General features: G+C 44.7%; 3 protein-coding genes across 3 annotated transcripts; 2 read left to right on the top strand and 1 right to left on the bottom strand.

Moving 5' to 3' along the window:
• Positions 1-4,798: 4,798 nt before the first annotated feature.
• On the top strand, positions 4,799-28,663 carry LOC119169978 (WW domain-binding protein 4). Its single transcript, XM_037420983.2, has 8 exons — positions 4,799-4,923; positions 6,677-6,749; positions 7,479-7,541; positions 7,619-7,690; positions 7,754-7,958; positions 21,782-21,864; positions 24,183-24,268; positions 28,377-28,663. Coding segments are annotated over exons 1-8 (807 nt in total). The 5' UTR covers positions 4,799-4,921; the 3' UTR covers positions 28,600-28,663.
• Positions 28,664-35,054: 6,391 nt separating this feature from the next.
• Positions 35,055-47,432, bottom strand: Sumo (Small ubiquitin like modifier). Its single transcript, XM_037420985.2, has 3 exons — positions 47,278-47,432; positions 46,830-46,955; positions 35,055-35,617 (listed from the first exon to the last, which is right to left on the bottom strand). The coding sequence occupies exons 1-3, from the start codon at positions 47,293-47,295 to the stop codon at positions 35,462-35,464; spliced, it is 300 nt and encodes a 99-aa protein (XP_037276882.1). The 5' UTR covers positions 47,296-47,432; the 3' UTR covers positions 35,055-35,461.
• Positions 47,433-47,555: 123 nt separating this feature from the next.
• LOC119169980 (splicing factor YJU2) lies at positions 47,556-60,912 on the top strand. The gene is made up of 7 exons (XM_037420984.2): positions 47,556-47,828; positions 47,928-48,028; positions 48,096-48,240; positions 48,944-49,078; positions 50,186-50,367; positions 53,969-54,098; positions 56,154-60,912. Exons 1-7 carry the CDS (start codon positions 47,805-47,807, stop codon positions 56,400-56,402), a joined length of 966 nt encoding a protein of 321 aa, XP_037276881.1. The 5' UTR covers positions 47,556-47,804; the 3' UTR covers positions 56,403-60,912.
• Positions 60,913-62,829: the final 1,917 nt, after the last annotated feature.

The raw sequence follows: 62,829 nt of genomic DNA, 5'->3' as shown, positions 1-62,829 counted from the left end.
ATTATGAGAGACGCCGTAGTGGAGGGCTCCGGAAATTTTGACCACCTGGGTTTCTTTAACGTGCACCCAAATCTGAGCACACGGGCCTACAACATTTCCGCCTCCATCGGAAATGCAGCCGCCGCAGCCGGGATTCAATCCCACGATTTGCGGGTCAGCAGCAGAGTACCTTAGCCACTAGACCACCGCGGCGGGGCTACATTTACTGTAGTCACGATGCGTGTTAAGTAATAAATGACAAGCACCAGGAACCTTCATTGGCACTATGACTACTAGTAGAAATAAAACTCTAAAAGAAAGAAGCAGGGCAGGAAAAGAAATAAAGAAGCGCTCACTCACGACAGAGTTTACTACATGTGTGAAAAAATATATATATACGAAAATGGAGGTACATTGCACATGTCGTGAAAAGGTACAAAAGCTGACACAACCAAGGAGCGTGTTCATAGTCGATTAAAAAAAAAAAGTTGAACTCCTTCTCTTGTAACAATGTGTAAATTGTTGACATACATAAAGTTCTGCGTTTATGATGGGATAGCTCCCCGAGATTTCTTGCTTTCTCATGTGGTCTGATGAGGATGATACAAAATTAATCCTTTCAAAAAATTAGGTTACATTTGAATGACTGAATGTGGGGCGAGGTAAAACGGTTCTATCAATGACTTTATATGCTCTCTGAAGTGCGTGTTAAAAGGACAATAAAGTCAAATGACAATTTATGTGACAGTGAAATCTCAAAATGTATGAGGACGTTTAAAACGACAATATTATCAACATCAGTGCCCTACTTAGCGAGAAATTAAGGTAAATGCACAAGAATACTTGCGCAGCAGTAGGACAGTCTCAAAATAATCCCAGTGGTGTCAGACAAACCCCCTACAATCTATCACCAGTAATAAATCTTGCTGCACTAAACAAAGAACCTTCCGTGCATCAAGAGACGTAATAAAATGCTGCTTGTTCATTTCTGTTTGATTCGTGGAAAAAAGAACCACTGGATGTTACCACAGAACACCTGACGTTACTATGTGGAATGGCACAAGTGGTTCAAAAAATATTTTTCGTGTAATTAAACTGGCCAGGTCATGCCGTCTAGCGGGGCCCAGTTGAACCAAGTACGCCTGCACTTTTGAAGAACTTGGCTAAAAATTGTTCAATGGCCATTGTTGCTGCTATGGCTGCCGCTACTTTCTCTTTGCTGCTACTATAGTGTCGGTGGCCGCACATTAAAGCCGGGCAACGATGTGCACGGCAACAGTGACATCAGACTTTTCATTGAGGTGGGTAAATTGAAGTGTGCTAACCCAGTGCGGACCACTACAATGCAATTTTATTTTAATATAAGCCCTTCTTTGGCACAAAAGTAACACTACGAGGTTTCTGGATTGCTACTTCAACAATCAACGTCGACCTAATAGCTGCCTTTAGTGTCTTTTTAATACATCGACTAGTGTGCCTTGCCTACGAACACGTCAACACATGAAAGAGGAATGCGGTTAACAACTCTTACTCAATTTAGAAAACAATTGGAAGCATCTGGCCCCATTTTTCTGTACCCACTGCAGACCTGTGCGATCTTTCGTCCTCTATGGAACAAATGCAACTAGGTAAGCTTATTCACTGCGAAAAACACAACCCTCACCATCATATTCATGTTACAGGCTGTGCAGCTTATTAAGAATAAATGGAATAACTGCAATAAGTTCTAGTTTTTTTTCAATATTCACCCTTGAAAAACTTCCGTCACTATTTTCCTTTGCAATGCGAATGAAAACTTAGTAAACCAATGCAATGGTATGCAGGATACCTTGCCTCCTTGAAGTGATCAATTTTACTTCTCGGCTTATGTGCGCAAGTTTTTATCAAGAAGCCACACATTTAAGAGTAACGTCACGAGCAGGACCTGGATTTAGGCTTGTTGGTACAATGTTAGCTGGGAAACACGGTGCAAAACAGACGAGCACAAAGAAACACAGTATACATACGATACATCACATTTCCTTGCTTAACAATATTCCATTGCACCGTCGAGAAATTAAATACCTATATTAATGAGCACTACCAGCAAACATGCCCTGCTGTGAAACTTAAGAAGCATGTATGAAAAAACTGCCATTTACCATAGCAAGGCACTGGAAAAATGAATTCTAGTCCCATCTCTTCTTCTTTTAACATGTTTGAAATGTGTTCACTTCTTAAACAGTGTGTGACTTGTCAATTTAAATCAAATAATAATTCGTATACATATACCAGAATACTGCAACACTTCTCTGCAGTTTGGTGTTAACAGCTTGACAACTAGCTGCGATGCCATAGCAGCTTGTGAACAAGTAATCCTTAAATAAAAATGGATTCAATGTTCCACTCCACATAGCTCACAATAGTATGTTTTGACTTCATGTATCAGTACACGATAACTTACACTGGCTGACTACATTTTTTCTTTCACATTTCATGCATAAAGATAAATGCCGCTGCAATATTTACACGTGTGGTAGTTAGGATTTAATAATAGTTATTAAGCAGTGAACTGTACTTTTTATTTTGTACTTTCACGGATCTACGAGCGATGGAACAGCCAGCTCGTTCAGTGTATGCATTTTTCCCATAGTTCTCTGTGTGCCCACAGGGCATTCTGAGAATAGCATGAAAATGGTCTACTGATTCGTCAGCCCCAATGTTGAAGCCCTATCCTTGCGACATGTACTACAAAACTCAATGGCATTCGTACTTTATTCACAAGAGAAGTGAAAACAAAGCATCAGTTATATTAACATAAAATGTCTCGTGTGTATGAGTGGCAAATTTGTGTGCTTGCATAGAAATTCAAAATACAGGGGGGAACCTACGAGTGGACACACAATGTGCAATATAGGTATAAATAGGAATGAGGACCTTAGACAGACTGGTCCACGTTTCTATAGGTGGACCTATCTTCGTCACAGGCATCGTGTTATCCTTGAGAAAATAGACAACTACCCGTTTGTAGCACCAAGCCACAAAAATCTTTTTGAGAAATCTGTACAGATTTTCTTGTGGCTTTGTGCCACAAATAGGTGGCTGTCTGTTAGGGACAAAGCTTCTAAAGCCGAGGGTCTATTCCTCCTAGCTCATCGCGGTTCGTGACCGCCTGGTTTTATGACCCACTCAGCACTGCAGGTGCAGACAGATAGACGGACGAATGGAAGCAAGAACGGATGGACAGACAGATGCACGGACAGATGGAAGCATGGACGGACGGACGCTTTGCCCCACTAGTTATCGTTCACTCCATGGATATGCTGTGATTTTCTTTTCCTCTTAACACTTCCACCACCTTGCGGGTCTCCACAGAACTCATTTGCATTACTTGTTATCCTTGGGTGTTATGTCTGAGAGAGTTAGTCAGTGACATGGAATGACATGATGTCACTGCTGGTGCTTGTCATTTTATGCCTTGGAGGATTTCGTTAAAAGAACAAGGGTTTTTAGAATATTTTTATAAGAATGTTAGGGTGACTAGAATTTATGAAGCATCAAGGTAGAAAACAAACAGGAAAATGAATGAGACAAAGGAAATTAAAGTATTCTATAAAAAAGAGGGAATATCACAACTAATTGGGAGGCAGCATTTAATGTTATTCATCTCTTGTACAGGTAAATGCTAGGCTATCTCAAGACAGTTTTTGTAGCGATGCGTAACCTCTACGATACCTCTCTGCCAAAGGAGTGAACGGTATAGTCTGCATAATGCATTTATTCGTATACACACTTTGTGCCTTGCTGGCACTTCCCAGTTTTTCAGCTGCTAAGGCAGCAGTGCACAATATGCATGCATGGATACAGTTGTCATGTGTTCTTCTCATGGCATCAGATATGCCTAGGATATCAATGCCTTTCACAGTAATGCCTAAAAACAGTGCTCAAATCACACCAATGTTTTCTGACAGTTTATTTCGTTGGCTTTGTTTTTTGCATCTTCAGTTGCTAAGCTATAGGTTTTGGCGCATACCTGAGTATATGTCATATTTGACATTAGGTGCACCAGAAAAAGGTTTGTGCTTTGCTGGCACCCAAGTGGTTGACACATATACTTCTCCCGTATTGATTGATTTGTGGGGTTTAACATCCAACACCACCATATGATTATGAGCGACGCCGTGGTGGAGGGCTCCGGAAATTTCGACCATCTGGGGTTCTTTAACGTGCACCCAAATCTGAGTACACGGGCCTACAACATTTCCACCTCCATCGGAAATGCAGCCGCCACAGCCGGGATTTGATCCCGCGACCTGCGGGTCAGCAGCCGAGTATCTTAACCACTAGACCACCGTGGCGGGGCTACTTCTCCCGTATGTCCCTATATTTGTGGTCATGTTTGCGGTTTTATAGGGGCAAAATATATAGAGGAAGTAACTCCTCTGATAAACACAACGTTTGCATTCCGATTAAATAATCGTTTTCAAGTTAATTGAAGGTAGGGACCATGCGGTTGCATGTTACTACTGGTCTGGTACATGTTATAAGATTTTGTACCTCTTTCATTATGTGTGCAGGACTTCAATCTATCTCAAGAACGTGGTCTTTTTTCCACTCTCTTCGATCTTTAATTGCCCTCCCCCCTCCTTCTCCTCTCACGACGTACGCTTGCGGGAATACAGGCATCTTTCTCTGCCTCAAACACTCACTCAACCACTCAACCTCTCTCAATCTAAGCGGCTACTTTGTCGAGAACGAAACTACTTTTAGCACGAAGCCACCGCATCACCTTTCCTTCCTCCGTGCACCGTATGGTCATGGTGACTATTATGGTGGCCAACCATGCTATGGCGGCTCAACGCAAGCCAAGTTGATCCGAAGCTTTAGCGTTGTCTGAATCCACAGCGATTCACTCGCAGGCGTTTTGAGTGTCGTTTCTCCTATCCAAACATTTCGATCCGCAATGTAAGTTTCTGATTTATCGTCAATGCTACGCTTTTACGAGGCGACGCTGCTTTCCGTCTAGTTGGTACAGCCACTGTGATTGCTACCTCTGGCATTCTGGTCGTAGCAGCGCTCTGGTTTGACACCGACGAAGTTGTTACGTGTAGCGGCAGTGTACTCTCGAAACGTTTGCAAAATGAATTCATTCTATAAAGCACACATTGTAAACGTTTACTGTAGTTGACCTTGCGTTAACTGGTTGATTGACAGTCTATTGCTAATCACCCGAAATGTAAATGCCTTGTAAATAGATGTTGCATACATATAAAAGTGATGCGCTGGGCCACCCGCCTCAGTGGTCTTGCTGTTACGGTGCTCAAATGCTGACTTGAAGGTCGTGGGATCGAATCCCGGCCGCTATTTCGAAGGAGGTGAAATGCTGGAGGCCCGTGTACCTAGATTCAGGGGCACGTTAAAGAACGCCAGATGATCGTAATTTCCGGAGCCCTCCGCTACGACGTTCATCATAATTATACCTTGGTTTCGGGAGGTTAAACCCGAACAGTTGACAAATTAATTGGAATATTTTCTGTCTCGAGAAGCAGAGAAGTGTATAGTGCGAAAACGTTCGTCTGCTTCGTGTGTTATTGAACGAACTCGTTTAGTAAGCAGTTGTAGTATCGGATAGACAAACAGCCCAGATTGTTAGTTGCAGCATGCGGATTTTGAACTGTTCCTATAAAAATGAAATGTGATGTCAGACTTCGTGTGACGTATGACCACGTTAAGTATGCAAAATGGCTCGCGCTTACTTCGTGTGAGATGGAAAAAAAAAAGGAGAAAGAAGAAATGTGGACAACACTAGGATCTTTAGCGTCCACTTCGTTTCTTCTTAACTTTCTCAGAAATACAAGGGGCACCAACTGTTCCAGAAATAAACTATGCATAGTTCGCTTGCCTTTGCTCTTGTCCAAAGTACTTCGTTCAATACAAGTCGTTTCCAGAGTCCGCAGACATTAATCCACAAAACCTGTGAAGCCCTAAGTTCACCTGATGTCTGAATAGATGGTACGTGCTTTATATCTGTAGAAGGAGGGAGAAACAGACGGAAGGACAAAGAGGAATGTCTTCTAATTGTTAAAGAACTGCACTTTTCAGTAATTGCAAACACAGGTGTTTTACCATATGTTAAAAGCATCAAGGTGAAAAGTGTAATAGCCATGTCAGTTAATTGTTGAAATGGTGGATGAGCCTTTGGCGGCTTGTTAATTCGTGATAAAAAATGAAGTGCTAAAATTATGAAAGAAGTGAGTGATAGTGTGATAACATGAGAACCGAAGTGATCACTTAGTTTACCTCAGATAATCTAGCAAGCTACCGCAAGTACATTTCTAGCTGCTACTTTTGGTTGTTTGCTTGCTGAGCTTCTTGGTGGTCTATTTATTTGTTGACGAAAACACGTTTTATGCTTTGTCTACAATGTTTTATTATTCGATTCCGCTAGCTTAATTGACATCTTGTATATTATCATTGCTCTTAGTTACGTGCAAGTACTGTCCATATGGGTCTTGCTAACGAAACGAATTGAAATCGGAGTCTAGGGAAGTTGAAATATCAGTTATCTGAGACATCATCATTGCATCAGCTTTCACTCTCCCCAGTAATCACTAACAGTTGAAGCCTAGTGTGTATGGAAAATTGGTGTGCAGCATACAATTTCATGCCATATGATTGTGTGGTAAAGAAATTACTGACTTGTTCGTCATCATTTCAGGGCTGACTACTGGAAATCGCAACCTAAAAAGTTTTGCGAGGTCTGCAAGTGTTGGTTTGCAGACAATAAGGCGGTAAGTATTGCAACAGGCAGATTAGCCCATGACTTTCAGTGTTATTGTATTGTTATGGAAATATTTATTAAGTTAGCACCAGTCAGGTTAATACTGCACACAGCACACAGGAATCCAGGTCAGCAGGGCGGCCCAGACTCGGCCCCAGAACAAGTGTCGTCGTATTCATCGAGTATATGTCATTTCGGTGCCCGTGCCAAAAAGACCTCTCCATACCTGTGACAATATTTACAGTTTTTTTCTTGAGCGACGAATCTGGGGGTTCTTTAACGACAATAATTTTAGCCTTCAGTAGGTATTGGTCTTTATAGGTGGTGTCTCATCAGGATTTTCTCAGCAATTTTTTTTATCATGATTTCAGAAATAAGTTCTAACAGATTCTTTTGTTTATATGTAGTGAAATTGCTCTTTCATGTTGCTCCTTTGGCACCCTTCATTTCTTGAGACATGGCAGATATTTTGAAAGGTGTTCAATACACAGATTCCACTCGACATCAGCAAATCACTCATCACAAAGGCTAGATGTTTTCAAGTGTTTGTAGCGCTGCTGTGATAACACAAGATCTTTGTTCCATGTTAATTAGCCTGTGAACTATATTTCTTTTTTTACACTTTCTTCTTATTGATCTTTAGGGAATTCACAAAACACTAAATACTTGAGAAAGCATTTTAGTGTTGTTCTGCTGTATCCTTACAAGAACAGTGTAAACTTCTCTGTTTTTTTTTCAGAGCATAGATTTTCATGAAAGGGGCAAAAATCATCAAGCCAATGTGCAAAAGCGTATCACGGAGGTAAGAAGCAGGAATTCGTAGGCCACTAGCATTTTGAACGGTCCATCTAATTCCATAACATTTTGGGGTGCTTGCAGATCATGAAGAAAGGAAAGAAGATGCAGAAAGCTCAGCAGAGCTATGAAAACATCATGGATGGAATCAACCAGGTATGGAATCAATGACCCGTTCCGCACCCTCAGGTTGGTAACCCCAATAATTGCGTGTTGCAGGCTGCATTGCAGGCATTTGAAAAAGATGTCAAGACCGGGGGCTCGAAAATTGAAGCGTATCGGTACGCTGCTGAGGAAGCCAAGCTCAAAGAAAAAGCAGCGGAGAAAGAGGCAGCGAATTTGTCTACGCCAGCACCAGTGGTGTTGTGGTTTGAAGGTGTCACTGAGGGAGGGGACACGTACTATTGGAATATGGAGACTGGAGGTTTGTGCATCTTCTATTTTTCTCTTTGAAAGATGGGCAGAACATAGATGCTCTAAAGTAGGGGTCTCAAATATGCAACTCGTGGACCTTTTGCTATCAGCCTGACCTGTTCACAACTGTCCTCATTCCATATTTTTGATAAGTATGTTCATGAGCTACAGAAAGGTGACTGATCTCAGGCAATTTTTTTTTCATAAGGCACTCTATCCAGTAATGTTTTAGAACATAACCATGGATCAAAAACTATATTTCAGAATCGGCATCTTGATTAACAAATTTCAGTCTTTCAATATGATCAGTAATAATATGTTTCTCAATAAGACCTTTTTTTGTATTGCAACTTCAGCTGACATTTTGTTCAAACTCTTTCATGCTAAAACCTGCTTTACGAGTGTGGCCCATCAAGAGAATGATATTTTCTGACTGTGGCCCATCAGCTGAGGTGAGTTTGAAACACCGGGTATAAAGTCATAAAGAGACACTGGGGACCCGTGAACACTGATTTTTTCAGATGAATTGAATGTATCCACAATACTCAAAGTAGCACAAACTAGAAGACAAGAAGTAGACACTTGCAACTCGCATTGAATATGAATTGAATGTGAACTGGTGGAAGTGCTGGGTAGTCTCAATGGATGCTGCAGACCCCCCCCCCCAGGGAGCCGTAGTACGAGTCCAGTGCCAGTTAATACTCCCGTGTATCGGACCAGCCGCCAAATCAGGGGATCGCCTTCGGAAGTCGACGATACTGCTCTCACCACGTCGACAAACATGACCAGCGCTTCGGCGGAAACCTCGCCAACCGGCACGGGAAGCACGACATCGAACCGCTATACGTTGGAAAGCCCAGCGGCACTGGCGACGTTCCATGGTGCAGAGCGCAAGGACGTTGAGGACTGGTTGGCGGACTTTGAGCGCATAGCCACCTTGAATCAGTGGGATGATGCGGCGAAACTGGGTCGTGTCTATTTCTATCTCGAAGACGGGGCACGTATGTGGTATCAAAATTGAGAAGAGGAGCTGACGACGTCGCCCGAATTCACTCGTAGACTTCTACAGACCTATGCCAGCGCTGATCACCAAGAAAGAGCTGAACGAGCTATTCTGGCCAGTGTCCAGTCGCCAAACGAAATTGTGGTCACATACGTCGAAAACATGACGCGCCTCTTCCGACGGGCCGATTAGAGAATGACGGAGGACAAAAAGTTGCGTCACTTGATGCGCGGTGTCAAGGACCAGCTTTTTGCCGGCCCCGTGCGAAGCCCTCCGAATACGGTGGCGGAGTTCTTGTCTGAAGCCGTGACAGTGGAAAAAATGCTTCAGCAGCGATCCAACCAATACGACAGGCAAGTCAGTGGCATGTCTACTGCCGACATTTTCACCGCCGCTGGAACCAGCGATGACTCTCTACGTGAACTCATCCGTAATATAGTATGTGAAGAGTTGCAAAAGGCTGGTGTAACACCTCGTCCTACAGTTAGCTCTGTTGCAACTTTGATCAAGGATGAGCTGCACCAGGCTCTCCGGGACACTTTGTCTCTTGATACAGCTGCGCCAGCTACTACTGAATACTGCCGTGGGACAACCTATGCGGAAGCCTTGAAATGCCCTGCTGCGTCGCTGCCATTGTTCGTTCATCCTGTCCCTGCTGTTTCACTCGAGTCAGCACAGCACATATCGTACTACGAAGGCACATACACACCACCACCCTTGCCCTTTGTCCGTGGTGCTTCTGTCGCCCATCGTTTGGTGCAACCGGTCCAGTACATCGACAATCGGCACATGTCTCCTCGGAAGTCTGATGTTTGGCACACACATGATCCCCGGCCTCTATGCTTTCACTGCGGAGAAGCTGATCACTTGTACCGCCAGTGCCCATATCGCCGTCTTGGGCTTCAAGGCTTCTCTGCGTACTCGCCGCCACCCCGTTACGGCCAGAGACCACGCGACATCGAAAATTGCCTCTCCCAGCAGCATGCATCACCGTCTGCCGGGCGCCAGTCGTGCTCGCATCACCGAGGCGATTTTCATCAACGCCCCAGCGGTATTAGGGTGGCTATAATGGGGAGGTGTGAAAAGCGGCCGCCGAAACCGGTCCCCAAAGCATGCCGATGCCGCTTGGGGCGTTGCACGCACCGACGCGGGTAACCTTGCGGAGGAGATAAACGAGACAGCATGCGCCGCTCTCCACATGCTGTGTGGTGGTGACCCGTTTTCGGTAAAATCGTTTTGATCGAGCAAGTGTAGGGCAGTACATTGTATCTAAGGCCTTTAAAGTATTATCTCTGAAAACCACTCTTGAAAAGGAACCACTCTTACGAGCAAGACTTGTCGCCAACTTTCGTGGACTTAAAGGCTAACTCCGGTGATTTTTCGACCATGTCAAGGTAATGGTGTTTCTATGTTCCTGAGATACTCTTGTCACGACACCAATATCTCAAATGCTCAGAAAATTCGCAAATGATTTTAATAAGAAAAAAGGTGCTAAACTGAAACCTGAACGGGTGCCCTTACTGCGTATGACGTACTGTTTGTTAAGAACTGGAGGCCGTATACTGGTCCTGCCGGCACGTAATATGAAAACTGTGAAATCCAGACGAGTGAAGCACCAGCCAAACACCTCTCGGGGAGGAAGAAAGCTTTCCTCTGCAATACCCGTGCCGAACACCTCCGCCGTCTCCTTGTGGCCACCACAATAAACGCTGTAGTGGCCGGAATAGCGTTGGCATCAGCTGCATCACTTCCGTTGACATGCCAAACATGACGTCACCCAGACAGTGTTTCCAATAATTCTGGCAAGCGATGTGAGCTTTGCGAGGAAATCTTTGAAATCGTTTGCAAACAATCAGCGCATCTCTCAAGCCTCTAAATTGGTATAAATGATGGAAATGTGGAAAGGAACATACCCAGTGAATTTCATTAAGATCCATTGACCTCGAAAAATCGCCGAAGTTGGCCTGTAATGATATTGCGTTTATTCGCGGCGGAGCTGCAGGTGCGCCCAGAGATGTTAATCACTGTAAGGCTTCATATTAATTTGAACATACTAAATTTATTCAACCACGAGTGGAAACTTTGGTATCAGAGCCCCGTTTCGCTGTTCCGAACGCATAATCTTGCGCAAGCCGCAACTTGAATACTCTCTTAGCGTTGATTATCAGCCACTGAATGTAACAGTTTTAGTGGCGTACAGTTACTCATTCTCAGATTTCGGTGCACGTTAAAGAACCCCAGATGATCTGAATTTGCGGAGTCCTCCACTACGGCGTCTCTCATAATCATGGTCGTTTTGGGACGTTAAACCCCACATATCAATCAATCATTCACAGTTACGCAGTTACACACAAATAGCGCAATAAACATGTTTTCAGCAGCAGACATGCGAACAGTTTTTACAAAAAACACTTTATTTTCATGCATGTCAGGTGTTCATGCACTACAACGCTCATAGCTTTACTATTTACTCTTTTTTATTATTATTGTTGGTTTACGCCTTTTAAAAAGAAGTTGGATCGAGTGAGTCAATAAAATTGCACCAAGGGAATTCGACCGATCTGCAAAGCTCCACTGAGATACCACTTCTGCCTGGACTAGGAGATTTCTTGGCACATTTAGTTTAGAAACAAGTGGTGTTGTATACATAAAAAAAAAAAGTAACCAGACAGGTTACTCGCTAAGTTAACAATAAATATTCGCGTTACCATCCTATGTTGCTTACCAGAAAGGCAACGGATTACCATTACCGAAATAAAAACAGCGTACGTCTTCTTCGAATATACTCCAAGATTGATATGTGGGGTTTAACGTCCCAAAACCACCATATGATTATGAGAGACGCCGTAGTGGAGGGCTCCGGAAATTTCGACCACCTGGGGTTCTTCATCGATTATACTCCAAGATCAGAAGTTTGAATCAATGTGTCCGGGCTGTGGGAGCCAGAATATCATTTTAATAAACCTTGTATTTATATCTGACATGTCATAAAGCATTCGCTAAACATGGTTCTAGTACCGTAATGAATCTTGCTAAGATAAATGTAAACCCAAGTGTTTGTCTCACTAGGCACGAATAATTAAACTTGGATTTTACCTATTCCTAGAAGCGTTTAGGATGAACATTGTCCTACAGGCTACCTTATCTATTGACCACCTTAAACCACGAAGATTCTGACACTTCATCTTTTTTTCTGCCATTGAGAACTCCTTATTAATCTATTTAAATGTTGCAAGAAACGTCACTACAACTGGCTGTCTTGCGCATTCTTTCTGCAATTCTTATTACTGTATTGAATCTTTTACTGTGATGTTTATGTGTACCAGTGTATACTTTTGATCCTGATGATTTATGACACTTCATTATAATACTATATGTAATTAATTCCTTATGATTAATACACAACTAAAGCAGTGTAGATATATGTAATTTTAAATAATCAAAATCGTCACATTAGATGCTTCGCCCAGCTCATTCACTTTCCCGAATAGCACGTCTCCCGGAATTTTGGCCGCTCTACTTATTGATTTTTGCTTTTCATGTTCATGCCCTCATGATACATAAGTATTCACTTGCTATCTATTTGTGGAGCTTTGTTTCATACCTTTTGTATTCATACTTGGTGTCATTTGATACTTGTGAAGTTTATTTTTTATTCTACATGTATGAATGTCTATCATGTATTGTTCCTTTGCCAACTTGTGACTGGGTTGGTACTTTGTCAACCTCTCGAGCTTTTAGTCCCATGCTCCTCAACCTATCAAAAGAAAAGAATCGAAGTCTCTGACCAAAACAACTATAGCTAGTTTAGGTGAAATAAACTAGGAAATTTTGCACAAGATGCCGGCTGTATATCACAGTGGCCTAATGTGCACCGGATAGTTGCATGTGATGGCTTATAACGTCGTGGCATGTGTTAAATCCATCTCTCATGGTCACAGAAAGCCTAAATAATATTTCACCGTCAACCTCCGAAAAAATATGATCACTAACCTAAAAAAAAATTACAGTAATTCTGGCAGTTGGCATCTGCTAGCGGACCATAATCGCAGGTATTTGCAGTGCAAAATATTTGCTGTGTAAATAATTTTTGCACCTTTAACCTACACAGGGCCCGCTAGAATTGTAACTGTTTATGGAAACTTGAGCCTTGCTTTTCTAGATACTGCAAACTTAATGCTCCGTGACCTGTATTATCAGCAGAAGCAAATTTTATTTTGGAAACGGGCTGATGAATAGCGCTACAGTGTTGCAGGAACGACTTGCTGACAACTACAACTCGGGCAATTGAAGCATCAGATCTATTTATACATGTATAACAAGTGCGTCAAATACTAATTACTGAAGTAACATGCTATACCAGTAACGGTGTTACTTATAACACGTAACCACCAACACTGGAAATAAGGCGGGTGTTCTTGCTTTCATCACGATTATTACAAAGTACCAGATTTCTCACAGCGTAGCTTGCCACATAATATACAGGGCGACCATCCGCCGCTCAGCGGAGTACGATTCATGGGCGACAGACACTGCTAGTGCATCAGATGGAAGCCTTTCGTAGTCTTTCTCAATTTATTCTATCGCATGCAGCATTTTTTTTTTCTACAGACAGAGCAGCTCCTCCACTAAGTGATCCACGTTGCCACCCTTGGACTCTTCAAGAGGCTGACCTGAAGCATTAAGTTTTGCGGACAAGCATAATGCAGCGAGGCTGGATCTAATTTTTTTTTTTTTGTCGTCGACACCTTCAGGCATTTCAGAGTAACCCAGCACAATCACTGATTCACGAAGTACTTGTAAAGCAGCTACCCCCTGTGAAAAAAAAAAAAAAAAAGCAGCGCACCCGAGGAAAACTCTGCGAAGTGCGCCGCTCACTACCCACGCCGCTGCCATCAGCGCCCCTAGCGGCATCTGCGCGCCGAAGGGCCTTCTCCGGCAAGCAAAAAGCGTTGCGCTCATCACACCTCCCCATTCTAGCCACCCTAGTGGTATTCTACCGCACGATCTCCCAGCGCCTGCCGGGAAAACTAGCCAAAGCGACCTCTGGGGGCAGGGTTGCTGAACGTCGAAGCGCTGAAGACCTCCTATTGACGCAGAACCGTACAATAACTGGTCCAACATCACCTGCTGCTGCAAAGGATAGCCGGCTTTCACTCGACATAGCAGTGACAATTGATGTTTGTGCAGTTAATGCATCAGTGGACACCGGCGCAGACTATTCCATACTTGGCGGGAAACTGACAATGCAGCTGAAGAAGCTAATCACGGCGTGGCATAACTTACAGATTCAGACAGCTGGTGGCCATGTCGTTACTCCACTGGGCGCCTGCACAACTAGAGTACAGATTCAAGGGTATACATTCATAGCAAGCTGCCTTGTTCTACGTGAATGCTCCCGTGACGTCATTCTGGGAGTTGACTTTCTACAGTAAAATAGAGCTATCATTGATCTGCTAGAGCGCTGCATCATGTTCTGAGCCCAGCGAGCAATCAACGTGCAGGATGACGGAAGGCGTGTAGACGTACTCCGTATTTCTGAACAGATCGTGATGCTTCCTTCACGAGCAAGTGTTCTAGTCGACGTAACATGCTGTGGTTTGTGCTATGGCGATGTGGTGGCCCACACAAATTTAGAACACCTCCTGTAGCAAGGCATCTGTGTAGCTAAAGTGTAATACACGTTCGTGATGGCTGATCTGAATTGCTCGTTACCAACTTTAGCAACGAGCATCGACACCTTTTTCGTGGCACTTCGATAGCGTTTGCCCACGAAGTAGCAAACGTCACCTACTGTTTCACGTCGAACTAGTGGATACCGCAGACACGTCAATGAGTAATATTGACATCAATCCTGATCTGTCCACCGTTAACCAGACTGCGCTGCGAGCGCTCTTGTTCGAGTTCAGGTCTTGCTTCGCAAGTGGCTCAAAGATCCGCCAGACGTCCATCGCTCAACACAGGATCATCACGTACGAGGATGCACTCCCAATACCCAGCAGATCCACCAGTTTGTCACGATGAATCAAAAGTACTGGGGGTTTATTAAACCACTGAGTAGCTAGCTCTAGGACGATGCGTCAGTCGTGGCTGGCTCTCGAGCAGAGAAGAAGCACGTGATCTTCTTTTTTCCTCCAGATCGAGAGCCGCTCTTGCAGTCGACCCACTACGTGTGGGTGGCAGTATAGTGCCAGAAACAAGTCGAATAAACTGTCAAATACTCTTAGAGTTGTAATGAAGAAGTAGTGGGCCATGCATAGCTCGGAAAACACATTGTCCGTGCTAAGCACGAGACGCTCGCCCCGGACATTGTCGCTGCTTTCGCTGGCTAGGCCTACGCTCCTACCTCATCTGAAATAACAGTTCTGATTGTCTCAATTCTTTATTATATTTGGTGGAGTTTGCTGGGTCTCCTCGCAATCCTGGAGTTATAAAGCCGGACTCGACCTGCCGCTATGACCACTGCATCTGCCAGAAGTCCTCCGCCTATGGCTCCCCAGGCCATCGTGTGCTCCGGCGCGGTCCGTCAGCGGGACCCCCCCATATTCAGCAGCACTGACGACCACGACGTCGACGACTGGCTGGCTACTTACGAACTCGTGAGTGTCTTAAACAAATGGGACGAAGCCACGAGACTGGCCACGGTCGGCATTTACCTCAGTGGCATTGCCCACTTGTGGCTGCGGAACCACCAAGCCGACGTTCCAACCTGGACAGCATTCAAGACAAAGTTCAGGGAAGTATTCGGTCGTCCTGCTGTCCGCAAACTTCGTGCGGAGCAGCGCCTTCAGTCAAGATCTCAACTGCCTGGTGAGAATTTCACCAGTTACATAGAAGACATCATTGACTTGTGCAAACGCGTCGATGCGAACATGACAGAGGTGGACCGCATCAAGCATATTTTTGAGGGTATTGACGAGGACGCATTCCAGATGCTCATTTCAAAAAGCCCGGCTACTGTTGCTCAAGTTACAGAGCTCTGCCAAAGCTGTGATGAGCTCCGCTGGCAACATCTCGTCACCCGCTGTGCTGTCCCACATCAGGAATTGATGTCCGGCTTAACTCCCTCGCAAGATCCCGTCCTCTCGCAGATCAAAGATTTTGTGCGCGAAGAAGTTGCCCACCAACTTTTACTTATCTCCGGCTTTTCGGAGCGCAGTGCGCCGCTTAGCCCTACACTACGGACTATTATACAAGACCAAGTGTCTGAGGTCCTTCCTCCGCAGCTGGTGCCACCAGTTAATGCACCATTGACGTATGCCAAAGCAGCAGCACGACCACGACCACAAACGTTCCGAGCGCCGCCTCCACTGCCTGCTCCTGTTTATGCCGCCCAGCCGCCACGACCTCCAGTCCACCGAGTCCCTAATCCATGGCGCACTGCCGACAACCGACCAATCTGCTTTTCGTGTGGTCTACCCGGACACGTCGCAGGTCTGTGCCGCCGCCGCCCACTCCATTCACGTGAAAACCCACGTTCGTATGAGTACGACCACACGTTTCCCTACATTCCAGACCCCGAATTGCACCCTCCTCGACCAAGCCACCGACCTTCTTCTGATCGCCGATCTCCTTCTCCACGTCGTCGCTCGCCCTCCCCGATGCGCCGGCATCCCCCTACAATCGACGTGGAAAACTAAATGACGCAGTTCCCGAGGCAAGAACTGCGTCCTCGTCGCAAAGCACAAGCCCTCTTCGTTCGCCGCCGAATGTAATTAATGCCGTTCTTGAAGGTGTACCTGTACTTGCCCTTATTGATACTGGTGCGGCCATTTCTGTAATTGCCGAAAAAGTTTGCCGTTCAATTCGTAAAGTTACAACTCCTTACTTGGGTTCGTGTTCGTACACGAACACGAACCCAAGCAAGTTACAGTTCGCAGTACTCCCGCACTGTTCTCACGACCTCATTTTAGGCTGGGATTTTCTCTCCGATCCCCAAGCCGTCATTGATTGCGCTCGTGCTGAAGTCATTTTTTGGTCCCTTGGTGATGCCCTACCTGCGGACGATCACCCTTCCTACGCGAAGTTGGTCATTAGAGACGACACCGAGATCCCTCCGCGCGCTACTGTCTTCACACCTGTGTCGTGTTTCGTCGTCGTCGACGCTACCGCATTCTTCACACCTTCCTCTGCTTTCGTTCATCGCCACCTATCACCGCCCCGAACCACTCTCGTTACTCTTCAAGGTGGTGGGACCGACGTGCCTGTGGGGAATCCGTTCCCATTCACGATTACGCTGCTTCGGGGCAAATGTATTGGCTCAATCGAATCATTCGAAATCATCACTACACTTATGTTCCTGATCTATCATTGGAAGCCAGCGCCCCCTCCTGTAGTTCCGGGAATGGCCCTTAAACTGCCGACATTTTCAACAGTGTCATCGACGAAGGCCTAAACCCACAACAGAGGTGTGAGCTTTTGAACCTTCTTGACAAGTTTCGGCCATTTTTTGACAGTAGCAGCGCTACCTTAGGTCAAACATCTACTGTATGCCACCAGATCGACACAGGTAGTCACCCACCACTACGGCAGCGACCGTACCGTGTTTCACGGACTGAACGCCGTGTCATCGAGGAACAAGTAGGTGACATGCTAAAGCGCGGCGTCGTTCAACTATCAAACAGTTCTTGGGCGTCGCCGGTTATTTTAGTTAAAAAGAAGGATGGCACAATACGTTTTTGCGTAGATTAACGTCGCCTAAACAAAATAACACGAAAGGATGTTTATCCTTTGCCTCGGATCGATGACGCCCTCGACTCTTTACAAGGCGCAGAGTTCTTTTCCTCCCTTGATCTACGCTCTGGGTATTGGCAAGTGCCCATGAATCCGGATGATGGACCAAAAGCTGCCTTTGTTACACCAGACGGCTTATACGAATTTAACGTGATGCCATTCGGCCTATGCAATGCGGCAGCAACATTTAAGCGCATGATGGACACTATCCTACGAGGCCTCAAATGGAACACGTGTTTGTGCTACTTAGATGATGTGGTGGTGTTCTTGCCCGATTTTCCCACGCACCTTCGTCGCTTGGAACAGGTTCTACGCTGCCTTTCTGCAGCAGGCCTCCAACTAAACTTGAAGAAGTGTCACTTTGGAGCACGCAAGCTGACCATTCTCGGACACGTCGTGTCGAAGGATGGCGTTCTCCCTGACCCCGCTAAGCTACGTGCTGTTAGCGAGTACCTGAGGCCCGCGTCTCTCAAGGAGCTGCGTAGTTTCATTGGGCTTTGCTCATACTTCCGCTGCTTCGTCCGGGATTTCGCCTCGATCATGGCACCTCTGACAGACCTACTTCAGGGAGACTGCAATCTATGTGCGTGGTCTCCAGCCTGTGACAGTGCCTTTGCGAAGCTTTGTGAACTGCTTACATCACCATCCATACTGCGACATTTTGGTTCAAGCGCTCCCACGGAAATCCACACGGATGCTAGCGGTGTCGGTCTTGGCGCTGTACTCGCCCAACGAAAGCCTGGTTACCAAGAATATGTTGTTGCGTACGCGAGCCGCACTCTTACAAGAACAGAAGCAAATTATTCGGTAACTGAGAAAGAATGCCTAGGGATCATCTGGGCCATTACGAAATTTCGGCCTTATCTGTACGGCCGCCCTTTCGACGTCGTTACCAATCACCACGCGCTCTGCTGGTTATCCTCCCTCAAGGATCCCTCCTGACGCTTGGCACGATGGGCTTTACGGCTCCAAGAGTACGACATCCGTGTCATTTATCGCTCAGGCCAAAAGCATGCCGATGCCGATGCTCTTTCGCGTTCGCCCGTTTCTACTGATATTGCGAGTGTCTCCACCCAAGACAACTTACTTCCACTATCAGGACCCATTGACATGGCTGCGGAGCAGCGCAAAGATTCGTGGATTGTGTCTCAGGTGGATTACTTATCTGAAACACTCGCCCACCCGCCATCTCGAACGCTACACCGACAAGCCTCCCACTTCGCCATCCGTGATGGAATACTTTATCACCGCAACTACCACCCTGACGGCCGCAAGTGGCTACTCGTCATACCCAGGCATCTCCGTGCCAGCATATGTGCTGCTTTTCATGCCGATCCACAGTGTGCACACGCCGGTTTGTTTAGAACCTACGCCAGGCTACGTTTTCGGTTTCATTGGCGCGGCATGTACACATTCGTTCAAAAGTACGTTCGATCTTGCACAGAGTGCCAACGCCGCAAGCACAATCCTAGCCGTCCTACTGCACTAATGCAGCCGTTACAGTGCCCAATGCGACCATTCGACCGGGTTGGAATAGACCTTTATGGTCCTCTGCCATATACATCACCTGGGAATCGCTGGATTATTGTAGCGATTGACCATCTCATGAGATATACAGAAACGGCCACTCTACCAGTCGCGACAGCACGTGGCATTGCGTCTTTCCTGCTCCAACGTTTTGTTCTTCGTTACGGCGCTCCGCGTGAGCTTTTGAGTGACCGAGGCCACGTCTTTCTCGTGGATGTAATTCAAGAACTTCTTGCTGAATGCCATGTGGTTCACCGCTGTACTACTGCATATCGTCCACAAACGAACGGCTTGACAGAACGTTTCAATCGCACTCTTGGTGACATGCTTTCTATGTATGTCGTCTCCGACCACACCAATCGGGATCTTATCCTTCCCTACGTAACGTACGCTTACAACACGGCGCCTCAAGCAACGACCTGCTTTTCTCCCTTCTTTTTACTTTATGGTCGAGAGCCATCATCTCCAATCGACACCATTCTCCCCTACCGACCCGACTCATCCGAAGGCACACCAGTTTCCGAAGCCGCTCGATATGCGAAAGAATGTCGGCAATTAGCTCGCACCCTTACAACACAAGAGCAAAGGCTACAGAAATTTCGTCACGACAATGGACGGTCCCACTACCAGTTTTCACCCAACTCTCTTGTTTGGCTGTGGGTGCCTCCCACTGCTGCTCCTGGTACCTCTACAAAGTTCGTCAGCAGGTACCACGGGCCTTATCGCGTCATACAGCGAACTTCCGCTGTCAACTACCTCATCGAACCCCTCACGCCCACTCCGGACCTGCGTCGTCGAGGCCGCGAAATCGTACACGTGGATCGTCTCAAACCGTATCACGAACCACTTGTCCTCGCGACACCTTAGAACACCTACTTGGCTCCGTCTTCAGCGAGGGTGAAATATGTAATGAAGAAGTAGTGGATCATGCATAGCTCAGAAAACACATCATCAGTGCTAAGCACGAGACGCTCGCCCGGACATTGTCGCTGCTTTCGCTGGCTAGGCCTACGCTCCTACCTCGTCTGAAATAACAGTTCTGACTGTCTCAATTCTTTATTATAGAGTAGTTTTCAAACAACTGTTTTTACATTATTGCCACGCACGTTTTTCGCTTTACTTTAACATATTCGGCTTTCACCCCATGAACACTGTTAGTAGCACTTTGTGCACATTGCACCGCAACCTTTGCGAAGATTCACAATTATTTCAGATCGTTATGTTAAGATTATGTGCACAACGTGAATAGCGAAGTTTATTCAAGAGCTTATGTGAGCACCAGCGATAACACTCGAAAGTTTTATGGCTACTGTGTAAACGAGGACACGTTCTACCGATGATCAGATTATAGATGGCCTACACTCTGTCAGGCACTATCAGTGACTGTCAGCATGTCAGAAAAAAAAAAAAAACATCCTGAAAAAGAAGTTAATTAGCATAAGGATGTGTGATGTATTATCTGTCACCTTTGTGTTGGTAACAGTGGAATTAAAACAGTTCTAGTTTGGATCTCTTCAGGAATGTAACCGTTGGATATGTCGCGTGGATCTTCTACTTTTTTCACTAAATCAGTGACGAGCAAAATGTTTAAATTACCCTTCATCACCGCCCTACTACCCTGCACTGGCCAAAAATTTTTAAAAATACTTTACAAGTAGGGTAATTACCCTTCAGTTAGTAGCCCTGCCTCGTAAGTCTTTCTTATACTCTTTTAAAGTTGCATATATAAATGTGCAGAGAGTGTTTTGAGGCAGTACAGATAAAATTGAACCATAACTTCGCCATGTTATCAGGAGAAGAGCTCCACCATGAACATACTATACCCTCCTAATTTGTCTCAACTGCCATCCTCAAAGTATGTTATTTCCTTGCCTTCAACCGTGCCATTACTGTGGGGTTGCATGAATCACGTTTATGTCATGAGCCACCAGCCTAATTTCTTTTCTGTTCCTCTTGCGGTCTCATAGCACAGGTGTTATAGACTGATGTGATGCGACAAATGCAATGCAACGCAACATACGCATTGTCTGAACAGGAATGTCTCAGGCAGGCCTGCCGACGTTTTGATAGGTAGACCTATCTTCGTCAAAGGTGCCTTGTCATCTTTGGCATGTTAGTCCCAAAAGATTATCATGTCGTGTCACTTTAGGCACTTGTCACATGCAATAGTGTGTGAAGTTACAGGCAGTTTTCTTTACATTGAGGTATTAGCGTGCGTGACCTAGGCTGCAGACTGCAAATAAAGCACTCGTGAGAGAAATAGAGCACAATAGTTCATCTGACATTTCAGCTGCTTTAGTTCTTAGCAGCTTTTCCAAACTTCTTGGATGTGATTGCCGCCACATGACCTATGTACCACATTTGTCTGTTTGGAGTGTTCATACCCGATGAAGACCCCTCCCCCCCAAAAAGTAAGGATAACTGTATCGAATGAGGTGTAGAACTGATTCGATCCGACCAGTAAACCTATGCGGACAAGTTGAAGTCATAATAAATATCAGAGGCATGAAATGCGATTGCATTCCAAGGAAAATCACTTCTGAATACTAGTCTCTGTTGCTTCTTTCCAGAATCTACTTGGGAGAAGCCAGAGTGTGATTATGTCCCATTTTCCAACCAGCAAGAACCGTCCAGTGAGAGTGCACCACCAGAGGTATGCATTCTTTAACTCTTTCGTTACCACGCCTATTCATATCAATCACCGGTGATAGAGGCTTTGAATTTTCAATTTTAGCACATTGAATTTGTTTCTCATGCGCCCAGAACTTCCTGGTAGTTATTCAGGCGACTGAACTTTCGGAATCGGTTTGAATTGTGCCGTTTTGGCAACGTAGCGATTTTTGACAGACCTTTAAGCAAACCAGTGCGCGTCTGTTGGGAAAATGTGCTTGGCTTGCAGACTTGGCCGAACTGTGCGCCGCTTGTGGTTATGCTACAGTAACATCGCAGTTCTGTAATAATCGCAGTTCTCTGGTTACAGAACATCGCAGTTCTGTAACCAGAGCAAGTCGAATATCAAATTAAGGTGTCAGCTTCACAATCCGACAGTGTGGAGCCTGAAACTTATGCCAGATATTCACTAGAGAGCTGTTGCTTAAAGTCGGGGAAGACTTATTCTACAAGAAATATGCCCACAGGTCCACCGCATGTATGAAATGTGGACGAGCCCTTTTTAGCCATTTTCCAGCAGGTTCGGTTTCACTTGTACCACTATATCAGACACAGGCCCGCATTCAGTGCACTAGTGACTAGTCGCTCCAATGGCATCGTCGTTAAGTGAGCATAGGTGGACACCTGTGCCACGGAAAACGCGTGCTGCTCGGAACTGTCTTGCAACCGCACCTGAATCGAGTGACGAGCTTCGAGTCTAAAGATGATCATAGCACCTCAGCCTCAAGCTCTCTTGGTGACAATGTTTTGTGTCAGCCTGGGACATCTGCAGCCGTTCAGACGTTGGTTTTGTTTACGGCCTGAAGCGGACTCCTGCACTGCCCGTGCATAGATGCTAACCCTTGTGCCCAATCCCAGACCTACTCTGGTTTGTGTGAGGTCCACTTCTTGCTGGGGCGCGATGTGCTGGTGCTGGCTGTACAGCCTCTCCTCAAGACGAGAAGGCCGCTGGACCATATCTCAGCCTCGTACTACAAAGCGGTGCAAGATGGTTTAGGACATTTTTTTTCTTTTCATTGCTATCTTTAAAAACAAAAATAGATGTGCTTAGATGCATACGTTGGAACGCCAACCTGTGCGGAGAGAGGTGGCTCATGGAAAAAGGTGATGCAGGACGATCTAGTGAAGTTCATTGCACATCTGATTTATTGAGGGATTTTTCACATTGCGGGCATCCATATATATAGGAACAGCTGCAGGCTCTTATAGTAAAGAATAAATAAATAATAAATGAATGAATAATGATGAAAAATGTGCAAGAGTGCAAAGTGTCTTACGAAAAATCAAGAAATGCTGCACCGGCATGGCATGGGCAATGAAGCGACACCTCGGTTCAGATTTTCGTTGTCTATGTTAATAAAAACAATGTGTAAAATGTTTACTATATTTTACACTCTTCCTGGATTGTTTACCTTCAAAATGCATATTCTGATTTTTTTTTTTGTTTTGAATGTTTTTGCATATATTAAGTGTTTTTATAGCACTGTTTACCAACCGGCAACCACAAAATACACACTTTTCACATTTTTATTCATCCCAAAGTATTTTGTTGCTCTACAAGATATGTTTTTTTTTTGGAAAGAGCATTTCATTGTGCATAATTTGATATGCTGCATTGGATTGTCTGCCTGTGTCACGGTAACAAAAGAGTTAAAGCTGTTTTGCCCATCATCTGGCTCACAGTTCCAAAAGTGCCTTTAAAAAGAGGTGGGTAACAAGCGAGTTAGTACACTAATTAAGAAAGAAGAGCTTCCTGGTCAGAATACTGATAACAACATTGGATGCAGGATTTAGCAGAACTCATTTTTCAGAACTCTAGCATGATTCAAGGTACACCGTAGCATCGGTTAATTTCAACCACAACTACCCATGGATGGGTCAATTTCAACCACAACATGTACCTAAATCTAAGTACACAAATGTTCCGAAATTTTGCCCTCGTCAAAATGTGGTCATCATTGCAGGAAATCGAATCCACATTCTTGAGCGGAATGGCTTGCTTACCCATTGCCTGCTAAGCTACCACGGCAGGTATGATAAGAAACTTTTGCGCATAGATTGCTTGCTCAGCTTACAATAATTTCCACTGAAAGAGTCATTATTTATGCATCACATTCGTGGCACGTTTACAATGTCATTCTTGTATTGTGGATGGTTCATCGTTGTGTTACAATCAGCATCACAGTGTACACAGCCATGGAAGGCTCTGTTTTGTACATGTCATGTTTGAGCGAAAGTGCTGATTAGCAATAGCTGTCAGAAATGCTGCCGTCACTGTGAGTTAATGCCGTTATTTTGCAGGATGACTCGTCAATAGAACCAGACTCGAGCATAGGACCAGCTCCTAAGGCAAGTCCGTATGGAGAGTGGCAAGCTGTCAAACCCAAGTAAGTTACATCAGCTCGTATATCTAGCAGCTGACTATAGGCCTTATGTGTAGATATCAGTAACTGAAAAATGTTTGAAGTTGACCGATAGGTAGGTCAGATGTCCATTTGCCGAAAGCATGGTTCAAAACAATACTTTAAAAAATGAAGAAAAGATCGAATACTGTCACAAGATATTGACCAAGTTTAACTGACGCTCTGCTTTGGTTATCAGTGCTCAATCTTTCCTAGTCAAATGTAAATCGAGCAGGGCAGAACGTAGATCCAATACACTGAACATTTGTGTAGTTACGTATGCAACGTAAGGGTTCGACAATTGGTTACGTTTCCACCACCATAGAACAGAAACTAGCAGTTTTATGTGAAGTTGTGGTTTTGCCTTTGTCTTGACAAGTTATTTTCGCTAAAAACTGAAGTGGCCTTGTGTACCTGCAAGCTATACTGTTCTCACTAGGCTTGTGCGATATTCAAATGCTTCAAATATTCGAACAAATATTACTGTATTTGAAATGAACGAATAAATATATATTAGTCCACATGTAACCTTTTGTAGCAGAGGTGCTTTCACTGTAGTGGAGGGGTGCTATGCCATGAAAGCACTTATCCTAAACATATTATAGTCGGTGACAACTTAAGAACAATTATAAGCTCCACCCACGAGGCCACATTGTCCTTATTTTCCATGCCTCGGCACTAAAAAGGAAGTGGTTTCGAAACAATGGCAATAATTTTCATGCATAAAGCATTATCTTGCAATATTTCACTGGTATTCAAATGAAGAAACCAAAGCTTGATAAGGAAACACGAGACTGCACGGAGTTCAGAATCAGCTTAGCAATATATCAGTTGTTTGAATCGCAACCCTCACCGCACCCATCTCAGAGTCCATGAAAGAACATAGTAGATCTCTCAAAGGCAACATTTCTGCGCAGTACCTACAATTATGGTGTAACTGTGGTGTTACTAGAACAAGCAATGTCCCATTTGACGTAATGTTTAAAATGAGGGATTCCTTTTTTTGTGATTTCACAAATGAAAGGGGGGCATTTATCACATTTCATTAGGTTGTTTGCAACTTTTGTTTTGCAAAACTTTTGCTGGCAGGTTTCTTCACTGTCTTCTGCAACTACGGCAACTGTGACCCATAGCGAACAATAGAGAAGTGATGTGAGATTAACTTCGTGAATTTTTATTTTTGTGCTGCTGTAAGTACCGAATGATGTCTCGCGTTGCCGTGCTTGTCATTGTGTTTGAGGTAAATGCCAAAGTTTCATTCAACGTCTTGTTTCATCAAAATAAAAGCGCTTAGGGCACATTGTGTTTAACAGTGGGGATCATTGCATATGTTATCATTAAGGTAATGCTTAGGCGATGTACGTGGCTAAAGTGGCAGTTACTAAAAGATGTAGTCATTTTTTTTTTTGCTTAGGCAACTTGCATTTCATTGTTTTGCCATGATGCCGTCAGCCCTTGAATATTCAACTTTTTCAAAATGGGACTCATTTGTGCTAGAACAGGGGCCACTATTTTCTGTGATTGTGCCTGTGCGAAGGTGTGTCTGAGCAAGCAAAAGAGTTTTCTATTTACGGTAAATGCGAGTAAATTGCGTACCAGACTTTTCTTTCACAGATGAGCGCAACTTTCATGTTCTTTTTTATGGGGTTCTAATTTAATATAAACAAGTTATCACTATGTAATGCATGCACACAATACAACTGAAATGTCAAAAAAAAACATGTTAGACAAAAGTAAAACTTCTTATGAAGATACGGATAGGTATGACACGCCTTAAAAGTGAAATCTCTGTTTCTTTTGTTTTACTCAATACTAGATTTAGCGGCGTCGTTTCAGTAACGATAATGATCGATGCAACTGATCGTGATCTTTGCATCAACGACGATCGATCCAGTGTAATTCATAGCGCGCGTTGTTTCAGAGTTTGAAGAACCTCGATTGATATGTGGGGTTTAACGTCCCAAAACCACCATATGAATATGAGAGATGCCGTAGTGGAGTGCTCCGGAAATTTAGAGCACCTGGGGTTCTTTAACATGCACCCAAATCTGAACACACGGGCCTACAACATTGCTGCCTCCATCGGAAATGCAGCCGCTGCAGCCGGGATTCGATCCCGTGACCAGCAGGTCAGCAGCCGAGTACCTTAGTCACTAGACCACCGCGGCGGGGGGGTGTGAAGAACCTCGCACAGTGTTTTTCATGCAGGCGTTCATGCATCGAGCATGAGACAAGCGCCTACGCGACGGGCACTTCGATTTGGCACATAGTTCTGAGCCGGTGAAAATCAATTCCATTAAGATGACGCAGCTGCGCTAATCAATGCATGTCAAATTAATTACAGCCACACACCAGGTGACCACAATGCACTTTATGATGCATACACCACTGCATATTCTCCCCACATGGTTTGTTTACTTCCATACTGTGTCGTGCTAGAAGGTTTTGTTGGTTGCTTTGTCTCATGCTTCGTCCACACTTACATCACTAATATGGGCGCACAGCACAGTGCATATTGCAAAAAATTACCAAGATTCCCATGTTGCGACACCCAAGTAGCACACTCACATCCACATGTGGCAATGCTTTCGTGGGCGGTTAATCACAGATGCACACATTCCTCAAAACACAGGGCGCACATTCAGACTTCACCTTCACCTTACTACACATAAATGACCGCGATGATAATCGTTGAGAATGGTCACACTTAGGGGATAGATAGGTGCGTCCGGGTGACATCGAGAATAAACACAGTGTTGCTGCTTCACGCTGCTGAAATGATGAAACACAATGAAGCTGTATCTCTCCGGTGCACTTCAAACGCTGCAAAATCAGAAACATCAGCATTGAATGACGGCAGGCGAGGATGATGCCAAGTGCAAGGTGCGAAATAGCTTGTTGACGGAGAAAACGCCACAGAAAAATCTAATGGATGCCTGCCAGCCTCGGTGCAGTGGCACATTGCCTCTTATCGCGAACCGCGCTATGCTGAATTTGTCATTGGTTCATTGTAACTGTTATGTCATAGCAAAGAGCGGGTGTGATTGGACGCACGTAATACAAATGGACAGCAGTGCACTTTACTTTTTATTCTTAGCTTGTCACCAACTATAGTTGTTGCGTAATTCACTTGTAAAGGTGGTTTTGCTGCAGTAGAGGGGTGCTAAGCCATGCAAACACCTAATCAAGGAAAATTTGCACTGCTGCAAATCCCCACCTCAAGGTTAAATGAACATATTATCCTCTCATTGATTCAGCATTTTTATAGTTTAAAAGCTTGTTATGCCAGCTTATGTGCTCTTACAGTGTAAATGTTAAAATGTAACATATTTTATAGGTTATCATTTGCATTCTACCAAAAGTAAAATCCTGCTACTATTCAAAGTTGTTTCCACTTCTTTTGAATAAAAAAAATGGCATTCATACAGGCCTTGTTTAAATAAAAAAGAAAATTGTGTAGGTTAGTAGGGTCATGACAAATGTGCCCATTTTCTTCATAATATGCCATACTGTTTCAATTGGATTTGAAATTATTCAACCAAAATCACTATTCGCATAAGCCTACCGTAAAATGCTAAGAAAGCGTCCCCCCTTTTTTGGGAGATCTGAAATAAGCACCCAGTGCCCGAACAAGCTCCCCCCCCCCTTCTCCTGCAGCCACTTTTTTTTTTTTTTTTTTCAAGATGAGCATTGCTTATGTGGAAAAAACCACAAACATGAGTACATTGAATGCATATCTAATGTTGTTTACGAAATACTCTAATAAAAAGCATTTCATTAGAAACATGGATGGGCGTTTTGTATATTTAGTCGCTCTCATACCGCCATCTTGAATTTCGGTTTGGGACCAAGCAAGCAGCCCCCCTAAAAATCTGGTCCAATTGTCTTTCACCGAGGTAGGGACTTGCGCAGCATTTTACGGTAGTTCTCAAAGCGTGTTGGAAGTTACTCCAGGATTTCCTCCAGGACTGCCTCTATCTTAACAAGCATGCTGCAGTTGCATGAAGTGTTGTTCAGAGATTATTCACAACCACCACACACCCTTTTTATTTAACGCATGTGTGAATTTTCAACATGTTACTTTAACTTCCAGGCAGGCACCGAAGATAGATTTGCAACTTCCGCAAAAGTCTGAAGGCATTGAAGAGGTTGTCATTAGTGTACCAAGCGACGCTCCCAAAAGGATGAAGTTTGCGGAAAAGACTGTGGGTAGCCTTGAATCCGAGGAAGGTGAAGATGCAAGTTCTGTATTCAAAAAGCGCAAGCTTGGTTCTCACGGCAAAAGGAATGTGAGGCAGCGAACCGATGATGACTAGATCAACCGCATGTGCCGGTGCTGTGCTTTGTATGTAAATAAATGTAAATAGATTGCACATTTCATATTGCCTCTTGCTTCTTACATTTCTGTCTAAAAAAATTTTTCATTTCTGAAACTCTGTTCTACCAATATAAATCAATGCTACCAAAAAAACAACATGTGGCTGTTCTGTGCCAACACACATTTTTTTCAGCCTGACAAGTTCATTTAATTTTTTTTTTTCTGCTAAAACATATCCCTAAGTCTAAATTGTCACCAGCATTATTTCATTTCTAAGATGGATTAGGACAGAAACATTACTTGCAGGTGAACACTGTTTAGTATTGTGAGAAGTTTCGCAAATTACATTTTTGTTTAGAAATATCCATTTTACATTTACGAGGTGCATATATACTATCAGCATAGCCACAACCACTACGTTGTCCTGGTATGGACGGCACACAAGGTAGCCAAAATTTTATTTCACGAGGGGTCTAACCCTCTGCATGAACAAGTTAAACCACCTGGGGTCCTTCAATATGCACCTAAATTAAAAAGTACCCCAGTGTTTTTTAATCTAAATGTGGCTGCTGTGGTTGAGGATCAAAGTCCCCTTGAAACTCAAGCAGCCCCACACCAATGCTGCGAAGCCACCCCAGCAGGTCTCCTTTTCAAGACAAACGCAGTGGAGTAATGCAGTCTAAACCCTTTGTTGAACTGCGGGAACGTTGCACATTTCAAGTTCTTTACACTTAAGCTCTGTAACAGAGCTCCAACTATCATATACTGGCCACCATAAAAAGATATATCTAGCAATTAAATTGTCTGTGGCACACTACAGTAACTACTTCAAAATAACCAAGGACTAGGTTTCCTGTTTATAATAAAGAAAATGTGTTTTCCAAAAAGCAATACAATTGGCCTGTTGCAGGCTAGGCTTAGCATAGTGGAATCATGTTGACTATTCAGTCTGTACTGACCTTATTTTTTTGATAATGCTAACACGAAAGATCTCACTGCTAAGGAAACACTTCAATTATTTTGAAGATTGCCAGTAAACTCTGACAGTGATAATGAGGAGTTTGAGGGCACTGAAGGCAAAGTATGAATAATACCATCAACTTTGTTCAGAGAACAATAGTGGCATCAATAAACGACCTTCCAACAGGTTGCTTGATCTAGTGAAGACTAGGTGCAGCCTGTGCAAAGAACAAGATGCCATTCCAAAACATGACTCAGAAGAGCTCCAATTGGATACGTTGCACAATGTCCCAAAGATATAGTCAAACAAATATAACCCTTGGAGCGTCCACTAAGCATCTTGATTGTGTGGTGTTGGACCATGTTGTCAAGCAAATGAACTTTTACGTACACATGCCAAAAAAGACATGTTAGCACACTGCTAACATGAACCTTAATTGGGGTGCTTTTCCTTATGAGAGTCTAGCATGAATCAGCTTCAAATTTACTGGTATTCAGACAGATTTTTCTGTCAAAGAAATCGCCCAAATTATGGCATATAAACAATTAAAGCTTCGTGTGTGCGCTCGTAGCTCTCTCTCTGGCCTTTGCTTGGGCCGGTCATGTCTCCGGCAAAGGCGCGTCTGCACACCTAGTTTGGTCACACCTGTAAATATGTAAATAAACCGTGTGTTCTTTGTGTGAGCAAGAAGCCTCCCAAGAGTTCTTCCTTCCCTGGTGCCTGGGTTGCTGCCTGTGCCCCGCTCCTCAAACTCGTAAACTGGTTGGCAGGGGCGGGATTTGGTGGGATCCAGTTTGCGTTCTTTCCTGATATGGATGCTGGTGAGCACTCACTTTCCGTAGAGAATCTGCCAGGTGTTTTTGGATAGATGGTGATGTTTAGCCTAAGGGGTAGATAGGTTGCTGCTTTGTGAAGGCATTGTTTGTTAGAGGTACCTTCACAGCAGTTAGAGCCACGGAAGTCTGCACGGGGTGATCATGGGCTTGAACAGGTTGAGGAAAGCAGATTTAGTGCTCTTGTGCAACGAGTTGGTTATTGACATGGGGATGATACATATGCAGCCACATTTGATACAGGTGATTAAGGGGGCAGGCTGCTCTTAGACTTTTTTTTATTTCATCAGTGATCTTGATCAGACTGCACAGGATTATGCAGTTTTTTCTGCTGAATTCAAATATTTAATTAGTTTTCCGGTGACTCAACTTGTTTCTGAGATAACTTAAGCTCACCCCTATTGTTTAAGGCCACCATAGATAAAAAAGTGCTTAATTAAAAGTGATATTTAAGGAAAGCCAACATAGACTAATGACTATAGATTAAAAGTATGCAAGAGTTTTTTGCTCTTAGGTCTTCCTTTGTTATTTTACAGTAAAATGAACTATCTATTTTCGAAAACAGTTGGAATTGTTACAATTTTGATGAGTAATTAATTAAAAAAGGCTTCGGCTCTAAATTCTGCTCCCATACTTGCATTCTACACACATACAGGTTTTCATTGCAAAAAGAATTATTGTTGTACCAGCCCTAGCTGCAGAGATATTGAGGCCTCTAAATTGAACTGTTGTAAAGTTACTTTTTTGAGAAAAATGGAAAAAAATGAAAACACACAGCTTCTTCAAAAAGCAACAGTCATGGTGCCCATGCCTTGCAATCCTCATAAAGGTGCTCATGAATTCGTAGCAGAGCTTCTAACACAGGTGCAAGCAAATGATAAAGAAGCCTCGAAGTCGGTTCTCCAATTTTTTGCAGATTCTGCATGTTAACAGCAACAAGAATCTGGACAGTTAGAATGACATTACAAAAAAATTGCCACTTCCTGGTGTGTGAAAATTTGCAGAGAGATAGAAAAATACTTGCAAAAACCAAACATGTCAATTAAAAAAATATATATATTTTTTTTCATTCTTGGTCCCAAAGACCAGTCTGCCCCCTTAAGGATTCTGGCACGGATGAGGAGAGGCTTTGCGATTGTTGGGATCTCACACAGGCTATGCGTAAAAAGGAAGCTGCAGCTCATTAAAGGGAAATGAAAGGATTGAGGCTCGAGCTTCGGATTGTCCTGGCAAAACGTGCCGGTGGTCATAGTGCAGTAAATGCAGAGATTCATGATAGACCAGGCACGATAAACATGGATGCGCGAGGTTGAGATAGTGACAGCGTCTTGTCACCAGTCCGGGAAAGCAGGCGTCCTTATCTTGGCCACCAACCAGGGGAATGACTCACTCGTAAAGAAAAATTTGGCTTCTCAGCGTAAATGCGATATCTTCGAGTGAGCAGGGAAAGAGTGTGCGAGTACTCGTGAAAGCAGGAAGTGTTGAGTCAAAGGTGCTGTCGCCTGTATATAGTGATAGATGGCAAAAATGGAGAGGTCATTTGTGAGAACAGCAATAACAGAGCATTAAATAGTGTCATGGAAAATAATGGATTGCAAATCCACGGCCTTTTAAGTGACGTAGACTCTGGCCCATTCTCGGTGGTGTCTGAGGTTGCAGTGCACACTTCCTCGAAGATCATGTATATGCTAGATTTTTAGCCAAAAGAAAGTTTGCGCGCAGGTCAGGGTCGTTTTGGACGCTCCTGTCTGCATGCGACCGGAGGGGAATCCTTCAGTTTCAATCATCAGGTTTCTGCCTCAGGGATAAAGCTTCGGTGAAGTTTCCGGTGTTTTCGTGCGGATTTCCAGTAAAAGAATCTGCTTCAAAGGGGCATTTTGTCTAGGGTCTGTTCAGCACGTGAAGGGATTCCGTTGCATGGTTTGGGACGCGAGCGCCTAAGCGTCAAGTTATTCAAGTGGTTACCACCATAGTGCAGGCTTTCATTGTGCTAAAAAATAAAGTAGCCATGTAACTTACACCTGGTGGATCTCTGGAGAGCTCAGCGTTGGTATTGGGTAGAGTGCGTCCCTTCCCACCAGGCTAAACAGAAATCCAGCTATGCCTACCGGTCCAAAAGCATGGCGAGGTGGACAGGAACTAGCCTCAGTGGAATGCGGACTTTTTCAGCGCTGCATTCTACCTTTGACGAGGGAACAACCAGGCAGCGGTGACCGGGTTGCAGCAGCTGTGGAGCTGCCTGCTGGTACCAAGCGAGCGTGGGTGTGCTGTGGATTGTGACGCCACAATCCACAGCACACCCACGCCCGCTTGGTACCTACGGTGCGATCTGCTGTGTGATGTGCATGCATGTTTTGTGGTGAATCAGCGTGGCACGGACGAAGACCCACAACAGCCACTTCAGAGAGCAGCGCCACTGCAGCTCTTACATGACCTCTTCAGGTGGCGGACGGGCTGTTATAACTGGCAGTGCATGGACCCGACGTGCCTTCCAAACACAGTCCGCGTCCTAGGAACGCAAGAGATGTCCACGTGCACTGCAGGGAACACGCATTGGCGTCCCTGGAACATGCAGTCTGTGTTTGACAAGAAGCGCATGCACGGACCTAGCATATAAGAAGGGTGTCTTGTGTGCGCTCGTAGCTCTCCGGCCTTCGCTTAAGCCGGTCATGTCTCATGTAAAAGCACATCTGCATATCTAGTTTGGTCACACCTGTATATATGTAAATGAATCGTAAGTTATTTGTGTGTGCAAGGAGGCTCCCAAGAGTTCTTCCTTCCCCGGCGCCTGAGAATGAAATTACAGCGTGTGACACTTTGTAACTCGGCTCGTACTACATGGACTAAAATTTTTTGCAGTGGTGAATTCGTGAGGCAATAAACTCCTGAATATAATCCATTCCATAGTGTTGCAGGGCCCCTTAAGGTAGATGCTTGTAGATTGTGCAGCATTGGCACGCATGCGCTTCCGCTAATGATGAATAAACGCATTCCAGACTACACATTCTCTTTCTGCTGTCGTAGCACAGCAGATGCAAGATACCCACTATATGCGATGATGACAATGATATTCACAGACAATGACTAGCTTGTGGAGTAGATGACATCTCTATATGCTCTTTGATGCATTTCGTATGACTGGAAATAACCAATGACCACTAGGGCAATGTGTGCAGGCCTCGTTTTAGCTAACTTCTGGCTAGATCCGGCATCGCAAAGCAGTAATAATGATGGCAAAATGAACTTACAAACTCAGCACGACATACCACTTATGACCAATAAACATTGTATAGTATAACTGTACACCGCTTTGTCACTCACCGACATGAGTGAGTGGTCACTGTCACTGGTGACTTACAGCGACACCGAACGATCCCACTGCTTCGCCCACTCATCATTCACTTCGTGGATATGCCCCGATTTTTTTTCTATGATTGTGAATTGATTGACAGCTCACTTACATATGTTGATTGTTTCCTTGTTACATAAAAAAAGGGTTCAAGCCCGTCCACTCTAGCAGCACTTCTCAACAGTGCGCATTTGTCCAGAGCCACTTGTCTCATAGTTTTCACCGTTTTGCCCCAGAAGTGTCTAAACGTGCATGCAAGCTTCACCAGTACAGCAATCCTGTGACATGTTTCAGTGTTGCAAACTTGGAGATTCTGTGTGTCCGAAATTATACTGGCAAGCGTGTGCAACAATAACCATAGAGGAAATACAGACGATATGGCGTGCTAATGTAGCCATGGCAACCATAAAGCTTCCTAAACATACCTGGAAGGGAATCTGATGCTGGGATCGTTCAGCGAACATGGGAATGATGGGTAGTAGTACACGGATCTGCCTACCTTTCATACTCGCAGGCCTCAATCGCACTTGTGCATTTGCCCATTGCTGCGTTTAGCTTTTGTTCCGAATTAAAGAACGAAGTGCTGTGAACTGCATGACCAAATTTGAAATGGTGAGCCTAAAAGGTTAAAGTAGGGAAGTGCAACTAACTGCTGAACATTTTCAGATTTTTGTTTCCTAACAAAGCAGCTCCAAGCCACGCAAAGTCAAACAAAACCGAAACTATGAAAATCCGTGTATAACCAATCATTCCCATGTTGGCTTAAGTGCCATGGGTTGTAGCTTCCATTCACACTAGCGCCAGAGTTCCTTCTAGTGTACTTATAGGAAACTATGATGGCAACTACTCTTCTGCCGCTGGTTGGCCTCGTCACAAAAAGTCCCAGATCTGTGTGAAACTTGACATATGTGAGCAAGACCATCTCTGAAGAGACCATTTACGTCCCGGGATTCCAGCCAACAAGTCTGAAATCCTGCATACATGTTCACTATGGTTATCGAGTGTATACACAGCAAAATATTTTGCTTGAGTCAAGCACAAAACAAATTCAAGGCAGAGACACATTGAAATATTTTACAAATATGCGAGTGCATAACTGCACTGCTATGCCCGGGAAGCAAGTTATAAATTTGGAGGTACGCACGTGAGCACCATAATGCACATTCCAGGTCAGTAGGTCTGGCTTCATTGCCACAATTGACAAAAACATCCAGTAAAACCTGTCAATGTTAGCAAAGACAAGTTTTAATACGGTCAGTCTTCACATTCGCAATTTAAGAGTGGTGCAAGGCTGTACTAGTTGGGACAGGTTTACGAGTGAACCGAACACTTTTATTGATGACATAGACGCAAGCACAATGAAAGATTGACGTTTCGTACTTTTAAACAATGCAGACACGACAGGGAGAATTTGTCTTCAGCAGGCGTTTGAAGGGAAAAAAAGTGAAGATGAGGTGGGGAACAAGCAGGCAAAGCATACTGAATAAGAAACTGAAATGATAGGACATACGGGAGGGGGGGGGGGGGGGAAGAAGGCCATTTGACGAACTGTAACACTGTACATAAAGAGGATAAAAAATAAGACCTATGTCGCCTTCCTCAGCAGATATCAGAGGCAGGCTGCATGAAGTGCTTCGAGTTTGTTTACTCAATTATTTACAAAAAAAAAGACGAGTTGCCCTTCGCCCGATGCGGTTGTAACTCAGGCTGGCGAATGTCACACTGCTTTTCCTCTTTGCGTGCTGCAACCACCCGTCTGCTGTTGGAAAACGTCAATTGTGTCATCATCCTCCATGTCGAGGCCTGCAGGGGTATCAGTTTCATTGATCGGCTGGCCGTCAAATCGGAACCTAACATTCTGGATGCTCAGGCCCTGCAGAGATCGCCACATAGTTGGAAGCGGTTGGTCAGTGAAGAAGAGGATTATATTATCACACACACACAAACAAACACACACATACACGCAGTCGAACAGACAAGTATTGTGGATGACAAGTATTGACAAGTATTATGAACAGAATGCCATACTTACAGCAAGCCGAGTGTAAGAAATCAAGAGCGGCGCTTCGGCGCGAGCTCGGTTATCAGGACAAAATGAAGTCAGAATAAGGACAGCCGGCCTGCAGCAAGGTGCTGTCTCATACATCTCGTTTTCACTACGCACACACACATATGAAGAAAGGAGGTGTATACTCAAGGGCTCGTTTTAGGGGCGAAGCTCTTTATAGCGCCACCTGTTCGTCCCTCGTAGCCGTAGTAGTAGTAGTGTGTAACCGGTATTACATTTTGACCTCCAAGGTGGTGCCGGTGAGAGATTTCTTCTGTGCGTTGTTGAACAATAAAAGATAGTGCTCAATGTATATACCAATGGCTGCTAAGGGAGAATGAGAGACAGGAGAATTCGGCTTTTAGTTAACGTGCATGCAGCAAATTTTTTATTGTTCAACAACGCACAGAAGACAAGAAAGGGTTGCTACGTTATACTCGCTGGGCGTAACCTCTTAGGTTTTAGAAAGGTTTAGCGAGCGTTGGGCCGCAGTGCCATGAATACAGTGAACTAGTATATAGCATGAACTCGAGGTAGTTAAAGGTGGGAAGTAGACACGAAGCGCAAGCCGTAAGGAAGTGTGCGTGTGCCTCCTCTCGTTCAGTCCTTGGAATGTCCGCTGGATGGCGGTGCTTCTATATGAGGAATATATGATGAAAAGATGCAAGATGGTGATACTTGGAGTGTTAAATGGGTGGACGAACGGACACACAGACAGATGCATGGACGGACGCACGGACGGGCGGAAGCAAGAACGAATGGATGGACGGATGCTTCGCCCCAATAGCCATCATTCACTCCGTGGATATGCTGCCATTTTTTTTTCTTGTTAGACACAATATTATTGAAATCTAACGGACAGTATTGCAAGAAAAGCATAGGGGAAGTTATTAGACCTAATAACTTCACCTATACTTTCCTTGCATTATTGTCTCTGTGACCTCATATATATTATCACGTCCACGAGAGGTGTGTATTCAGAGGCGGCGTAACGGGAAGTTAAATTGCTGATACGGTCTATAACAAGAAAAAATCCCTCACAGTGTTCCAGCAGTTTCTCACATAACCCGCGTTTTCTAGTTGGTGTCCACTGCCACACTAGAAGGTTGCAGCGATTGTACGTTACGTGCCTGCATCGGTGGTCAAAATGTGCCTTCGAGCAGTCTTGAGAAGCAAGAGTGAGCTTAGAGCGGACAATCTCAGATATGCAGGGATTATGGCGTTTCAAACACGGGAAGATGGTATCAAGGGCATGTACGAGGCGGCCGAGCATATAAAGAAAAAAAGGTCTGTGGCTGGTAGTAGCATGCTGTACGGTGTTAAATGCATAAGTGATGAAAGGTAGAATGCTGTCCCAGTTTTTGTGATCTTATGTGACATACATAGACAGCATGTTCGTGAGAGTCCTGTTAGTTTGTTCAGTTATACCGTTTGCTTGGCGATGATATGGTGTAGAATGCCGAAACCTTGAAGCGCAGACCTGAGGCATCTCTCCCACCACATTTGCAGTGAATTGTCGCCCATGGTCACTGATTACAATTGAGGGAGGTCCGTGTCGTAAAATCACAAAACGTAACATGAAGACAGACACATCAGCTGCAGTTGCCAATGGTAAGGCAGCTGTCTCGCAGTACCGTGTTAAATGATCGGTGCACACAACTATCTAGCGATTTCTATCGGAAGACCGAGGAAAGGGCACAAGAAGGTTAATCCCGACTTCCTCGAATGGAATTCTAGGGGGCAACACCGGATGTAATCGCCCCGCAATAGCACTTGTTGGGCGCTTGCGACGTTGACACTCGTTGCGGCTAGACACGTAGTGTTCCGTCGTCTGGTGCATTTTGGGCAGTAGAGCCTTTCTTGAAGGCGGCAGAGTTTTCGCTGTGCCAAGATGACTGGATGTTGGGTCATCATGCATAGCCTGTAAGACAAATGCGAAGACTCTTCGGAAGCACCAGGAGATACCGTGAGCTGGTGCTCGTGTAATTCTTTTTGTAAACTAGCCCGTCTCGAATTCATAAGCGCGTATGTGATGATTTTGGTTTGGTAGCAAGAAGTTGCTGTATGGTGCCGTCCCTTTATTGCTCATTCTTAAGGTGTAGGTATTGGGTTTGTAAACTAGCCCGTCTCGAATGCAGAAGTGCGTAGGCGATGATTTTGGTTTGGTAGCAAGGAGTTGCTGTATGGTGCTGTCCCTTTGTTGCTAATTCTTAAAGTCTTTGTTTCGGGAAATGGTTGGTCCTGTGATGCGATGTAGATGTCGAAGTTGTCCGCGTCACAATCGGTCTTGGGAAGCGGTAGTTGCGAAAGACAATCTGCGTCAGCGTGAAGTCATATTCTTGTAGACGAAATGCCCAACACGCAAGCCGACCAGATAGGTCACGAAGATCGACCAACCAGCAGAGAGAATGATGGTCTGTCAAGATGGTAAAGGGGCGTCTGTACAATACAAGTAGGACCGGAAACACTGCTCAACGAAGACTACTGCAAAGCATTTTTGCTCTTTGACGGTATAGTTTGGCTCGGACTTGCCGAGCGAGCGACTTGCGTATGCTACGACATGTTCTTTATTATCCAAACGTTGACCCAGGACAGCATTTACACCAATACTGCTAGCATCAGTGTGAAGTTCTGTGGGAGCCAGAGAATTTAAGTGTTGGAGAATCGGATGGGACGTCAAAAAAAAAAAACTTCAACTCAGAAAATATGGACCCCCGTCAGGGCAAAGCACGTTTGCCCGGAGGTTTACACCACTGATGTATGCCAACACTGCAAGAAGGCGCGAGCCACCCAAAGACACCTCCTTTGGGACTGTGCACCACCGCCGGGTAACCAAGAAGTAATGCCAAATGCCATAAGCAGCAAAATCATCAGCCGAGAGCCAGGCAATCAAAGAGACGTGGTCCAGCACGTGCTTAGCATCCTGGAACGCCAGCGGCCGAAAGTGGCGCCCCCACGGGTTTGACGCGAGTAGGTTGCTGCTCCGAGACGTCCGAGCACGCTAGTGTCTCGCTTTAATCCCCCTACCCCTTCCCCCTTTATGCCGGATCGTCAATAAAGTTGTTTCACTCACTCACTCAACTCAGAAAAAGGGGACTCACATTCCGGGGTCCAGTCAAACAGCACCCCTTTCTGAAGCAGGCACATGAGCGGGCATGCGATATTGTCACAAGGATACAGAGACGCAGGCACAAAACAGGGTGTTTACTTTCGTAACTAAAGGCCAAAAGCACGAACACCAGAGCACGCGCCCACAGCACTACTTTGTTATACTCCTCAGAGGCTGGTCACTATAGTTGCCAGCCTACCTTGTGTCAATTTCCCCCTTCCAAGATCGACCGTCTCGGTCGATTGACTAAGATGCTAGAGATGGCCATGGAAAAAGATGGTCACGTCAACAAAAAAATAATAATAAATAATAACCTCGCACCTTTATGGAAATGAAGAAAAATGTTTGAAGTGTTCATAACTCGTGGGCGTGGTACAGTTTCATCCATACATGGACTACTTCTGGACGTGGACGTCGTGTTTAAACTGGTATCAGAGATTGAAGCTTTCGGGAACTACCTCGTAATTCACGTCACTGAGGCAGTGCACAACTTTGTAAGGGCCAAAGTAGCGATGCAATAGCATCTCCGAAAGCCCTTGATGTCGAACTGGTGTCCACACCCATACATAGTCACCTGGTTGATAATGGACGTTCCTTGGCCTTGGTTGTAATGGAGAGCATCGGTATCCTGCGTGCGAATGCGGTTCCGTGCAAGCTGGCAGGTTTCCCCGGCATTCTCAACGAAGCCGTCAACGCTGTCATTTCCGCTGGTGTCCTGGTCTACGGGGAGCATAGCGTCTAATGGTGTTGTGATGCGACGGCCATAAACAAGCTCGAATGGTGTTCGTTTGGGGATAAGCTGTTGTTTTCCGGTGGTTGGTGTGCGTCAGCTTGGCGACCTGTGGCAATAACTCTGCCGTAAATGCTGCTTCGCGATCGGCTATGAGAACAGCACGTGCACCATGACGCAAAACAATGTCGCGGACGAAGGATCTGGCGACTTCAACTGCAGTTCCCCCACGCACAGCTTTGGTTTCTGCATAGAAAGTCAGATAGTCCGTTGCAACAATTATCCACTTATTTTCTGATGATGACGAAGGTAATGGACTAAGAAGAGCCATTCCCACTTGCTGACACGGTGCTGGAGGTGGATCTAAAGGCTGGAGGAAGCCGGCGGGCTTTGCGGGTGGAGCTTAACGCCTCTGGCAGTCACGGCAGGTGCGGACATAGTGCTGAACGGACGAATACACCTGTGGCCAGTAGTACTTTTGTCGGATGTGCGCTAATGTCCTAGCAAAGCCTAAGTGACTGGCAGAAGGATCGTCTTCGCATGCCTGCAGAACTTTCTCACGCAGTGCCGTCGGAACGGCGAGGAGATAAGTTTCCTGGTTGCTCTCAAGATTTCTCTTGTAGAGAACACTGTTCTGCAGGCAATACGATGTTAATCCACGTGAGAGCCAGGGTGGGACCATAACGTGTTCTCCTTGAAGACGCTGGATGACAGGAACTAGCTCAGCGTCCTCCCGTTGAAGTTCAGCCATCCGCACCACATTGACGATGCCAAGAAACGGTAAATCTTGTTCAGTATCAGATGACGTCAGGAAAATAGTAGCACGAGACAGGCAGTCAGTATCTGTATGCTTGTCCTGATCGGAAGACCACCGTTACGTCGTACTCTTGAAGGCGGAGGCTCCAGCGGGCGAGGCGGCCTGATGGAACCCGTAGATTGGCAAGCCAACAGAGTGAATGGTGGTCACTGACCACTCGAAATGGCCGGCTGTATAGGTAGGGTCGAAACTTGCTAATGGCCCAAACGACCGCTAGGCACTCTATTTCGGTGGTAGAGTAGTTAGCCTCTGCTTTCGTGAGTAGGTAGCCTCTGATTTTGTGAGGTGGCGCCGCCGAGGAGACTGTGATCGGTTGACGCGAGGGGCAGGCGGTGGTGTCACACTGCGGTCAGAGGCCGGAGATTCGTTTAGTAGCGGTCCTGGAATCTCGTAAGACATGCTTCCTGGGAATGTCAGTGCTTGTGTAGCACTAGACCGGTTTTATCTAGGCGATCGGTCGTACCTCAGTGGCTGCCGGTAGTTGCAATACCCGGCAATGTGGCCTTTGAAGCCACAGTTGTAGCACACTGGTAGGGGATTCTCACCGAACGAATGCTGAGACAGCTCAGGTGTGAAGGGTCGGCGACCAGCTTGCTGGGCGGGGGCTGCCCGCCTCTGTGTGGAGCACTGCCATACTGCTGGTCGGATGCGAATGAGTCACGACGTGGCCACGTAGTTCTAGTTTCGACGATGTCTGTCGCACATACCGATACCGTAGCAAAGAAGCGGCAACCGAGGATAGAGGGAGGATCGTCTACTAAAAGAAAACTAATTTACCAGACGGCTCGCCGCTTAAAAGAGCACTGACATCAAATTTCAAGATCAAGATGTGCCCATCATTTGATCGCTTGGTATGCATGGGTCTTCTTGGCCAAATTTGAACGGCATCCGTCGCATGGAAGTTAATTTGATTCGATGTCAAACAGCGTAGAAAAGTCAAGGAGAAAAAACGAAAAATAGACTGCCCTGCAACATCTACACTACGGCTACGTGTTCGGTGCGATACATTCCACAACTACCATCCTGAGTGATGATGCCCTAGTAGCGATGACGTGTACGATCCGAGTGTTCTTATCGTGGTGCCGAAGAACTTCTAGTACACTCTAGCCGAAGTGCAGAAACGCACTTGCTCGTCCACGGCCGGGCTAGGGCCCGGCTAGTGCGCGCAGGTGCTGTCTAGCCCGGCCGTGGCGTCTGATCTTCATCGCACCAGTTTGAATGATTTCGTAAAATTATCAAGATAAAAACCACTTTTAAAAGAATAGAGAAAGAAAAGAGCATGATTAAACGTGTGCTTGTCGGTCAGCATGTCGGGGAATCGCGAGTTGCAGGTGACTTGCAGTCGTCTAGTTCGAAGTACGGAAAAAGCGCAGTGAGGGTGTCTTTTCATATCACGTATGTGTTACACATCAACACGACCACAAGCTATCAAAGTGGAAGAGCGTGTAGTAAGATATCATCACTAACAAGTGACATGCAGGTATCGAATTTTTGTTCATCTGTAGACTTTGCATCCACGTAAAAGTGGTAATACCGTATTAACCGCACGAGGCTGGATAGGCGAGGACATTTGGAGGCGCAAGAAAGAACCCGACAAGCAGGAAACGTATTCTATTTTTCCGCTGATGCTCATTCGCGATAGCTATACTGCATCGACCCCTCTGCGTATACTTGAATGCTTCGCACATCAAAACACACCAATATAGCTGAGACATACGAGCGAACATGAATGAAGCATGCATCCTCGGGCACCTCTGCAGTGCTGCTTGGAACGGCGTCCATTTCGGAATCACTGTTCTGAAAAAGGTCGATCGAAGCAAAAATAATTCGCGACGTCGCGAATCGCGGGGATTCCAAGCTCCACACTATTGTATTGAACCCGAGTCGACACTTTGTACGGGGACGACAGCAATGCAGGTGACAAGGCATGTCTGAAAGTGTCCGCCTAGCAGACGAAAAGTTTGCGGAGTAGCTGTGGCGTGATCTGGAGGTGACCGCGAGGTAGCGCCACTGCTGGTGCTCCCAGTGCTAAAAATGGCGGGATTGCCGGCCGTTGTTGAATAGTGCTAGATCCCAGTAATATAGATCAATAAAAGTGATAGTTAGTCATCTCTCAGTTGCGTTTTAGGTCGCGAATCGCTGCTACGGGGTCTATAGCTACTCGCTGACACAAAACACTTGGCATGAGTAAATTTGATGTCAGTGCTCCTTTATGGTGCATTCAGACGACGGATCGAATCCCGATGTGGCGGGACGGACGGCGCGTCACGTGGCCTCACAACAGCGATTCCCCTCGTCCGCGTGGCTCGCGGACGGATGAACCCAACCCATTTCTTACATCGGGATTCTGGCGGGGGAGAGCCGGTACTTCAGCGGAATAGTTTGGGGTCGGTGGCAACCAGTACACTTTTCGTCTGCTCGCGGCATGTCCTCCATGGCTCGCGGACAGCTGCATGACTGGTTGGCATCATCTACGCTTGAGCATTGTTTACTTAGTTTCCGGAGACTTTGTTCTCAGGTGATTAAATATGCAGAAATCACTTTTGGTGGTTCGGGAAATGTCGCCGCCGTCGCTTAACACGCGAGATTCTTAGCCGTTATGGTGGTGAAATATTCCAACTTCTGCAACCGGCGACGTGCCGCTTCTAAAAAAAAAAAAAAAAGGCGGGAGACACGTTTAGAAGTTCTACAAGTGGGGAATAATGTAGTTGAAAGAATATCCTGCTAGCAACTCCCTTTTCTCCTGAAAGAATAACACTACTCGTTCATTTGTCACAACACGACAGACATCGCAGCCAAGCTTCGCTTCTTGCGGGCATCCATGTTGAATACTCTCAAACCTGTCTGCTGCCAGCGGGCGCAGGGCAGCGCCGAATCTGCTGTCGAGGGTAATCCGGCTGTTTTCCCCTAGGACACCGTCCGCCGTGCGGATGCGCCTGTAGGCGGATCATCCGCGGATTAGCTGTCCGCGTCCATGACAAATCCGGATTCGGTCCGTCGTCTGAATGCACCATTAATGTAGGTATGTATGTGCTCGTGGATACTACAAGCTGAAACTCTGTGTACAAGCTGAAACTCTGTGAAAATGCGGAAGAATCGGCTAATGAGAGGCACAATTCAGAAAGCATAAAGCAGTGGCAAGAATCAGAGAGAAGAAAAAGCTGCACCTGTTCTGCAATCAGAGAGCAATAAACACCTTTGGCCCTTAGTCTTGTCGGACAACGACATCGCAATTAAGAGCGATCGTTCACGGAATGACGAACGCGCCTTCCTTTTTCTAACAATTTTCTACTTTTCTTTATTTTCCCAAATACATTTGGAGTGTTTTCAGGGCTAATAGCTGCTATCTGCAGCCTGACAACTCTTTTAAACACGTACGTGTGTCGTATATCTAATGGCTAAAAAACTGCATATAAGGAGAAAGAAAAAAAAAAAAAAAGAGGGCCCTTGCTGCTGAATCACATCTTCGGACAGCACACACAGAGAGTGGTGGTGTACATTGTCAAGGTGTTAACACCACCTGGAAATATGAATTCCGGAGACCCCAAGCCCTTTTGCATTCCTCTGTACTGCAGGCCACATCCATGAAGAATGCAAACGAAGCACGCAGCTGCTTACACTCGCAAGCCGCTTGTCCCAGAACTTAAACTGTTGGGCAAATGAGTTCTGCGCTATCTTTCTAGTTTGTAGAACAACATGTTAAGAAATAGATATTGACAACATTACAATGTTTTGGCAAGTAAGCAGCTGTTTTTCTGAAAAATCTGTATAAATTCTCTTGTGGCTTATTGCTACAAGCAAGTTCTTGCGAATTGCCTTTGGTCTATAGTGTGGCTTGCTTTATTGTGGTATTTACCCACCACGGCTGCATTTCATTCGGTGCCTAGTCAGTGTTCAGTCTACAGTAATTATTTTGAGTCGAGAAGGCAGTCACACAACCTTCAGTTAGCACATTTTGATATATATTAGCTGTGTGAAGGTGTATTGCTGTGTTCCGTCACGGCCGCTCGATCGTTGTGGTTTCGTATTGCAAGTCCCGTTTGGGAAAAACACCCAGTGTTCCTTCTCACAAATTCCCAAACAACACTGAGCTGTGTGGCAAGTGACAAAAGAATATTGCGAGAGACGTCATCATCAACGACAAGTTTGCATCAACAGTCGTATGCAGCAGACCTTTGCACAATGAAGACTATGTGCCTGCGTTCCACATCAGAAAACTTATTCCTGACTGCGCACGCACCTACTCTTTTTGAGAACTATCTTTCCTACATGATTTACAGTGCATAGAAGCCTCGCAAAGATCCTGCTTCACAAGTTTGGCCCCTACGTCAATCAAGGAAGCAAAAAGCAGAGACCAACGAAACAGATCTGGATGTTGCAAATTCACAAGACTCTTACATTTAACAAGCAGCAGCAAGTGTTAGCACGCAAAAAATAAACAGCAACGCTCATCGGGTGCGTCGATACCAGACTATGATAGAACGATTGCGCTCCCAAGTGTCGCACCATCGTTCAAAATGTGACAAAGTGCAGCGATTGCTGAAAGAATAAAAAATGCGTTCCAGTATTATTGCAAAAGCAAGCGTCATGCATGTGATAATAAAATTGCAGCAGATGCACAGAAAGGAGAAAGGCAGTGTTTCTTTTGCATCAAATAGAATGTGACGGAAGAAAGCCTTCAGCGTACCCAGGCGATTTTGTAAGGGGTGTGTGGTATGCCGCTTTTTGTCACAAAGAGGCTATGATCATGCGCGCACTTCGGGGCTTGTGACACTGCCAGCAAAGTGCACTCTTCAGAGGTGTATAGGTTCAAGCCCAGCATCATCAGGTATGAGCAATGCCATAGACCATTTGTGCATCTTCAATAATTAAGCAACTTGTTTTTTAATGCACGGTGAGTAGAGAAGCGCGCCCAAACTCGTGTGTTCGCACGCGTTACAGAGCGGCAGAAGATGGCAGGGAAGCAGCGCCCCCCTCATAGATGTGGCAAGAGACATGTACTACACCCGTTGCAAAGACCAAAAGACCGTAAGAAGGGAGCGCACAGGTGCAGTCTAGCCGGCCGTGACTTGTTTTGACGTGCCGGCGTGGATATAGCCGATGATAGATTCTTCCAAATCTGACTTTGGGGCACTTTCCGTTGATATTATCACGATGGCACAGTAAATTTGATTTGGCGCACTTTGGCGCAGGGGTGGGATCACTGCAAAGGGCTTCATGTTAACTATGGTGCTAGTATTGCCCAGCTGCTAAACAAGTTTTCTGGCTTTCCGAGGTGCCTCTAGTGGCAGAGACCTAGCATGACAGAAATTATTCTCACTGCTGCAACAATGAAATGAATTGCTGCACAATGATTATACAAGACTGTGTCTAAGGAAGACTGACACATTATGTAATGGCTTGTACCTGTTACGTACCAGTGGTTTTCTAGCTCCTGTTAGAACAGTTCTGGCAGAGTCACTACACCTTCTTTAAATACACACATCCAGTACTTATGTTTGCCTAAACCTTGACAAACCACATGCAGAAAATGCTCGATAGTTTAAAGGTCATCCCAGCCAAAGGTACATACAACCAAACTTCTGCCTAGAAATCGTTACAGCACGTTTTCATCAACTAGGGAGGCTACTACGGTAGTTTTGCAGTGGGGTGTTTTTTGCTGCAGTGGTCTGAGAGGTATACGCAAAACCACACCTACCACATTCTTACAATGGATTTCCTTTTGAAGGTCTTTGTTTTCTAGAATACAACTAGTGAACTGACTTTTGCAGGTATGTGCCTACTTCGAAAAAACTGTCTTCCCACGAGTCAAGCTTCATATAAATTAGGCAAACAAACTAGTTTTCTGCACGCGTATTGAAGATACCAAAAGAAACCTTCATGACGTCAGTACTTGCACGTTGAGAGGCAACAGTCACGAGCAACGAGCGCCCTAATCCTAGCCATGTTAGAAACAATTAGAAAAAAAAAAACTAAATCAAAACCAGTACATCGCGGTTCTTTCGCCGAAATGAACGCGCGCACTGATATTGTTTTCCTTTTTAAAGGCCTAAAATGCCCTGACGTGAATAGTCGCACTATTATACCGACTTAAAAACGACAAGGGGAACAAAAACAATCAAGCGCAAGAAGTTTCGATATGCAACGCGGTTTTAGATCGTCGCCGGCTAGCTACAACCGATTAGCCGGCAATGCCCACATTTGCGCCGCGTTTGCCACGAATCGCTTGGCTAGTGCAATATGAGCTAATGTATTTATCTGTTGGCCGAGCTCCTAAAAGATACATAGAACCAAGAGAACTACCTGCACCTAAGAAGCGCTGTGCTCCTTCCAGATGCAAGTGCAGAAAAAAAAAAAAAAGATACAGAACGTGCTAACTTACCGCCCGATCACAGTAAGTGGTCATGAGCTTCCGCAGTGGCGTGTGCTTTTTGATTTTAAAATGCACAACGCTGCCATCCTGTCCAACAACCTTCAGATTTATATGCTCGTTGTCGGGTTTGACGTCCTGGAAATCGGAAGAAGGGAATCAAGCGCGGAACGATTTGGAGCGAACTTTTGTAAGCGCGTGCATTCATTAAGACACCACAGTGAGCAACTGAAGGAGTTCTACGAGTTGTTCAGCATTCGCCAGCACATTGGAACGTAGGCGAATAGTGCTGCAGAGAGAACTACCGGCTTGCTACCGCCAACAACAAGGCGAAATTTCCCCACTTAAGCCTAATTCAAACACTCGCCGCAACATGGGCTGAACGCGGCGATACGTTTCTCGACTCACTCCCGAAGTGTTAGCGCAGCAAAATCCGGGCCAGTGCTACTGTAATACGTACCTTTTTGTCTTCCGACATTTCGCTCACGCCGAAAAGACACGCTAAACGTTTTTACTCTCACAAAATGACAGAGAGCCGAAAAGCGGGCCGATGAAGCAAGCGGCAGTATGAAGCGGCTCACTGCGGCTGAATGACAAAAAAACTATCAGCAACGAAAAAATTCAAAAACAAGCAAAAGCGGCTACTTGCGTTTTGTTGGCAGCGTTCGCAACCGACGTTATCTTATTTGATAAAAAAGATTTTTTACTAAAACTAACGCTTTGTTTGAAAAACAAGAAAATAACAAAACTGAAACCAATTGGGTATGGAAGTGAAACTAGTGGTGCTCATATTCTGAAATCGTTGGCTCGAACAGCAGCGCGTTTCGCATGGCGCTTAATCGTCCTTAGTGTTCGTTGAAGTAAACTAGTGGTGAACTAAAGTTTTCGTGGGTGCACTGAACTGCTACTGAACTTCACCTTCGCAGTTGTCGTTGTATTTCATTATTTGGTGTTTATTGTGAGATCCGCTGAACAAAGGGCGCGACAATGTCCGAAAGAAAAGTTCTCAACGTAAGTGCTGCGTTCGATATGTTTTTGAACTTATTTGTGAACACCATTTTCACGCGCAGTACTCCCAATGCGCTATGCTCTCTGTTTCTCTCACATCAGAAATACTATCCTCCGGACTTCGATCCGTTGAAAATACCGAGACTTCGGCTTCCTAAGGACAGACAGTACACGGTTCGTCTCATGGCTCCTTGCAATATGAGGTAAAGTTCAACCAGGAGTTTGTCGACGTAAACACCCGTTATATGCAAAATATCTTCGTTTTTGCAGGTGTAAAACGTGCGGCGAGTACATCTACAAGGGGAAGAAGTTCAACGCACGGAAAGAAACTGTGCAGAATGAAGATTACCTGGGGATCAAAGTGTTCCGTTTCTACATAAAGTGCCCACGCTGCCTTGCTGAAATAACTTTTAAGGTATGTTGTCATTTGTGTAGTTAAGCACCTGGGCTTATTGTACCAATTACTAGCCATCAAATACCCATTTGGTTACTTTCCGTTGCCGTAATGACCTTAGTTAACGCTCAAGTTTTTAAGGCGAGAGCCTTTAATAACTCAATCTCGCGTCCGCCCGTCCGTCAATCCTGTGATTGCTGACAGAGTAAAAAATAATAAAAATGCTTAAATTTAGTAATAAACATGGCCTAGTTATTTGAATGGTCACATGATTTTGCCAAACACCCTTTGGAATTTACAAGGTGTCCACGTTCTTTCCCACCTTTTCATGGATCGGCATGGTCAACACTTGCAGCAGGCTGCCCATTGGCAAATAGAAGCCACCACTGAGATGAAGGAGCCCTTCCAGTGTAACAAATGTGAAACCTCGTTGTATGAATCCTTCATCTGGAAGCCAGTTTCAGATGTCGAGCTCCTGTCCATCCATCCGTCCATTTGATGGCGGGTACAACATCCACGAGTATCACTTTAGCAGAACAGACTGTTGGGCTAGTTCAATATCCATGAACACTGAAAAAAGTGAAGAAACTGAGGGGCACAAGAGGAAGAGCAGGCACAGGACATGGGCTGTGTTGTGGTGCCTTTTATCTTGACAATTTGTTACCGCTTTCAGTAATATGGCATGTGAAAGGCCAGTCTCTCATGCATTTTCTTCATTTCCTAGACAGATCCTGCTAATTCTGACTACATCGTGGAGCACGGCGCCAGCAGGAACTTCCAGGCTCTCAAGCTGGCCGAAGAGGCGGCCGAGCGTGAAGCCAAGGAAGAGGAAGAGGAGGAAAAGAACAACCCAATGAAGGTTAATACAGCAAATTGATTTGTTTTCCTCTTTCACTCGTCTTTTCATAGTCGGCAGTTGCAGTTTTCGCACACTGCCTGCCTTCACGTTCTGTGCTTCTATGTTGTTTTTAGAGGAAACGAAATCAAGGAATGTGGAGTTGATGTGTTAATCACATAAGGCTGTAGTATTTATTACGCACTTGATGAAATGACGCGGTCCTGCAACAGCTCTTATTCCTTGCAGGTACAGCCGCTTCTACTGGCTGTTTTCTCCAATGTACAACAAAATAGGTTTCATTTCCTTATCTACCCCCCTGCGAATTGTAAACACCAGTTGATGGACCTGGTATCTGATCGAGCGACATCACACATGCTCATGCGAGTTACCCTAGCTGCATGCACGTGTACACCCGATAAAAAAATTGTTCCAGCTGGGGGATTACTGTTCTGGGTCCCTAATGTTAAAGAACGATTCTTTAACCATTATGCCACTGGCACTTGTCTCAGCAGGGAGATTAGAACTCCTTTAGCAATGACCCACGCATTCTGACCTACATATTCACTGGTTGCGAACTTCATTCTCTGCTGAACGACACCTAAACAAATACTACCTCATCAAAACGAACACGAGAAATGTTTGTCATTAGTAGCACGTTTTTTTTTAAATTAAGTAAACCTGTTTATGCCTTCTTTCCCAGAGTTTCTGGCTTGTAGTGTGTGATTGTGTTGTGCTTACCTACGATATGCAAAGACGCTGAAAATATTTGTTGCATGGTTTTCACTGTAATTAACTTTTTACATAAGTTTGGAACTTGAACAAAGAAGGCTTGAACAACAAACTTGAAAGTCACTTTTTTTACAGATATATTAAAGGTAATGTCATGCTTCGCGTATTGTAATCAGGCATTGATGTTTTCACTCATTTTGCGGCCGATTGAATCAAAAATAAGCCCCCGCCTCGTTTCCAGAATGTATTAGAAACTTGAAATCTTTTGTTGAGTGGCTAGCAGCCCTGAAATTGAAGACAAGTGAAGTTTACAAATAACGCCACGAGTTGTATCATCTGCAAATAAAGCTGAGCATGCACTTTCTTTTGAACATTGCTAATGGCCAATCATGATTGCAGCTGCTGGAGAAACGGACAAAGGCATCCAAGCAAGAGATGGACCTGATCGAGGCCCTTGAAGATCTGAAGGACCTGAATAAGCGGCAGGCGAACGTCAATTTTGACGACATGCTCGGACGCTATGCTGCTGAGAGGGAAGCCATGCTTCAGAAGCAAGAGGAAGAGGATGAAAAATTTATTGCGTGAGCCAATATGTATATAATTCCCAATATTGCCACTTCTAGTTCAGAGCATAGCAGATGCAGTCGATCCCAGTTATATCGAACTTGGAAGGTATCGCGAAATAGTTCGATATATCGATGATTCAAAAGACAAAATGTGCACATTTAACGCCTAAGTTAAACAAGGTGTGAACTGCAAGTTACCGCACTTTATTTAGCATGAAACTGTTTCGTAAACTTGTCTTGCTTCTTGCTCGCCGTCAAGTTTCAGTCATCCTCAATATCTTTTAAGCTTTTCAAATAGGCCAATTCTGCTCCTTTGGCCACAACAGCGTTGATTGATGCAGAATGTCGATGCATGCCTTAAAGTGCGGCAAAAGGTTGGTTAGCGGCGGCAGCGAAGGCGTCGGCATATTGATAACCGCGTGGGTAGACTTCCGTGGCACGTACCGGCAACGGCAGCCATGATATTAGCATCGATGCAGTCTGAAACAGCCAAGCCATCTGTGCCAATGAAGTCGCTATGGTGTCTGATATGGTTCCCAAAAATGCTGATAAGTCACAGAATTCACTGAGGCCCCGTACGCCACTCTTAGTGATGTCTGTTTTGAGAAATTTGTTGCCTTGGATAGCAACGTCGATCCATGCAATCCACAAACGAAGAGATAAATTGTGCAGATGGTTCGGCTAGTGGACTACGACATAGAAACTAACCGCCACCGAGGACTACCGATGTTGCTGCTGCTCTTGCGCTGTGTTTTTTTTTAGTTTTGTTTAAGAAGCACTTCAACATGTGTAGTGCTTGGAAAACTTGCCAGCTGCAGCCAGGTTCGGCAAGAGAAGATAACAGACTATTTTTGTAGAGAACTTTCAGGTGTGATGCAATAAAAGTATAGTTTTTTTGTGCATTTTGCTTAATTGAAAGTGGTTTAATTTAAAGTTTTTTGCAGTTCCTGTGAACTTCGTATTAACAGGGAGTCGACTGTATGCACGTACGCTACGCACACGTGAACTTACGTACAGGGTGGTTAAACAGCACCCCACCTCCAGAAAATGTCAGCCGTAGGACCCTGATGAATGTATTCATCAATATAAAACTCATAAATAGTCAAAGTAAATTAATTTTCAATTAACCTGGATAGATTTCTGGAAATTAGCGATCGGTTACTTCAGTGGAATGGTGGTAAATGCATCATTTGGAAACAAGCCTGTTCCTACATAAGTTGCACTGCATTGTGTCGGAAAATAACCAAGCGATGTGCCCACAAGTCGAACGCTCCAAAAGCCGGAACAATCACTTTTTGCAGTTCCTCCGAAATTTTCTGCGAGCTGACAAACCTAAACTGTCAGCGTCCCGCATTTGATGAGAACACAGCACCGTCTGTGGACACTGTGTTGTAAATGTAGGCATGAACACCTAAAGTTTGTCCATAATAAATATATTTCAGGTTTCACTACTACAGTTCACTCGAAAGAAACGTACGTCACTGGCAGGGGCATAACGAAAAATCTTCTTAGTGAGCTACACCCACCCTTTATGCATATTTGCACATGCGTTTGTGCACACGTATGCTCGCATGCGATACAAAATGTTTTCGGGGTGAGAGATTACAGCGGCTTAGAATGAAAATGGGTAGCACATCATCTTGCGCAAAAAACAAGCATATGCGAAAAATACTTACACTCACACACATAAATTTCATAAAGCGCTTGCTTAAATAAACAAAGCTATACTCTGCATTTAGTGAAACCGGAGTATTGACAAGAATGCACACATGCTAAAAATGGTGTACTCGCATCGCGAGCAAATTGATTAGCACAAACTACCGTAGTGTCCATAACATTTTTTTCAATGCATAAATTTCTAATCAAGGCCGTTCTCCGTCGCACGTCATCTGCATCCTTCGGGAAGTGATAGAACAGTATGTAGCCATTTTTCCACCGCGATGACACGAATTTTGGTGCACAGTAATGGTCTTTGAACATCACTTTCTTTTTGCGGGGGGGGGGGGGGGGGGGGCGCATGCGGCAGTTTTAGTTGTGGCCGCTAGGTGGCAAGTGCTCAGTTTGAATCGCTAATAGCAGTACTATTAATAGTAACATTAGTACCCAAATACAAAATCTTTCACCTTAGAGGCACTCATTCTAATTAAGCGTGGTTACCAATATTCTGCTGTACTTGGCCAATGCAAAGTGTTACAGAAAGCTTTGTGCTATTATTGCTACCAGCTGCTTTACACTTCACTGTTACACAAGCCCTGCCCACTGTCGTGTCATAGAAATCGCAATTTTTTTTTTTTTTTTTTGCGTAATGTCATCCTTCATAACAGTGCTCCTGCCAGCTCTTCAGAGATAGTAGGCGTTACTTTGCGACTTCTGTCCTGAGTGATTCGCTATGTCTTTTCATGTTCAAGTAGCCATTGCTCATTATCCAAAAATTCTGGTCTCTCAGAGCAACTTATCTGAGTGCTTACTAAAGCATTAGCTGTGCAAGTATCTGTGAACCACCAAGACTGATGCTGCACTACCTTATTTCAGCTTAGCAGACGCTGTCGGCTTCCTTACTATGTAATGACGCTGTCGGCTACTTTACCTATGATTCAGCCAGCGTTGTTTGCCCCTAGACGTTACACTTCAACGGGGAACACATTCACTCCCTGCCTTTCAGGCTTCTTAAAATTTCTATTTTAGCAAGCTCCTTTGCGATTTACTTGGTTCCTTTATACTTTTCCTATCTCAAGCTCATCGATATGGCATGCTAGAAAAACTTCTGTTGCACTACACAGATTCCTACAACAACTATTCTTATGTCATGATGAAGCTGCCTCTCTGTAATAAATAACCCAGCAGAAGCTGCCTCTTTGTAATAAATAACCCAGACAGATCTTCTGCGCAATGAACTTGTATAGTTCAGGTTTTTTTGCTTGAAGACCTACGCATGCACCTTTTCTGAGCATTGCCAGTTGGTAGAGTAGCAGTGAAAGCCCTAACTTGTCTCACCGTCACGTTTTAAATTCCAGCTGGTGTTTATTTCATGCTGGCACCTGTTAACAGCGGTTGTGCCCCTTCTTTGTCTCATGGCATTATGTATAAATACATCTACATCCAGGCACTAAACAAATGAAGATTCAGTTACCACAGAGTCGCCCTTGTTTGAATTCCATATTCATTATAATTCTAATTGCTTATATCTGTAAGAAAGATTTTGTGGTAGGTTTTATTTGTAATTGTGAAGGTAGTCGTTTAGTGAGGCTATCAGGAAAGAATGAAATGGGTCCATGTTTTTAATTGTCTTTCCAGCCTATGCCTAGAAATATGCAGCTAGTATGTGTGCGCTTTATGCACAAGATGAAGATGCATCGCAACAAAAGTTCAGTATTATGGAAACCTCGACTTTGCTTCACTCAGCAGGGACAGTGCTGCTACAGTGCTACAGCCTCTGGTGCTTATTTGTTTTGCCCTTTATAATACGAAATGTTCTAGCTGAATTAATATTTAGACACAGGAATTGAAAACCTGAATGCATATGCAGAAGAAAGAAAAAAAGGATGACACGAAGTTAGCAGTTAGCTGTATGCAGTGATAAAAATTGCAGTACTCTCTTTCTTATTTTTTTGTTCAGGTCCGTTTTTGGAAAAAATGAAGGCGCCACAGTGAAAAGAATTATTGAAGACAGTGACGAAGACAGTGGGGAAGAAGTGTTGAAGAAGCCAAAAACAACTTATGCAAAACCTACGGATATCCTAGCAGAGGTAAGCTCTTAATATCCAAGGAAACCGACGATCAAAAGGCTACGTAGGCTGTGACGGATGTCTCACCATATTGGGTATGGAATTGTGTTGTCGAGCCTGAGGTTCTCGTTCGTTACCAACTATTGTGACTGCATTCGGGAGGGGGGGGGCAGAGGTGGGAGGAGTACAAGGAATACTGTGGGCGAATAACTAGTGGTCTACTAAATTTACAAATTGGGTGATAAGAAGATGGATGGCAGTCTAAGAGGTAGGTGTTATGATGAAATGAGGAAATATGCAACTAAAGGGTGGTACTCGCCATGGTGACTGAGTGGTTTTTGTTCTGAACTGTTAAGCACTAGGGCATAGGTTCGATTCCCAGCCTTGGTGGGTGCATTTTGATATACTGAGATTTAGGTGCACTCTAAATAAACCCACATGGTCAACATTACACTCAAACCTGGATATACCGAACTCGTATATAACTAAATATCACTTATAACGAAGTAAATGAAAAATAGTCTTGCAATATACTGTATTTACTCGTGTAATGAATGCACTCACATAATAAATGCACCCCACAAATATTTAATGCTGCATTAGACTAATAGTACTATCACAATACACAATGTGCTTGACCATCATTAAAGGCCCACTCTTGCATTTTTTTTTACTATGTCAAAGTAATGGTGCTTCTACATTCCCGAGACACTCGTGTTATAGGCTGCATGATAGAAATATGAAAAAAATGTGGCAATAATTTAAAAAAGCAAAAAAGTACAATACTGAAACCGCAAGCTAACCAAGCAGTTCGTCTTCACATGACGTAAAAACTGGTAAAATCTGGAAATCGTGCAAGGCATGCTGGTTTTCACAAGTGCAGAGTATGAAAGCTGCAGAGGTGGCGTTGAGCAGACGCTCAGGAGAAGGGTGACTACACCGCAACAGCAATATTATGTCTGTAACAGACCGTTCCACGTGGACAAGCTCCTCGGAGCTGTCCCACAATGACAGCTGCAGTTAATAGGCATTTATAGAGATCAGTTGGTGTCGCCATTCGTTTTTCATGGAGTAAAACCAGAAGTAGCACCAGAAATTCAGCCATGCGATTGCCTGGAAGTGCATTCTACTGCCAGATAGCACCACCTGTCTTAGTGGCCCAAGTTTCCGGTTACTACAATGGGGCTCTCAGCTAACGCTAGGAAATCTGTGGGAAACTAAATATTTTTGTTATATTTATAGGATGAGTGCATAACTTTGTACATAGTGGCATTTGACACATGGTAGGTAGGGTCAACAAAATTTAATATAAGCCATGCACAAGTCACCTTTCATGGCATGCACCTTTCTGTACAGCTCTGTAAACTTCGAACCAATTGACAGCTTCGGGTTCGTCTGTATATGTTACAGAAAGTGTTTCTGCATGGTTAGGTTTGGGGATGAGCAATCTTCAACCAGTACATTATTAGCTTACTTTCTGTGTGGTAAACCAGCACTGCTAGCTAAAGCACTTCATTATCAAGGCGAATGGTAATCCTTTGCTGCGGGTGTTTCGTGACTGATACGAGTGCACAGCCCACAGTGCAACACTACTCCTACAAGGAACTGAAATTCACGCTCCCAAACAACGAAGCTCTCGCTAAACACCCACAATTGTTGCATTCTGGACAGCAGATGCCGTAGTGGCACATCAGTTCTTTCACTTTTGTCGCCTTGCCATAAATGGCATTATGCACTATGTTGCCAATAATTGTGGGAAGCCCGTTGGCAGAGTTTGGGCAATCAACAACATTCCATTGTAAAGATTCTGGGTATCTGTCCAGTCCGTAATATGGCATAAATGACAGAATCCTGTAAAAGAATGTACTCAGCAAAATTTGTTGAGATCCACTGACCTCAGAAAATTCATGGTGGCGGCCTTCAAAAGTGATGGGAAGGCTGCAATGCCTTGTATTGGAACCTTTTAGCACCTCCAGTCCCCCTCCCAGACGTGCATTTCGATGCCAGAATATATGCGTATGAAAATAGGTGTATCAGGCACACATGTTGCTGAAATAATTGGTGCTCTGTTTGCAGGACTACTGCACTCAGCCAGCGAAAACTACGAACCAATCAACAGCTTGTGCTTCGTCTGTAAAATCCAGCTCTTCAAAGACAGCACTTATTGGTTTAGTGCGGCCAAAGGGGTCAAGTGCTTCAGGAGTTTGTGGGACTACACCCCAAGCCCCTAGTTCCTCCAGCGTGGCACAGTCGGCACCACCTTCATCAACAGGGCTTAGTCTGTTGGGCACCTACTCTGCAAGTGACGAGAGCAGTTCAGACTGATGGCAGCACGTAGCTGTAGTTTACATGTTTTTATTGCCAAGTGTTTCACAGTGTACAGTGGGATCTCACCGTGAATTCATCTGCACGTGCTGAATTGTCACTTTCACATATGTGCTGCTGAACTGGGATGTCTTCAAAAGGACATGCTTGTTTCGATACATTGTTTTAATCTGGCTAATCTTCAATGAAACATGACATTGGGCTGGTTAAAGCTAATAGTTTTAGCATTATAGTGTCAAGCGTCATCATGTAAATGAATCAACAGGCTGGCAGTTTTACTGTCCATATTGAAGGAAGATGCAGTGAACATGCATAGCTATGCTGGGAATATAGTAGTCAGGTGCTCTAGCCTCGTTAGATAAACCCCTCACAGCCTCACAACAAATGCATACCTTCAAACCCCTCACAGCCTCACAACAAATGCATACCTTCCAAGTCTCCCAGATTGGCCGGGAGACTCCCGGATTTTGACTGCTTTTTCCGGTTTTACGGTTGTCATGAAAATTTCCCGGAAATCAAAAATTCTGTGCATGATCTGACTGCTTTGACAAAAAAGCAGCTCAATCCGCTCCAGGCTTTTCAAACCTACCCCATTTTATTATAAATGAGCTTAAGAGGCGTTCATATAAACGTACAGCATAATCTCAATGATGCGAAACCGCGGCAGACACGAAATTTTGAAATTCCCCTGCCAAATTTCGCTATGCTCATTGGGCCTCAAACCAAATGTTCCGAACACATTTCCTAATCGCGGCAAGTGATACGAACTTTAATATGGAAACTGTTGAACGAACGTTGAGAGCAGCGCACTCGAAGCTTCGGAAGTACACATGCGACCGGCGCACGCACTGTCTTCTACAGTGCGTGTGATTGTCGTTGCCACAACTGCTGTAGACGAAACCACGGTCGCTCTTGACACGATCATGTATAGTGACAACGTAACTGACGGAACCCCGAAAGTGTGCGCTCAACCAGTCAAAGCAACGCTGCTTTCCGCAAACTTTTCCAACAAAACTGCGGCAGACGTTATCGTAGATGGCATAAAAGGACTTAGTTTCAAAGGCGCATGCGCAGCCAACCACATGGGAATCGTGTCCTTCTTGTCTCTTTGCCGTCGTTTTGTTCTCGCGCTATAACTATCGTCATGTCATACCAACTAGCCCAAACTGCCACACTTCTATGTAAAATGAACTACTCTTGGCCGCAACCGCTGCGCACAAAACCGCGGCCACAGCAACGCAATAGCGATCTACGAGCTCTGAGGGCACGCAGCGGTAGGTTAAATGCAGTAAATACGTAAAAATTTTAGAAAGTTACAGTTTCAGTGCAATGGTGAAGCAATATGTGCAACAGCAACAACTTGGAATGTAACACTGAGAACGGCAAGCAGATGAAACGTGCAGTGCGATGCTCACACACAAATGACGGACAAAAACCATACTCGCAGGACGACAGCAAACTAACAACGTTTACCGCTCGACACGTAACGCGCTGTTTAAACAAAAGCGCTGCACGATACGTAATCACAGGTATAGATGAGTACAAACTAATAAGTGTCCCATCGTTATACCTCGCTGTGTATGAAAAGCGCACTGTTTTTGCAAAAGGGGCCTGTGCAGAGCCCAAAGTGACCTTTGTGGGCCCGGCAACTAATGCTTTCGTTTCAGTGAAAGCCGAAGGCACTTGATTCTATTACAAAAGGATAAGCGTGCGCGCACAGGCATCCATTCATGGGGCAAAGTACACGTGCGAGATAAGCGCGCATCGCGACAAGCTCGGTGCCGAGCACGGGCGGCTTTTAAAGACGATAGTCTTTCTTAGAGACCTCCGACGGAAGAATTTTTGTATGTCTGTCCATTTGTCCGTTTGTCCACCCTTAACGATACCTTAAAGTTTAAATCACTCCTAACGATAACTCAAACCGCCGACCCCATCCGCAGCGCCCACCAATATTGCTCAAGATTCAGCGTTCGTACTTGTGCGATTGTCAATTAAAAAGCAATTATTGCGCATATATGAGGCACTATAACAACACATCAATAGTATGTATGTGTGCCTTTTACTATATAGAAAGAGCACACATAAGTAATTCTAAGGACCGTAGCGATTATCACGCTGCGCTGACGATGCAACGCTTACCCGAAAAGGCGAGTGTTTCCAACGCTTTGTTAAGACGGCACCTACTCGTAGCCTTGCGTTCTACACCTTATCACTTCCCAGACAGGCGCGCACACGGCGCGCGCTTCGTTTTCCAAGATAACTGCCAGATAGCGCTCATGCCTCACATGTGACGTGACTTGATGCACTCGTTCGCCTCCGCTGCGGCTCGGTGCACTCTGACGCAGCGCCTAAAGAATACTATTCACCAATTTTTTTGTGCAGAACATCACTCTCTCCAGACGCAAGACTATCGTCTTTCGACGACATTTGCAGTACAACATGCAGATACGCGGCCATTTTTTTTTTTTCTTTGAGTGTTCATATATATAGATACGTATACATGTACGGTGAAGGACGGCGGCGGTGGTAACGGCAAAAATACAGCCTGGACTGTCCATATAATTGTTATCGCATTAAAAATTGGCCAGGCGCGTTTTGGCGTTCCTGTCAAAAGAATCTAGTAGTGAGCAAAGCTTCAACCCGCGCTTTTGCGGCAGTCAGCTGCGCCGTCCCGTTCGTTCACGTGTGTCCCAGGAAGATACACGCGAGTTGTTTTGACTGAAATAGATTTTGCTAGTTGTGTTGATCCTTTGAGACTGTCACCTTAGTGAAAAACTCTACCTTCGTGTGTTCGAACACTCCTAGCCACTATAAGACCGCAACGCCGATGTTGGCGCTTGCGATTGAGACCCCCTTCCCACCCCCTTTTGTTTTTCGCTATGTTTGCTTGTCCTTGTTTTCTTTTGTGCCCCCCCCCCCCCCCCTGTAGCGGAACTCTCCCGGATTCCGAATCTTCAAAATTGGCTAGTATGCAAATGGAAGGTCTGGCGATGTGGTGCCATAATAGTTAAATGCGTTTAATGGGTAGCTTGCTGTTGTCAGTGTAAAAATCGTGTAGTACTTCAATCCTAAGTGATTAGAAACAAACCAGCATTAAAAGAAGGTGATAGAACTTGAAATAAAGATTTAAGAAAATGATAAGCAAAAGGCAGGAGCAAATATATTACTCAAGGTGAACATAATTATTACCTTGATTGTACAGTTAACTACAAAACTTTGCTTGTACGTGCCATTCACCGTTAACCGCAGTGCTAGGCCGGAAACGGCCTTTGTTATTTATTAGCCTTTCAATATTCTGCTGCGTAGCGCATTGTTAGGTAGCAGTTTTCATACGTAGTGCCTATCTGCTGTATGACTGTCGCTTTCTATTTTCATAGCAGGATAAAAGCTATCACAGTGTGCCGAACAGCATTCCGAACAGCGAACAGCATTGTGACTGGCAACACTCACGCACATAGAGGTAGATGCCAAAAAGCGCGTCGTGATAAAAAGTGAAAGGTGAAAATTATTTGTACCTAGTCAGAAAAGAGACTGGTCGTAGATTGAGGGAGGGATGCTTCTCGGGTTCTGTGGTGCTGTCAATCACCACTGACAAAGCGGAAGTGTCGTGGAGAGACAGCATTAACCTACTGCTCTTAAGTATGAAGTGCATTTTCATTTACTTTCCTTCTTGAGAGTACAAGCATGTTAGTATTGCTGTCCAAGAAAAAAAAAGTAGAGACATCGGCACAAAGAATGCAACTGTTCGGCCTTCCATTTCTTTCGGTGTCTTTCACTTCACTTTACATCTCGTGATGCGATTCTCAATGGGGCCACCTAGTGGACATGTCCACTTCAGTGGACTGGATTCAGAACCTCGAAAAATTGGCGAGACGTGATATCACATGGCACTCTCGACCATGTGATCGCACCGAGCGAACCTGCACATTCCCAGCGTAAAGATGAAAAAAGTGAACGAAATGTATAGTAACAGGACACTATGAAACTGGACAAGTAAGAACTTGCATATGAATGTGTTAAGCTGTTTGAGAAAGATGCAGGGAATGCGTGCTGACCATCCAGGTACGTTGGGCGGCCGGCTGCGTTAAACCTAATTCAAAGGCTAACCCAATTAGAGCTTATGCATGGCCATCGAGATGTGTCCCAGAGTGGATCTCTGGGGGCAGCATTTGTTGCGGAGAAACGCATTCCGTCCTTCTCACTTGTGTCAAGAGTAGTGAAAGTTTCGTAACATTAAAATGACACAGAAGATGGACTGGAAACGGGGGGGGGGGGGGGGGGGGGTGCTCTACTCGCCAAGTTCTAGCCAATCAGTGAAGGCCAAAGTGGACAGTCCCCAAGGTGGACTCGTAGAGAATCCCACACCCGTCATGAAATTTGCCTTATGCCACACATTTTCAGATTTCAAACTCTCTTGAATACTACTAAAACCCTTTTAAGTACCTGAATGACATTGCTATGAAGTGACATGTATATATTGCTATAATGTATAAAAACTGCATAATATGTTTGTTTCCTTTGTGTTTCTTACGTCGTGTGCTTTCTTCAGCTGCCGTGCAATGTCATATTGCATCGGTAAGTCATATGAATGCCATGCCCATGTTTCTAGCGCCCACGTTGTTTATAATGACCTGCTTTTGCCTGCACAGTTTTTCAGTTGTTCTGCTCCATTTGTCATGGAGTTTCTGACCAAATTAGGTTTATACACAAAAATGTCAAAATTTAAAGTTTGGTTTCTGGTTCATACCTCCTGCCGCTAGGGACGCAACTAATGCTAGTGAGCATCTGTTCGCTCACGTCAGCCTCAGCGCTTGTGAGGATGTCTTGGCCAGCGCAGAGCAATTATATTGTGTAATTATTATGCATAAATGCAAAATACCTTGAGTTGACGTATGGAACACTAGTTATCTAGAAATTACTTGCATTCGAATGAAAGCCTACAAGCACAATGCCTCATATAGGTCGTCCACACCATGCTAGTCTATGGTGACAGCCGTTTTTCACCGCTATACAATAAATGCTTGACCCTCTCTTTAATTGCAAAAACAATCACATATATGCTGGCAGTTTGTCGCATAGTACGAGCATTCTGACTAAGAAAAAGCCGCAGAGTAGCAGACGAATAGGCTATATTCACTATACGGTTGAACGAGCATGAGGACACAAGCACCCAAAGCAGCCCACTGTCTGGGCAGTTTAGGAGTATAGTATGTCGTGGTCATGACAATAGAACCATCCAAAAGCAACACGTACATATATAGTTAGTGGTCTGCTGATTGAAAGAAGCGGAAGTCATCACACAGGTGACGTGGCATGTAGCCCACCAATTGCTCACTACAATTAGGAATTTGTATTTCAGCTAATGCTGCTATGGTGTGCATATTGTGGTTTCTTTCAAAAGCCGAGGATATTGTAAAAGCTGGTAACTGTACTAGAACGGAAATTCAGGATGGATTTTGGAAATGCTCTACCATCATTAATAGCTATGCATTCTACCCAGGCATGTACAAGCATCTTAGAGAGTTGTTTATTCTATATGGGTCAACTTCCTGTTTCATGCTAATTAAAGGCACTGTGCCGATGCCAACTAAAAGAAAACATTGCAGTGAAGGCTGTGACACAGTGAGCACAGGAGATATAAGCATGATACTGTATCTCATTAGGGGAAAAACAGTGTACAGTAGTCTTGTCATACAGAGCAACGTGCTAAGACAAAACAGCAGGCAATTAAAAACACATTCATCTCAAGCTTCTGTCTAGAGTTAATAGTCTTGTCTTTATTGCATTATTCTAGAAATTTTACTTTCTTCAGAGTAACGGCAGTTTTATTCATCACTGTTTTAGGTGCTTCCATTGTTTTAGCTACCATAAACTTGGTGTAAAAAAGAAAAAAACTGGTATATACATACATTTACATCTCACAAAAGAAAATCAAGTTTGGAATTGTAATTACATATATACCATAAAAGGACTGGCATCAATAAAGAAACCTTAAACCATCATATTATCTGTAAAGAAGATCCAGTCATGACCACAAATACTGGACTGGAACAAATTATTATGCTAATTCTTTTTTTGTTCATGCTGTACTAGAGAAGAATCAATTGTCTTGTGAGCAAGTGTGCTGTTTAAACAAATGCTTACTTTATTTTTCCTAACAGTTACCCTTCTGCTTAACTATTCCGACGACGAATGAAACTGCGATTCGAACCCGTGGATTGCTTACTACGTCACCACACGTCAGCCAATTCCACGTTCCCGCTTCGATCCGCGCAAAGTGATTCATGAAATGACAGAGGCCCAAATCGCAGTCAGAATCCTCAGGGGGGGTCAAAGCTGGAATTTTTGCTTATAGCGTCATTTCCCCCCTGTTATGCAAATGCTGGCTGTGGAGAGATCCAAATCACGTCACATGTCACGTGACTGA

Source organism: Rhipicephalus microplus, chromosome 2, assembly GCF_043290135.1.
Source record: "Rhipicephalus microplus isolate Deutch F79 chromosome 2, USDA_Rmic, whole genome shotgun sequence".
In the NCBI taxonomy this organism is placed as follows: domain Eukaryota; kingdom Metazoa; phylum Arthropoda; class Arachnida; order Ixodida; family Ixodidae; genus Rhipicephalus; species Rhipicephalus microplus.
The sequence above is the reverse complement of the archived record's forward strand: the minus strand, read 5'-3'. Positions and strand labels throughout refer to the sequence as shown.

Excerpts from the sequence above, each read along its gene's own strand:
- LOC119169980 (XM_037420984.2), top strand. The coding sequence starts at position 47,805 with ATGTCCGAAAGAAAAGTTCTCAAC. Across the intron at positions 48,029-48,095 it reads ATGGCTCCTTGCAATATGAG|GTGTAAAACGTGCGGCGAGT; the intron begins GTAAAGTTCAAC and ends TCGTTTTTGCAG. Across the intron at positions 54,099-56,153 it reads CTACGGATATCCTAGCAGAG|GACTACTGCACTCAGCCAGC; the intron begins GTAAGCTCTTAA and ends CTCTGTTTGCAG.
- Sumo (XM_037420985.2), bottom strand. Across the intron at positions 35,618-46,829 it reads CCACTTACTGTGATCGGGCG|GGCCTGAGCATCCAGAATGT; the intron begins GTAAGTTAGCAC and ends CGATCTCTGCAG.
- LOC119169978 (XM_037420983.2), top strand. Across the intron at positions 7,542-7,618 it reads TGCAAAAGCGTATCACGGAG|ATCATGAAGAAAGGAAAGAA; the intron begins GTAAGAAGCAGG and ends GGGTGCTTGCAG. Across the intron at positions 21,865-24,182 it reads GTGAGAGTGCACCACCAGAG|GATGACTCGTCAATAGAACC; the intron begins GTATGCATTCTT and ends GTTATTTTGCAG.